This window comes from Ictidomys tridecemlineatus, chromosome 6 (assembly GCF_052094955.1).
Source record: "Ictidomys tridecemlineatus isolate mIctTri1 chromosome 6, mIctTri1.hap1, whole genome shotgun sequence".
NCBI classification, from domain to species: Eukaryota; Metazoa; Chordata; class Mammalia; order Rodentia; family Sciuridae; genus Ictidomys; species Ictidomys tridecemlineatus.
In genome coordinates this window covers 59,825,072-59,897,160 of record NC_135482.1, presented here as the reverse complement: position 1 = coordinate 59,897,160, position 72,089 = coordinate 59,825,072, and the positions used below count along the sequence as shown (strand labels likewise).

General features: G+C 33.2%; 4 protein-coding genes and 1 pseudogene across 4 annotated transcripts; 4 read left to right on the top strand and 1 right to left on the bottom strand.

Annotated features, from left to right (window-relative positions):
• Positions 1-27,596: 27,596 nt before the first annotated feature.
• Positions 27,597-28,734, top strand: LOC101964168 (olfactory receptor 9K2-like). Its single transcript, XM_078052395.1, is given in 2 exon segments — positions 27,597-27,633; positions 27,636-28,734. Coding segments are annotated over 2 exon segments (1,005 nt in total). The 3' UTR covers positions 28,604-28,734.
• A 4,736-nt stretch (positions 28,735-33,470) lies between these two features.
• LOC101963885 (COP9 signalosome complex subunit 8 pseudogene) lies at positions 33,471-37,287 on the top strand (annotated as a pseudogene).
• Positions 37,288-38,573: 1,286 nt separating this feature from the next.
• On the bottom strand, positions 38,574-38,913 carry LOC101960459 (SOSS complex subunit C). The gene has a single exon (XM_040281945.2). The coding sequence runs from the start codon at positions 38,886-38,888 to the stop codon at positions 38,574-38,576; it is 315 nt and encodes a 104-aa protein (XP_040137879.1). The 5' UTR covers positions 38,889-38,913.
• Positions 38,914-44,600: 5,687 nt separating this feature from the next.
• Positions 44,601-47,722, top strand: LOC101963590 (olfactory receptor OR9H1). The gene is made up of 2 exons (XM_005341709.1): positions 44,601-44,635; positions 46,756-47,722. Exons 1-2 carry the CDS (start codon positions 44,601-44,603, stop codon positions 47,720-47,722), a joined length of 1,002 nt encoding a protein of 333 aa, XP_005341766.1.
• A 12,062-nt stretch (positions 47,723-59,784) lies between these two features.
• LOC101963304 (olfactory receptor 9S13) lies at positions 59,785-61,044 on the top strand. The gene has a single exon (XM_005341708.3). It carries the CDS (start codon positions 60,096-60,098, stop codon positions 61,041-61,043), a length of 948 nt encoding a protein of 315 aa, XP_005341765.1. The 5' UTR covers positions 59,785-60,095; the 3' UTR covers position 61,044.
• The last annotated feature ends 11,045 nt before the right edge of the window (positions 61,045-72,089 follow it).

Sequence of the window (72,089 nt, the reverse complement as noted above, 5' to 3'; positions counted from 1 at the left end):
TAAAGCATGTATTTCCATTTTCTGGAACTATCTCTTTCCTGTCCCAGTTTGAGATACCATTCCCTTTGCCTGAGCAGACCTTGCAGTTCCTGGGCTCCTGCTGTTACTATGCTGTTACTAATGCATTCCTTTTATTGCCTAAGTACTTTTCCTGCTTTATTGTTACTTCTATAATAAAATTACTTATTAATGCCACAAAAATACCTCTACATCCTTCCTTTGATGTGTTCACTTAACTTAAAATATTGCAAATTGGGCTATTACCGTCTAAATTGTAACTTCTATGAAATCAGCTGAGAAGCTCCACTTGACACCCATTCATCTTGCTCAGGGTGGGCTCAGCCCATTGATTTAAATCACCCTTCCTGCTTTCTCCTTCAGTCCGCTTGTAAATCCTGTCGACATCTGAGATTCAGTTCAGATCTCTTCAGAATTACCACTGTCTTGCCATAGTATCCCTGTTGCCATCACCTCTTCTTACTCTTTTTAATGCAATTTTAGTCATGCCCATGATTAGTAATACTTATTTATACTTTGAATATTTTATACTTTTCCTTTTATATTACCAGCTGAATAAGAATTATAAGTTTAGACCTTGCTTGCAGATTTACCCATATTACCTACAGATAAAAATTGTAGATAAAATATAGGATTAGTATATAAGCTAGTGTATTGGATATTTTTGGTACAGAAGTGATATTATAGCTCATATCAAATTATATCATGGCATACCATGATGCAAGATTCACAAAAGGTGAACATCTCTATCACAGCATGTAACACATTGCATGTATATGGCTTACTAAAGGGAGGAAGCCTGCAATGGAACAAGAGGTTTAAGCTTCTCCTGCCTTACGTAGGAATTTATCCCTCTATAATTAGGGTGTAGGGAGAAGAACAGGAATTCTTGTTGGAAGGATACTATTAATAATATCCATCATTGCTGTTTTTTGCCAGATTAATTTGGGAAATGACTATTTCATGACTGGATGTTTTGTAGGTTCTTTAAAAGCCCTCCCCAATTCCTAAGCCTTTTCTACTCAATGGCTCCCTTGGTGAGAATAATTGTTTTATATTCCTAACACTTGCTTTGTTCTGTCTCAGCATTTAGAAATGTTGGTATAACCAGTTTTTATCCACTCTCTAGGATCTGCTATCAGGGTCTGCTGGAACTAGCTCTGGTGCATCATCTTTTCACGGTACTTCACTTGAAAGTCAGTGTCCAAATCCTGAAGCGTTAGTGGTATTTAGATCCTATGTGATCCGTGTTTAACACAAGAACCCGAGAGTAACTCAATTTAATCTGGATTTTTAAAATAAGAAAGCAAAGTTTAGATGCTTGGACACTGATGATTCTTTTTTGATAGTTAAGAAGAAGAGATCGTTTTATTCTATGAATCTGGGGTCTATTCATATTAATTACATCTTTTACAAGTATATCAGAAGAAGGAGCTAAGAAAAACAATTTTGTAATAGAGTCATTGTGTAGTTTTGGCATCAGTGGAGATTTCCCAGGAGAACTTCAGTTTTAGAAGTTAGATTTGACTTAGCACAGAAAAAGTTACTCAACATCTGCCTAGTAGTTGATGAACCATTTGGCACTTTTGAGTAGGGACGACACATGCAAGAAACACGCTTACCCATCAATGGTGCCCTTACAAGTTCTCTTCTACAAGTTTTAACATTCACAACTACAACACAAAAACTTCCTTCATTATCAGTCCCATCCAACTATCCCAGAATCTCCCCACTGGGATTTATTATTCTGTATTGGTTTCAGGCAGAAAATAGTTTGCATTAAGATTTAACTTTAATGAATTTGTAGGTAATTTTTTTGCTGCTCCATTTGGCACAGTGCCTTGCAGACCTAGTCAAGTTTTGGCTTTAGTTAGTGTCACTGCTACAATTATTTCCTAATTGTCATTATAAGAGTAGAAGACCATGATTAAGCAAAGTTTGTCTGAAAACACTTTCAATCTACAATAACTTTTTCATATCTTTTTTTCCCCTCAAAGCTATTGGGAACAAAATAGAATTAAAGAATCTTTAGATAAGTAGATGTCTTTTATAAATCTAGAGAGTTCCCTCTAATTTCTTTTTAATCCCTAGGCTAGATGTAGTTGGAAACATGCTTAAGAACAACTATGATGATTCAGAATTTACTGGAATTCAATATATATTTGTGTAAAATATTTATATAAAATATTTATAACCACAAACATACATACATAAATAGTAAAATTTGGAAACATATATAATGCACAGAAACATAATTTTTTTTCAGAATAAGGAAAGGGTCTTAATAAGAATGATATTGTCATTTGGCTTCCAAAAGGCTATAGTAAAAGAATTGAGCCAAGAACTTAGGACCAAAAATTGGATAAACTCGGACAAAAAGGTGCCATGAAAATGTTCTCTGATATACAAAGCTTAAACCCCCCCCCCAAAATAAATAAATAGATCTTTTCAGAATTCTTGGAAAAATCATGAAGAGGAAGAATAGCAGAATAAGTAAAGATAACTTTTAAATCCAGCTGGATCATGTAACAGTTGCAGAATGACCTATGATAAGATGCTTAGCCCCCTTAAACTTGGGTTCTCTCTATATAATCCCAGATGACTATGATGATTAAATGGGTCATTGTATCTCACACATTCTCAGGACTGCCATAAAGATGGTAAGGGCACTATCAGTGTTGTCCCCCAAACCTACAGTTAACACACTTTAATGGAGAAGACTAAAAAGATAAATGTGTACAGATTGGGCAAGGACATGTAAATGTCTGTATTCACACATGATATAGCTGTGTATACAAAAAGTCCTAAGGAATTCTCACCCTCCCCCAACTCCCCAAAAAGCTGCTAAAACTAAAAGATGAATTTAGCAAGGTCTTGGGATAAAAATTAATATATAAAGATCAATGTAACTTTATATATCAAAACAAATAATTGCAAAATAAAATTTAATAAAAACAAAATTATTTATAATATTAAAATAAAAACCTCTTAGGTATACATTTAATTGAAAACATTTAAGGTTTCTCACATTTAAAATTACAAAGTATTGCTAAAGAAACCTAAATAAATGAAAATACTATATATATAATTGTTGTGAACTTAAATGATCAATATTAAAATATCAAATTGCCCCAAATTGATCTATAATTTAACATAACCAGAATAAAAATTCCAAGAAGGTATATACTTAAATTACTTTTAATTAACTACCAAATATGAAAATATACTATAAAATTATAATAATCAGGCTACAATTAAAACAACATTGATAAAGCATTACTCTTTCATATGCTGAGTTTATGTCCTTTGGATATCAATTGAGGAGTGGGATAGTTGGGTCAAATGGTGGTTCCATTCTAAGTTTTCTAAGGAATCTCCATATTGATTTCCAGAGTGGTTTTACCGATTTTCCATCCCATCAGCAATGTATGAGTGTAACTTTTCCCCCACAACCTTGCCAACATTTATTGTTGCTTGTATTCTTGATAATTGCCTTTCTGACTAGAGTGAGTTGAAATCCTAGAGTAGTTTTGATTTGCATTTATCTAATTGCTAGAGATGTTGAAAAATTTTTAATATATTTCTTTATCAGTTGTGTATCTTATTCTGTGAAGGGTCTGTCCTGAGCCCATTTATTAATTGGGTTTTTGGGTTTTGGAGGTTTTGTTTGTTTGTTTTGTTTTGTTTTTTTGGTGTTCAGTTTTTTGAGTTCTTATATGTCCTGGATATTAGTGCTCTATCTGATGTGCATGTAGTAAAGATGTTCTTCCATTCTGTGGGCACTCTCTTCAAATCATTGATTGTTTCCTTTGCTGAGAAGAAGCTATTTAGTTTGAGTCCATCTCATTTACTAATTATTGATTTTATTTCTTGCACTTTAGGAGTCTGGTTAAGGAAGTCAGGTCTTAAGCTGACATGATGTAGATTTGGGCCTACATTTTCTGCTATTAGGCCCAGGGTCTCTGGTCTAATTCCTAGGTCCTTGATCCACTTTGAGTTTTGTGTAGGGCGAGAGACAGGAGTTTAATTTCATTTTGCTACATATGAATTTCCAGTTTTTCCAGGACCATTTGTTGAAAAGGCTATATTTTCTTTGATGTGAGTTTTTGGCACCTTTGTCTAATATGAGATAACTGTATTTATGTGAGTTTAATCTCTGTGTCTTCTATTCTGTACCATGGGTCTACATGTTTATTTTGGTGTCAATACCACATCAATGTTTATAGCAGCTCAATTCACAATAGCTAAACTATGGAACCAACCTAGATGCCCTTCAACAGATGAATGGATAAAGAAAATGTCGTATGTAAACACAATGGAATATTACTCAGCTTTAAAGAAGAATGAAATATGGCATTTGTAGGTAAATGAATGGAGCTGGAGAATATCATGCTAAGTGAAGTAAGCAAATCCCTCAAACCCAAAGGCTGGATGTTTTCTCTGATATGTGGATACTGATCCATAATGTGGAGAGGGCTAGAAAAGAATGGAAGAACTTAGTATTGGGCAGAGAGAAATGAAGGGAGGGAGGGGGTATGAGGGTGAGAAGGACCATGGAATGAGACAGACATTTTCACCCTATGTACATGTATGATTGCATGAATGGTGGAACTTCATTGCATGCAGCTAGAGAAATGAGAAATTGTGCTTCACTTGTGTAAAATGAGTTGGAATGCATTCCGCTGTCATATGTAACTGATTAGAACAAACAAACAAATTTTTAAAAAATAAATACATAAAACATTACTCTAAAACACCAACAAACTAGAAGAAAGTGACAGAAACAACTCCAAATATATATTCCATTGCTTTTAAACAAATGTGCCAAGACTATTCAATAGCAGATAGGACAATCTTTTAAACAAAGTGTGATGGGGCAACTGGATAGCATATAGAACAAAATTAACTTTGATTAAACCAAATTATTTCAAGGTAAGTAATAAACTTAAATCAAAAACTAATATTATTAGTCCTCTGGAAGGAAACATAGGACAATATCTTTGTTGCCTTGTATTTGTCATAAATATCTTAGACTTTGAAAAAAGAAAACACTAACTTTACAATTAGGAAAAAATTAACATTGCAATTAACCAAAATTGCTTTATGGAAGATATTATTAGTAAAATATAAAAACAATGTAACAATTATGAAAAATACATATTTCTGTCAAAAAATTTAATATCTAGACTACATAAAAAATTCCTTCTATTTGAAAATAATCCAGAAACATGTTGATTTGATTTCAGGGAAACAGTAATATTGAAAAATAAGGCCTACCATAACACACAGGTGTGTACCATGAAACCTTTGCTCAGCCTTTTTCCCAGAACACACATTACTATGCAGGGCAACTACATAGTAATAATGAAAGAAATAATCAAATATTCTTGGGCAACATCAAAAACTAGCCCCTAATATTAAAAATTCTTGAAAACACAAAATATGCCTGTGTTTCATTAGTCAGACTTATGGTAGTGAGGTGATGAATGGTATTCATGTTAATGTTATCTCCACTGGTTCCATAAAACTATCCAATAATTTTCTGGAGTTCTTAATTAATGGAAGAGACACCACACCAACGAAAAGAAAAAACAACACTGTCTCTTAACTCTTGAAAATCAAGGAGTTATTTTGGACAAAAGGTCAAGTAGCTGCCTAATTTGAAATGTTAAAAAGAAAGCAGGGGAGGGGAGATGGGGGTGGGGGGTGGGGGATGGATATAGAAAAACCCTGATTTCTCAAAGTTCTACAGGCAGCAACCAAACTGAAAAGCTACCCCAGTGTCCGGACTTCTAAAGATCAGCTAAGAAATCTCCTTTTATATTACATCCAGTGGTAAGTGCTGAGGAACTGTACACTGGATACATTAGACAGTGATGCCAAAAGAAGACATTACCAGGAGTGGCTGTGATCATTCCCAATGTTGTCACCCCACCAAGCAAAGTTGGACAAAGTCAAACTAAGACCTTGTCATCAATTATCAAAAATAGAGATAGCTATTAGTTTTCATATCTACATACATTGTATGTTAAATTTTCTTTTTCATTTTTTTTCTCTATTTAGAAATTATTAGAGGAGTTTTGTTGGTTTGTTTCATTTTGTCTTTATAGTTTGTTTTGAGCATTGCTAGAATAATTTCTTGGTATCAGCAAATACACACATTTGATAAATGGAGAAAGCTTTCTCCATGGTGTTCAGTTAATGGTAATTACAGAGAATGTCTTGGTTTCTTCTGTTCTAATGTTAAGGTGAGGAGAGAGAAGATGGTAGATTAGAGGAAGGATGCACTTCTCAGCAGGTCCTTAGCAACAAATTTATAAAGCAGGAAGACTGCTCCTCAGCAAGGTGGGTAACTAAGAGAACTCAGTGAAATTTACTTGACTATAAAATATTTGACTATGAAAGGAACTAAAGGTAGAGGAAGTCAGAAAATCAGAATATGATATGAGGAATAATATGTTACAGATGCACTAGCTTCTTGGTAGCTGAGGCCACTGAGGGGAGGAGGGAGTGCAGGCAGACAAAGAAGATTGCACTGTGGGCAGATCAAAATAAATAAATAAAATTGACTGGAGAGACCTGTGAATTAGAGAGATCAGGAACTTAGGTAGAACATTTTCACCAGTCACCTATTAGGATTCCCAGCGTGAACCTGAACCCGAATGACTTAAATAGGCACAAAGAAAATTGTTCCTGGACCACACAGGCTCCAGATATCCAAGGAGAAAGGTACATTTGCTGCTGGTGCCCCATAAAGCTATTGGAAGACACTGATAGCAGCCACACAGGAGCATCTGTACCTCCAGGGAGGATAACTAGTATTCATGGTGGTGAAGGTGAAACCTGTGGAGGGTTAGCCCCCTCTCCCTAAAAGTGGATTTTATTGGAGGCCCTTGAAATCCAGATTTCCTGCAGAGACTGGCAATGTCCCCAGCAATAGAGGGGGTGAATCAAATCTCAAATACCCACTGACAGAGTTCCAAAGTTCAGCCAAGACTAAACTCTATCTACTGGAACTTCCAGTTTAAAACTGTGTACCATCCTTGTTGCAGGAATACACAATTTGTGAGCTCTTTCCTTTATATCCCCCCTCTACTGGGAGAATAGAGGCTGAGATGAATTACTGCAATCAGCTTTACCTCGTAGCCATAATGGCTCACAAGCTAAGTGAAAAACACAAAGACACTGGATTTAACAACACCCAACCCTTGACCCAAGGATTACAAAGTAAAAAATAATGAAATTTTATTGGGACAGTTCAAGTTCATAGGGTAGAGATCCTGCTGAAGAGAAATGCCTGCATCTCAGCCAAGTAATAGTGATTCTCATCCCACACAAGATGGAGCCCCACCTGAACCTCATTACTTTATCACATAGGATAGGAGATATAAATACCCAAACTAACAACCGACTGCTAAGGATGAACAACCACAAGGGGTCCTCAGTTCACACCCATGGACATCTACTTATAGATCAAAAACAGAGAAAAGTTCCAAAACAACAGATAACTACAAGCAAAAATATACAATATAAAAGAGGAAGAGGAGTCCATTTCATTTGATTATAAAAATGTTCAGCGAACTAAAGGAAATTATAAGGAATGAATTAAGAGAGCACATACAGGAAATGAAATACCATTTAAATAAAGAAACAGATATATTGAGAAGAAATCAACCAGAACTTCTGGAAATGAAACACACAATGAACCCAATAAAAATTTACTTGAATGCATAACCAACAGATTAGATTGCATAGAAAACAGAAATTCAGGCTTTGAAGACAGGATATATGAACTTAAATACTGAGTATGAAATAAAGAAAAAAATAAAAAACATCATCAGAATATACAAGAACTCTGGGTCAGCATCAAGAGAATAAATCCAAGAGTCATTGGGATAGAAGAGAACATGCAAATATAGATAAAGGCATCAAGCATCTTTTCAATGATATAGTAACAAAGTTCCTCCATAACAGAAATGAGGTAGACATCAATATACAGGATGCATACAGGACCCAAAACTGACAAGATCAGAACAGAAATTCTTCAAGACACATCATAATCAAAATGACAACCACAGAAAATAAGGAGAGAATATTAAAAGCTGTGAGAGGCAAATGTCAGGTTATATTTAGAGGTAAACTTATAAAGTTCACTTATGACTTTACAACTTAGACCCTAAATCAAGAAGAGCCTGGATTTGAGATATCACATGTTCTAAAAGAAAATAAATGCCAGCCAAGATTGCTATTTTAGCAAAACTCTCATAAAAAATTGATAAAAAGTATAAACTTTTCTTGAAAAAGTTGAACTAGATCATCAAGCCAGTATTACAAAGAATACTCAAAGATATACTGTAAACAGAGGAACTCAAAAACAAATCCAAACCCTCAAATAGATGAAGATCATTAGAAGAGTAACCAACTAAATGAAAATCAAGACAATTAAATATAGCAAACAAATCAAAATGGCAGGAAAACACAAACACATATCAATACTATGAATGAGTGTAAAGTCTCAACTCCCCAATTGAATGATGAGCAAAATGGATCAAAAACCAAGACCCAACTATATGCTGTTTGCAAGAGACTCATCTCATAGTCACCTAGAGGTGGAAAGTTAAAGGATGGGAAATATTCTAAACAAACAAAGTCTGAAAACAAGCAGAAGCAGCTATTCTCATGTCTGAAAAAGCAGATTTAAATAAAAATTAGCCAGAAGAGAAAAAGGGGGCTACTACTTACTGGTAAAGAGAACAATCCAAGAAGATGATATTATGATAGTAAATATATACACCCTAAATGTCAGCATATGTAATTATAGAAAAAAGTACTTCTTGATAGGAGATCCCAGATATATCTCAATATAATAATATGGAGTGATTATAACATACCTATATCACCAATAGATAGGTCTTCTAAATGTAAAATCAATGAAGATATTGCTGACTTAAATAATATTATAAATCAAATGGGCCTAATAAACACCAACAGAACATTTCACTGCACTACAGCTGAATTTACCTTTTTTGTTTTTTAACAGCCCATGGAACCTTTTCCAAAATAGACCATTTTCTAAGTCACAGTGTATGTCTTAGAAAATACAAAAATGTCAGTATAATTCTGTGCACCCTATCAGATCATAATGGAATAACATTAGAAATCAACACCAAGAAAAATAATTGAAACCACATAAACACATGGAGATTGAATTCTACTCTTTTAAATGAAAAATGAATTAGAGAAGAAACCAAGAAATTCTGGGAAACTCATGAGGACAAACAAAATATATCAAAATCTTTGGAACAGTATGAAAGCATTACTAGAGGAAAATTTATAGCATCGAGTACCCATATTAAAAGAATAGAGGAATTCCAAATAAATAAGCTTGTGCTCCTCCTCAATGTCTTACAAAGGAAAGAACAAAATAATTTCAAAATCAGCAGAAGGTGGGATCTAATTAAGATCAGAGCCCAAATCCATGACATTGAGAGTAAAGAAAACCACACAGGACCATTGCAACAAAGGATTGATTCTTTGAAAGACAAATAAGATTGATACACCCTTAGACAAACTCACCAAAGTAAGAGAAAGAAGGCTCAAATAGACAAAATTAGAGATGAAAAAGGAGATGTCACCATAGACACTTTTGAAATCCAGAGGATCATTAGAAACTATTTGAAAATTTATACTCAAGCTGTAAAATCTAGAAGATAATGAAAAATTTTAGATTTTTATGACCTGCCCAAGTTTAACCAGGAAATACAGAAAACCTAAACAGACCAGTATTCTCTCTCATGTCCTGAGTAGGTGAGGGAAAGTATTTCCCTCCAGAGGGATGGGCTGGCTGAGAAATAAAAGTTAAGAAAATAGTACTATGAAGTAATCACAGGACACAGAAAAGTATGTTTCAGATTGGGGGCAGCAACAGGCCAAGCTGTCCAGACAGGTGCAGCTTCTAAAGAAAGGAGCCCACACTGGTTTATTTATATTAACACATCACAGGAAATTGATAGAAAGTTTTTTTTGCCCAAAACAGGATAGACATGGGGGCAGGTAGGCTGCCTGGTTCCTGACAGGTCACGCCCATCTCTGATGCTGCTTTGGATCTCTTTTGGACAGAACTGGAAGGAAGTTCATGTGCACTGGGCCATCTTGACAGTGGGATTGCTGCTCTAAGTTCCCAAATACCAGACCTTCCCACTCACTGTCTTCAAAGACGAAAAGGTCCATACACATGTCTTGGGTGGCTTCCTGTACAATATCAAGTATTAAAATTGAAATAGCAATTAAAAACCTTGTAACAAAGAAAATCCCAGGATGAGATGGATTCTCAGGTTAATTCTACCAGACCTTCAAAAAAGAACTAACACCAGTCTTTCTGAAATCATTCCATGAAATTGAAATGGAGGAAACACTTCCAAATTCATTCTATGAAACCAGTATAATCCTGATATCTAAACCAGGCAAAGATGCATCAAGAAAAGATACAGGCAAACATCCCTGATGATCATAGATGCAAAAATCTTTAATAAAATATTAGCAAACTGCATTAAAACACATCAAGATGTATTATACCATTATTAGGGAGGTTTTATCCCAGAGTTGCATATAAGACAAAAAATTTAATTTACCATTTAAATAGAATTAAGAATGAGAATCATATGGTTATCTCAATAAATGCAGAAAATGAAATACAACCTCCATTCATTTAAAAAATGCTAAGGAAGCTAGGGATAGAAGAACATTTCTCAACATTATAAAGGTGTAAATGACCAACTCAAAGCCAACATTACACTGAAAAGAGAAAAACTGAAAGCATTTCCTTTGAAATCAGGAACAAGAAAAAGATGTCTGCTTTCACCACTTCTATTCAATACAGTTCTCAAAACTCTAACCAGAGCAATTAGGTAAGAGAAGGAAATTAAAGAAATACAAATAGGAAAAGCAGAAATCAAATTATCTCTGTTTACTGATTATATGATCCCAAATCTTGAAGCTTTATATGTCTTCTCCCCCAAAACTCCAGGAGAAGACATATAAAGCTGATAAATGAATGCAGCAAAGTAGCAGGATACACAATCAATGCTCACAAATCAATAGCTATTCTGTACCTCAACAGTGAATCTGCTGAGAAAGAACTCAGGAAAACCATTCCTTTCACAATAACCTCAAACAAACAAAAAAGCCCCTACTTGAAAACCAATCTAATCATGGAGGAGAAAGAGCTCTACACTGAAAATTATAGCACACTGAAGAGAGAAATTGAAGATCTTACAAGAGGGAAAGAACTTCCATATGCTTAGATGGGCAGAATTTATATTGCAAAAATGTCCATGACCTAAATCAGTATATAGATTCAATGCAATTCCTATAAAATAAAATTCAGTTCTTCACAAAAATAGATACTATACCTGATATAAGCCAGAATGCCAAACAGGGATCTTCATGTAACTAGAAAAAATAGTCCTAAAAGTCATCTGGAAGAATAAGAGATCAGAATAACCAACAAGAAAAGCAATGCAGGAGGCATCACGACACCTGATCTCATTTATACTACAGAGCTATAGTAATAAAACAGCATGGTACTGGAATCTAAATAGACATGAAGACCAATGGAATAGAAGATACAGAATGTAATCCCCAAACCTACAGATATTGGATACTTGTCAAAAATATGTTGTAGAAAATATAGCCTTTTTAACACATGGTGCCTGGATAGCTAGATATTCATATGTATAATAATATGAAAAATCTCTCTCTTCTTATACGAACATCAAGTCAAAATGGATCAAATACTTAGCAATTAAATCAGAAACTTTGCAACTGATAAAAGAAAACATAGAGTCTACGCTTGATCATATAGGTGTTAGCACTGACTTCCTTAATAAGACCCTTAAAACTAAAACCAAACCAAACCAAATCAAAAACCGAAAACCAAAAAACCAAAACAAAACCAAGAATCAACAAGTGGGATGGTATTAAATTTAAATGCTTCTGCACATAAAAGTGAACAATTAAGAACACAGGAGAGGGTTTAAAGAACGGAAAAAATATCTTTGCCAGCTACTCCTTCAACAGGGGATTAATATCTAGGATATATAAAGAACTCATAAAACTTAACATGAATAAGTAAGTAACCCAATCAATAAATGGGCAAAAGAACCAAACAAACATTTTCAAAAGAAGAAACATGAATGGCCGACAAATACATGAAAAATATTCCACCATCTCTAGCAATGAGGGAAGTGCAAATTAAAACAACACTAAGATTTTTTTCTTATTCCAGTCAGAATGACAATTATCAAGAACACAAATAATAGTAATGCTGGCAGGATGTAGGGAGAAAGGAATATTCTTACATTATTGATATAAAATTAGTACAACCACTCTACAAAGCAGTATGGACATTCCTCAAAATACTAGGAATGGGGGAAGGGGTGGGCAGCATGTGCATGGGGTGCTACCATGGCAAAACTTGTAACTCTTGTTTTTCGATCCCAGTACCTTGCCCATATTTCTCCCCCTTACTATTCTGTGTGGTGTTTGCCTCTCCCTAACCCCAATTCCACCACCCCAGGAAGGTGGGCAGAAGGCCTCCACCTCTCTCAGAAAGTTTATTAGATAAATCTTGGGACAGTTTGGAAGAAGTGGCCAAGAGGTAAGATAGAGGGCTGGTCCTTGGTTTGCCCTCCCCCACAAGAAAGCTCTTGTACTCTTCATTTTGTGCCACTTGGCTACTGTTATGTAGTTTTGGGGAACTTAGTTTTAAAAGACTGATTAAAAAACAGCAAAAAAAAAAAAGCAATTTTGAAGCAGCTCTCCAGATAGAATTTGTTCTGTATTATTTGTATTAAATATGAGTTTGAGAACGAATCTTCTTACATTTGTTTTTTTTTTAAAACCAAAGGGTCACAATGAATGCAGTGCCATTGTGTGTTTGTGTTTGTCCTTTCCTGTGTGAAACAACTTTTATGGTGGTGTTACTTTTTATTGTTTAAATGAATATACATTGTTCAATGGTGTTGCTCTTCAGTGTTGTGGTATTCCTTTTTTTTGAAACTGTATAAAGTTTTTCCCCCTCAGCATCTGCATCTAATATATAATAACTTATTTGTATAAGGTTTTTAAATTTATATGTAAAAATGTATAAATTTTTTTGTTTCTCTTTTTGATTTATTTTGTCTGTATAAAACCCGAATGTCATCAAATGGACATTCATAGTTGCATTAAGGATCAGTAACATCAACAAAAGTAGCTTTAAAAGCCTTTATGTAAAACAAGAGTTGAACATTACTGAAGAAATCTTAGCAAAGCTGTCTGAGCAACAGTGGGAACTGCCTGTTTCCCTTTTGAATTCCTATTCAAAAGACCAGACCCCTAGGGGCATGGACTGACTGTGCAAAACTTGATGTGCCAAAATTCTCAGTGACTTTAGCGTTTTTTCTGTTTTTAATGATGCACTTTTTGTTCATCATGTTTTGCCGTGATGTTATGTAGGTAGGTTTGTATATAACTTTACTGTCACCCATAAAAAATGTGTTTGGTAGCAGATTTTCCAAAGCATTTTAAATGAAGAGTCATAAAGACTTAAGGGCCAAAATTCTGCATATTGGATTATTCTTAAATGAAAAACCAGCTGCCACTTTTATGTATGTACACAACATACAAGTAGGTAGTGATTAAAAACAAGCAAATAAACAAAAAACCCCAAACACTAGTTGTGATGAAGTTGTAAAATGCCGTATAAAGTTGAAAACTATTTAATCAGTGCCATTGTAGATGATATGAAGAATTATAAAACATTTCAATTCCTTGTTCATTAAAATGCTAACTATAGCATTTTTTTGTGTGAATCCTTTCAATGTTTCCTAAGAGTTGTGAAAATCACCGTTCCATTTTATTATTATTATTATTATTTTTAAATTTTTTTTTAAAAAAGAGTGAGAGAGGAGAGAAAGAGAGAATTTTTTTTTTTAATATTTGTTTTTTAGTTTTTGGCGAACACAACATCTTTGTTTGTATGTGGTGCTGAGGATCAAACCCGGGCCGCACGCATGCCAGGCAAGCGCGCTACCGCTTGAGCCACATCCCCAGCCCCCACCGTTCCATTTTATACTCTAATTCCAAGTTCATTTTTAAAGGCTTGGAAGCCATTTTTGTATTGAATAAATGTTCATGCACTACAGTATCTGTAGCATGCCATTCTGGATTAATAAAAGAAAAAGTATGTACAGATTAAAAAAAAACATAAAACAAACAAAAAACTAGGAATGGAACCACATATGACCTAGCTATTCTACCACTTGGAATTTATCCAAAAGGTATATTTATAGCAGCAGGATTCACAATAGCCAAATTATGGAATCACCCCAGATGCTTGCCAATAGATGAATGGACCAATAAAATGTGATATATATGCACAATGGAGTTTTATTCAGCCATAAAGAAGAATGAAATTTTGGCATTTGCTGGTAAGCCAGACTCAGAGAATCAAGGGTCAAATGTTTTCTCTCATATGTGGAAGCTAGAGCAAAATAAAGGAAAGAAGGTGGGTGAAGTGTGTGGAGGAATTAGATATTACAATGATATAGAGAACATCAGTGGAATAGAAGAAGGAGATCAAAAGAGAGGGATGAGGAATGGGAAAGGGGAGGAAATATGGAATGAATTTAACAAAATCACATTATGGGCATGTATGTATATACCTCATGGAATTTTACCTTTATGAATATGTAGAAGGTACCAGTAAAAATGAATAATAAACGAATGAAGGAAGATCAGTAGAGAAAGAAGAATGCAGGAGGGAATAGGGTGGGAATGTGGGGGAGAGGGGATTGAAATAAGATTTGACAAATGTATGATTTTGTCAAAATGAACCCAACTACTATGTATAATTATCTTATCTTTGAGTTTACTGATGTGATGAATTACATTTATTGATTTCCTTATGTTGAAGCAACCTTGCATCCCTGGGATGAACCCCACTTGATCATGGTGCACTATCTTTTTGATATATATATATATATTATTTGATTTGCCAGAATTTTATTGAGAATTTTTGCATCTATGTTCATTAGAGATATTGTTCTGAAGTTTTTTTTTCTTTGATATGTCTTTGCCTGGTTTTGGAATCATGGTGATATTGGCCTCATAGAATGAGTGGAAGTGCTGCCTCTTTTTCTATTTCCTGAAATAAATTGAAGAGTATTGGTATTAGTTCTTCTTTAAAGGTCTTGTAAAACTTGGCTGTGTATCCATCTGGTCCTGGGCTTTTCTTGGTTGGTAGCCTTCTGATGGCATCTTTGATTTTGTCACATGATACTGGTCTGTTTAAATTGTATATATCATACTGATGAGGAAAGCTTCCCCTTTTACAATAGCCTCAAAAAAAAAATACTTGGGAATCAACTTAATGAAAGAGGTGAAAGATCCATACAATGAAAACTATGGAACCCTAAAGAAGGAAATCAAAGTACAGGTATGAAGACACAAATTGGTTTTAATATACCATGTGTTCAACCAGAGATATGAAAAATTGTACTCTATATGTGTAATAAGAATTGTAATGGATTCTGCTGTCATGTATAAATTAAAAAAATTAAATTAAAAAAAATAGAAACTATGAGACTAAATTCAAAAGGAAGGTACACAAACATAACACACTCTTTGGCATTTTTTTTCCTGCAGGTTGTAAATTTACAATCTCAAAACTTCTGTGTGTGTATCTGGAATTGAAAAAATGAGTAAAAATGTGGTAGATGTTGGAGGTCACCAGGTTTCTTACTGTTGGAATGAGGAATTACAGATTAGTAAAGGAAAAGTCTAGAGTGAATCATGATATGGAATAGGAGCTGGAGACATCAGTGTGAATTTGTCATAAGGTCAATACCTTAGATAAAGATGGATGAATGGTGAAATAGTATTAGACACATATGTATGCATGGCTTAGCATGTATATTTTCTAGTTGTTTGTTGAGATATCCTAGAAGCAATGCCACCCCGTAGCAACAAGCACATCTAGCATTCCAACAGTGGTTTCTAATAACATTCCTAATTAAAGAGAAATAAAGAATACAAACAAACAAACAAACAAATATAAACAGGAAAAACTGCAAAACTGGCAGATTTTTATGACCAGGCAGGGAGCATTCAAGAAAAGTCTTAAGGGTCTTGCATGTTAAAGCATAATGGAGCTTTTAGTAAACTCAACAAATGAGACATTTTAAAGGGATACAGGAATTAACTTGATAGAGCTTCCAATGGTCAAAGCTGCAAAACATAAAGCAATAACTTAAAGAATACAATTTGGGATTATATTTCAAGTCAAAAAATAAGTACGTACAAGTCTATAATAAATAATGGTTGACTAAATAAATAAATGGGCAACAAGAGACACATTTTGTCAAGTTCTCCAAATCTAAGGAAAGACCTTCTAGTCTTAAAGAGGTAGAACATCTGCCTACTTGAGTATAGGATCCACAGTGAATTGCTTATAGTATAGCATTGCCTATACTATTGTTTATAATATAATATTCTAGTATGGAAGGTGTAGGGAATAACTTGATAATGGAAAAACCTTTAAAAACACTCTTTCAGCCAGGTGATCAAGCCAATATCATTCATTGATAAGCCTTGTTGGTAATATATACTTACTGGTATAGTATGATGAGAGAGTCAGTTAATCTCTCTGGCTTTCAAAACCCAAACCTACACTTTATCTATGAGAAAAACATCATACAACAACAAATGGAAGTTGGGCATGTTGGCATGCACAGGTAATCCCAGTATCTTGAGAGGCTGAGGCAGGATGACTGACAGTTTAAAGCCAGTCTCAGCAATTTACTGAGGCCCTAAGCAACTCAGTTGGGGCTTTAAAGGTACAGATAAAAGTGAAATTCATTATGGTATCTTCACTAAGTACATAGTATTATTTGATCAATAATATTCTACAGTTTTTCCCCTTATCCCATCCCTCCTCCCTCTCCCTCAATTTACTTCCTCTACTCCACTGATCTCTCTTCTGTTTTCCTGAGAAATCCCTCCCCTCCTTATGTTGCTCTAGTTTTCACATATGAGAGAAAATATTTGACCTTTGATTTACTGAGTCTGCCTTAGTTCTCTAGGCATCTTGTTTTCCAGTCCCATCCATTTACCAACCAGTGCCATAATTTCATTCTTCTTTATGACTGAGTGAAATGTTATTGTGTGTGTGTGTGTGTGTGTGTGTGTGTGTGTGTGTGTGTAAAAGATAGGGATCTAATTTTATTCTTCTGCTCTGTGATATCTATATCTATATCTGTATCTATATCACTTTTTTCCATTCATTTATCTGTTTGATGGGCACCTGGGCTTGTTCTACAACTTGGGTATTGTGAACTGATCTGCTATAAACATTAATGTGCCTGTTTCACTACAGTATGCTGATTTTATTCTTCTGGATAAATACCAAGGAGAGCGATAGCCAGGTTAGACGTGGTTCCATTTCTAATCATTTGAGGTATCTCTATACTACTTTCCAATGTGCTTATACTAATTTCCAGTTCCACCAACAATGTATGAGTGTACCTTTGCCCCCCACATTCTAGTCAGCATTTATTATGTATTGTCTTCATGATGATTGCCATTTTAACTGAAGTGAGATAAAGTCTTAATGTAGTTTTGCCTTGCATTTCTCTTATTGTTAGGAATATTGAACATTTTTTATCTATTGACATTTGTATTTTTTCTTTTTAGAAATGTCTGTTTAGTTCTCTAAAGCATTTTTTAAAGATAGAAGAGAGAGAAAGAGAAAGAGAGAGAATTTTTTAATATTTATTTTTCAGTTTTTGGTGGACACAACATCTTTATTTTATTTTTATGTGGTGCTGAGGATGGAACCCAGCGCCCTGCACATGCCAGGCAAGCGCGTTACTGTTACCGCTTGATCCACATCCCCAGCCCCAATCTTTAGAGCATTTTATTGATTTTTTTTTTGGTTTGAGTTTTTGTGTTCTTTAAATATTCTGGATACTACAAATCTACTAACCCCCTGTCAGAGGAGCACCTGGCAAAGATTTTCTATGATTCTGTAGGCTTTCTCTTTATGCTCTTGATCATTTCTTTGCTGTGCAGAAGACTTTTATTTGATGCCATCTCACTTATTGATTCCTGGTTTTATTTCTTGAGCTCTAGGGTTATTGGTAAGAAAGTTGGTGCCTGTGCCAAAATATTGGAATGTGGACCTGACTTTTCTTCTAGCAATTGCAGTATGTCTGGTTTAACTTCTAGATCTTTGATCTACTTAGAGCTGACTTCTGTGCAGGGTAAAAAATAGGGATCTAATTTTATTCTTCTGCCTCTGGATATCAATTTTTCCAGCACCATTTGTAAGAAAAATATCTTTCTCCAACCTATGTTTTTGCCACCTTTGTCAAAATAACTATTTCTATGTGGGGTTTTCTCTGTGTCTTCTATTCTAGTACACTGTTCTTTATGTATGTTTTGATGTCGATACCGTGCTTTAAAAAAAAAAAACAACTATGGCTCTGTAGTATGATTTGAGGTTGGGTAATGTGATACCTACCGCCTTGTTCTTACTGCTGAGAATTGCTTTGGCTATTCTGGGTCCTTTGTATTTCCATGTGAATTTTATAACTATTTTTTTTTCTGGGAAGAATGCCATTGGTATTTTGATAGGAATTGCAGCAAATCTGCAATTACTTTTGGTTATAGGGTTATTTTGATCATTTTAATTCTGCCTATCTAAGAACGTGAAAGGGCTTTCTATCTTCTAAGCTTTTCAAGTTTTTTCCTTTGGGTTCTACAGTTTTCATTGCAGAAGTCTTTAACCATCATGGTTTGGCTTATACCCTTGTATTATATTTGATAGATTTTTTAAGGTTATTGTGAACAGGACTGTTTTCCTGATTTATTTTTCATCAGATTAAATTTCAGAGTATAGGAAATCTGTTGATTTTTGTATAATAACCTTGTATCCTGCTACTTTGTTAAACTTGCTTATCATCTCTATGTCTTCTGGTAGAATTTTTGGATATTCTACCTATTGGATCATGTCATCAGTGAACATAGGTAATTTGACTACCTCTTTTTCTAGTTTTATCCCTTTAATTTTCTTCTTTAGTCTGATTGCTCTGGCTCGAGTTTTCAATTGCAATATTGAATAGTAATGGTGAGAGTAGACATCTTTGCCTTGTTCCTGTTTATTGAGGAAATGATTTCAGGAATTTTTCTGTTTAGTATGATGTTGGCTTTTTGGTTTTTCACATAGAGCCTTCCATAAAACTATATTGTATAGGAGTGGTGATTGAACATCATTGTCTTGTTCCTGATTTTAGTGGAAATGCTTTCCATTTTTTCCCTTCAGTAAAATGTTGGCTTTAAGTTTGTGGTAAGTAGGCTTTATACTGTTCTGGTAAAAGTCGAATATCCCAACTTCTTTCAATGTTTTTAATCACAAATAGATGCTGGATTCTGTCAAAAGATTGTTATGTACCTATTGACATCGTCATGTGATTCTTGTCCTTAAATGTATTTACATGGTAATTTACATTTATTGATTTGCACATGTTGAAACAAGTTTGCATCCCTGAAATGAAACCCACTTGGTCATGATATATAATCTTTTTAATGTGTTTTCTAATAAATTTAAAAATTTTTTCTAATTAGTTATATATGATAGTAGAATGCATTTTGACACATTATACATAAATGGAGTACACTTCTCATTTTCTAGTTGTATGTGATGTAGGATTACATCAGTCATGTAATCATCTATACACATAGGGTAATAATGTCCAATTCATTCTACTATCATTTCTACATCCACACCCAGTCCCCTTCATTCACTTCCCTTTGTCTGACCGAAAGTACCTCTATTCTTCCCTAGGCTTCCACTTATTGTGAACTAGCATCCGAATATCAGAGAAAACATTCAAACATTTTTTTTTATTTGACTTATTTCACTTAGCATAATATGCTCTAATTCCATCAATTTACTGGCAAATAGCATAATTTTATTCTTCTTTAAGGCTAAGAAATATTCCATTATACACACACACACACATATATATATGAATATATACAATATATAATACATATAGGTATATAATGTTTATATATATAAATTACAGTGTTTGGGAAAACCAGAAATTAATATGTAGCAAATGAAATTAAATCCCTATCTCTCACCCTGCACAAAAGTCAACCCAATGTGGATCACGGACTTAGGCACTAGAACAGAGATCCTGAACCTAATAAAGAAAAAGTAGGCCCAAATCTCCACCATATCAGTAAAGGAACCAAATTGCTTGACAAGACTTCTAATGTACAAGTAGTAAAATCAAGAATCAATAAATGGATTGAATTCAAACAAAAAAACTATATATATATATATATATATATATATATATATATTATGTTTTCATTATCCATTCATGTGTTGAAGGGAACCTAGTTGGGTTCCATAGTACTGATATAGCTGTGTCACTCTTTCATGCTGATTTTAAGTCCTTTGGATATAAATGAAGCAGTGGGTCAAATATCATTCCATTCCAAGTTTTCTAAGAAATCTTCATACTGCTTTCCAGAGTGGTTGCACCATTTTGCAGCCCCATCAACAAAGTATGTGTACTTTTTCTCCACATCCTCACCAATACTTATTTTTGCTTGTGTTCTTGATAATTGCCATTCTCCCTGGAGTGAGATGGAAATACAGCAGAGTTTTGATTTGCATTTCTCTAATTGCTAGAGATGTTGAACATCCTTTTTTTTCATATATTTGTTAAACAATTGTATCTCTTCTGTGAAGTATTTGTTTAGTTTCTTAGCCCATTTATTGACTGGGTTATTTTTTTTGGTATTAAGTTTTTGAGTTCTTCATATATCCTAGACATTAATGCTTCATGAGAGGTGCATGTGGCAAAGATTTTTTTTCCATTGGATAGCCTGTTTCTTCATGTTGTTGATTGTTTCCTTTGATGAAAGTGTTTTGTTTGAATCCAACTCATTTATTGACTCTTGACTGGATTTAGTAGTATTCCCTCCTTTATCTTATTGAATAATTTGAGGTCTTCTTTAAACGTGGATAGAACTCAGCTGAGAATTCATCTGCTATTTTCCTGGTTGGAAGGCTTCTTTTAAAAAATTATCTATTTAATCAATTTCAGCTCTGATCTTAATTATTTCTGATCTTCTACTGGTTTTGACATCAGTTCATTTTGCTTTTCTAATGCCTTGAGGTATAACATTAGAATACATTTTTGGGATCTTTCTTAGGATATTTATTTAGAATATTTATTAGGATCTTTCTTTTTATGTTAAATGCAGATACTTAATCTTAGTCCCATTTCTGATAGTATTTCTAAAAGGTACACTCAATGTGAATAATATATTCCAGGCTCAAAAAAAAAACCTCTTCTTCATTATTTAATAAATATCATTTTCTTAGGAAGTCTCTAAAATTCACTATCTTGTATTTTTAAAAAATTAAGATTCTTGATATTATATGTTGTGCAATGTACCTATTAGTTGTATAACTACAACTAATATTATATGTTGTGGAAAATTAACTTTAGGTAAAATAACATTCCAAAGGCAAATATAAACATGACATAAATAAACTCACACAGATGTCAGACCACTGTGGAGAATAGCTAACAATAGGATAGGATTTATAAATGCTGAGAGGCTGAACTAGTAGCTAGGAATTTACAGTAATTTTCTTAGAAATGAGTGGAAACCTTTAAGTTTATTCTCTGAAGCCAGTATCACCCAGATACCTAAACCAGACAAAGACACATCAAGGAAATAAAACTACAGACTATTATCCTTGATGAGCAAAAATGAAAAAAAAATCCTTAAGAAAATATTATCAAGCTACATTAAAAACTACATTAAAAAGATTGTATACCAAGATCAAGTAGCTTCATTCCAGGTATGCAAGGTTGGTTGAACATATGCAAATCTGAAAATGTAATTTATGATGTAATTACAGTTAGAAACAAGAATCAGATGATGATTTCCATAGGTACAGAAAAAATTTTGGAAAATCCAGCATTTCTTTGTGACAAAAAGACTGAAATGAATTGGGAAGGCAGGAATTTCCCTAATATTGTCCAGAAAACCTAAAACCAACATTATACTGAATGGGGATAAACTGAAAGTATTTACTCTAAAATCAGCAATCAGACAAGGTTGTTCACTCTCACCACTCCTATTCAATGTAATATTTGTAATTCTAGCCAGAAAAACTAGGCATGTGGAGGACATAAAAATGATACAAACAGAAATGAAAGAAGTCAAATTATTACTATTTACAGATGTTATGATTCTATAATAAGGAAATCCAAAAAGTTTCACCACAAGAATTCTAGCACACATAAAAAACTCAGCAATGTGGAAGGATACAAAATTAACATATATACATCAGTAGCCTTATTACACATGAATGATTTCTCTGTTTAATAAGAGATTAAGAAAATAATTTTATGTAAAATGGCCTCGGAATATAAAATAAAATAGAACAAAATACCTGTGAATAAATCTAAGAAATTAAAGATCTTTACAATGAAAATTCTAGTATACTAAAAAGAACAAAATTGAATAATTCTTTAGAAGATCAAAGCATCTCCCACATTCTTGAGTGGGAAGAATTTATATGGTTAAAATAACTATGTTCCAAAACTGATGTACAGATTCAATGCAATTCCTTCAAAATACCAATGGCATTATTCACAGAATAAGAAAAAAATTCCAAAATTCATTTGGAAGAATAAATGACTCAGAATAGCCAAAACAATTCTGAGCAAAAAAGAAATGCTGAAGGCATTGCAATATCCAACTTTGTATTATACTACAGAATTATGGTAACAAAAACAGTGTGGTACTGCTCTAAAAACAGACATAGAGATGAATGTAATAGAAGACATAAATAAACTCACACAGAAATAGTCATCTGATGCTTGACAGAGGCACAAACATACACTGGAGAAAAAACATCCCTTTTTATAATAAATGGTGCTGAGAAAACTGGATATATGTATGCAGAAAAATGAACCCCCCCCCATGAAAGTCAACTCAACTTGAATCAAAGAGATAGTAATTAGATCAGAAACTCTACAACTGCTAGAAGAAATCTAAATGTCAACAGTAGAACATATAAGCACAAGCAATGATTTTCTCAAAGGGATGCCTAAAACTTGGGAAATAATAGCAAAAATTGTAGGTATTCTGATCACGGAAATATAGAGGGAAGCGTACCTCTGGTGAGCAAACTCCCAGGGGGCTGAGGGGATGATAGGAACCCTCTTCCCACCCTTAGAATGCTCTACAATGTCTCCTAGGTACTAGTAAGATAACTAATACACAGAATGCCTAGCTACTGGAGCAATGTTCTTCATGAGGAAGCTCTCTGTTAGAGTCTTATCAGCCTTGACCTTGATCTCAGACACTCAGCTCCTGGGAATAAAGGAACTCCCTTGTTAGACAACCACAATGTATTACTGAGCCTAAACTTGTCCACATAAGGGTAACTTTATACAATGGACTTTCTTGAGAGTTCTAAAAATCTCCTAGTATTGCACATTGCAACTTAGTATGTAACTGAGGAATAAGCTACATAATGTTGCTAAATCTGTAACCTGCCTAGTGATACAATGAACAATATGTACTAATGATGTCAATGATCTAAAGTAACCTATGGCTATAAATAAAGCCAGCAGCTCACTCCTGCAGCTTTTGCTTTTGCCTCTGCACCTTCTGTCTCCTTTTATTTTCCTTACAAAACAAACAAACAAACAAACAAACAAACAAACAAAAACAAATGGGAGACATAAAATTAAGAAGCTTCTGAACTGAAAAGAAAACAATCAAGAGCATGAAGGGAGATCTTATGGAATCAGAGAAAATCCTTTCCAGCTACTCCCCAAGAGGAGATTAATATCTAGTATAAAGAACTCAAAGAATTTAACACCTAAAACACTGATAACCTAAACAGTAAGTATGCAAATGAGCTAAACAGATCTTTCTGAAAAGAAATAACAGTAGCCAACAAATATATGAAAAAAAGATGTTGCTTATTTTCAGATGTTAGGGAAACGAAATCAAAAGCACACTGGTGACTTACAAGTAAGACAAAAAATTTCCCTTAAAATATATTATGAAATATATTATTTCCTTGTATATCTATTTCAATTTGTTTACCAAAAATTATGTTATGATGTTAAATATGATGTGACTTTTCAATGTAGAAATTAAAATGGAAACATCCTTTTGGTTCCTACCTAAGCATTCACACAAGGAAAGAGGAAAACTTTTGTATTCTTTAAGTCCTATTATGCTCTCTCTTTTTAAAAATCTAGAGTCTCTATCGTCCTCATGGACTTGGTTCTGGTACCAAGACATGTAATAATTGACTTACATTTCCTTCTCTCCCAAAGGTGACTATCTCCCAGAAGGCAAGAGAAATCTCAATGCTGTAATTATTGGAAAAAGTTATACTGTTATAATAAATCCAAAACCCTTAAGAACAACTGTGGCTGATATTTTTGCAGATTATTAGATTCCAGATGGTTTAGGAATCTGAACCTCTACTTTACATATCCACGACAATCTATTCTCCTTCCTTAAAAATATATGAGCACCTAAGAATGCGGGAGAGAAGCTATTCTGATGTTTGATTCTTGAGGTTCACTTTATGTAACTATAGAATATAGATCCTGTTATTATTTCAGTTTTGGTAGAGCATTATTAGAAAATTCACCTTGATTTTCTCCTGTGAAAGACTACGTAAATAGTCAACTACTGAAGGAAAGCATAGTTGAAAAAATACAGATGAGAAAAATAGGTGACATTTCTGTATGATAGGAATTGAAATTTAAGATAACTAACATTCATTTGGGGGAAGAGTTTTATTTTATATAAAAATCATCATTTTCCAGTACTTATAGTTGTGACACAGCAATTAATTAACTTTATGTTTACCTTTCTAGAATTAAAAAAGAGGAAAACTTTGGACTCTACTGCTTCAACTACCAAATAACACAAGGTAAAAAATAACTTTTAAAACACTTGAGCTTTTGGCAAATAATTAGCCACAAACTCATTATTTGTTTGTTGGCTGCTTTGGGAAGAACTGTTTTCCAGGTAAAATGTCTTAAGCCATACATTTACGAATGTTTATGATGGTATAACATACATAGGTATTATTTATGATATGGATTTATTAAACATTACTTTGACTCTGCATGCTAATTAGATATACTTTATCTATACAATAAGTATGTATTGATTATTTGCAGTTTTCCAGACTCAGAATATTATGCTGATAATAACTATACATTGAAGAAGTTGATTTTGATATTAAGGAAATTGTTATCAGGTGAGGAATAATGAATATTTAATGGTAATATTAAAGCATGATATTTGAAAGAGTTTCATTAGAATAAACCTTGAAAATTAAAGGAATTTAGCAAAATTAAAAGAAGACAAATTAAATATACTGCTTTTCAATAAATGATACTTCATAACTACTCAGGCTCTCTTTCACTACTAAAGTAAGGCACACTGCTCCAGACCATAAAGTATGACCTAATTTAAAATCTTGCTTCTTTATGATAAAGTAATCTGCATAATTAACTTTTCTTAGGATTGGTGCATATTTTATTTTTAGTTTTTAAAACTGTAGTGAATCATGATAACACATCATGTCATTTTTCTCTTTGCCCTATTTTTTTTCCTCAGGGAAAATATTATATTGCTCATAAATTTCTTCATTTTCTATAAACCTTAAAAAAATTATCTGGTTCCTTTCCTCAACATAGAATGGTTTAGCCTCAAAAGCCCATTTGCATTTTATTACCGTAGAACTGCATCAGTATTCATTGTTTTTAAATTACAATAAAAGAAATCATGAAAGAAAGTATTCATTGAGTACTTTGCTATATATGGTGTCAAATGATTTGTCTACATACATGATTTTGTATCCACAAGAAAGGTTTGAGAATTTTATTGCTCTTATCTGCCTTTTCTGTTTGAAAACTCTACACAACAAGGAACACTACACAAATGTTCTCTGCACAATAAAGAACTCTCTCAAGGTCTCATTCAGGAAGTGAGAGAAGCAGAAGTGGAACCTAAATCTATCCTAAAACCCATGCTGACCACCACAGTATTTCATTTTCCTTGCTTTCTGCATGCTCAATTATTATACAGCTTTTAACTACACAGTAAACATTTATTGATATGTCATTGGCCAGGCACAGAATATATCATGATGACAATATATAGAGAACAAGTTATGTCTTATCTTAAGAAATATATTGTTATGTGAGGAATAATTAATATTTAATATGAAAATATGGTGATTATATCTATTATCCTTGGGAGGTATTTTGACCCAGGTTGGAGAATTAGGAAATTTATTTTAAAGATAGGAAAATTTAATATGAAAGCACCAGTAGAAGTCAGGTAAAGGAACAGAAACACTTCCTTTTAAAAGGCAATAGTTTTAATAAACCATTAAGAATGATAAGTAGAATAGATTCTGAAGACAAGTTTCTTAGCCTTGAACTACAGTGCTGACCCAGCAGGTGAATTTCAACAGACTTTATTTCTCTGTATCTTACCTGTAGACATGGCAATATAAAAGTATTCACCTTATATTATTATTGCATGGATTAAACAAGCTATTATGAAAACCTTGAGAAAAGTGTCTGACATATTTAAAATGCCTTATATATGTTTGCTGCTATTACTATTGCCCATACAGAAGGATGTATAGTCCTGAGGGGAAAGAAAAAAGTATACCATGTTCTTAATACAAGGAGTTCAAATCTACTTAAGCTGTCTAACCAATTAATGGTAGTTATGAGGATGAATCAGGATACATAAGAATGCAATTAACAATTCCCTCATATTCATATTTTGTTCAGTGTAAATTTCTAAAGTGAGACTTCTGAGGACCTCTTCTTAAAGAACTATGAACTGTGAGCTAAGGGAATGCAAGTTTTTCTTTTAATGAAACACTATTGATGTTGCATCTGGGAGATTGTCATATTTGTAATTGGTTGTGCACACCTTTTATTTTAGTAGGTATTCAAATTTAGTGGGTATAGAATTCAGTTTCCATGACCTAAAAAATGCAATTGAATATCTTAAATAATTAAAAAATACAGTCACTTTCTTTATATCTGTTAGTACTATGCATCAAACCCACAGGTTTTCCTAAATGTGATTACTCAAGACCCCAATATCTCCAAGTCCAGAGTACATAAAGTGCTTCCTGAATGAAATTCATCAAATTATTGTGCTCTCTTCCTGTTACTGCTCTATGATACTGAAATTATTATCTAAACCAAAGAGGGAAATATGTAGATAGTGGTATTTGCCTATGTGAAAAGTGGTTTGGTAGAATTCCCATTACAGGCACGAAAAAAAAAATTCTACCACTCTAATAAGGGGAAAAATAGATTCAAAACTCACTAGGTTGAATTCTATTTAAGTCACAGTTTGTCTATGAGGATAAAATTAATAATGATTTCAGAATAATCTTGTAAGTCTAAATACTGTACAGATGATTTATAATGCTAAGATCAAAGCTAAGAGTGTATTTATTTACTTTGCTTATGCCTCTCATCAGGTGTCTTCCATGGGTGACAGGGAAACAAGCAATCACTCAGAAACGACTGACTTCATTCTCATAGGCTTCAGGGTGCGCTATGAGCTCCATCTTCTCCTCTTCCTGATATTTCTGCTTGTCTATGTCATGATCCTTCTAGGGAATGTGGGGATGATGGCCATTATCATGACTGATCCCCGGCTGAACACACCAATGTATTTCTTCCTAGGCAACCTGTCTTTTGTTGATCTCTTCTATTCGTCTGTTATTGCACCCAAGGCCATGAGCAACTTCTGGTCTGAAAGCAAGTCCATCTCCTTTGCAGGCTGTGTGGCCCAGTTCTTTCTATTTGCACTCTTCCTTGCAACAGAGGGATTTCTCCTGGCAGCCATGGCTTATGATCGCTTCATTGCCATCTGCAACCCACTCCTCTATTCTGTTCAGATGTCAGCACGTCTCTGCACTCAGTTGGTGGCTGGGTCCTATTTCTGTGGATGCATAACTTCAGTTCTTCAAACCAGCATGACATTTACTTTATCCTTTTGTGCTTCTCGGGCCATTGACCACTTTTATTGTGATATTCGCCCACTTCAGAGATTATCTTGTTCTGACCTTTTTGTCCACAGAATGCTCTCTTTTATCTTGTCTATCATCATTATGTTGCCAACCATCATAGTCATTATTGTTTCTTACATGTATATTGTGTCCACAGTTCTAAAGATTCGCTCCACTGAGGGCCGCAAGAAAGCCTTCTCCACTTGCAGCTCCCACCTAGGAGTTGTGAGTGTGCTGTACGGGGCTGTCTTCTTCATGTACCTCACCCCTGACAGGATTCCTGAGCTGAGTAAAGTGGCCTCCTTATGTTACTCCCTAGTCACACCTATGTTGAACCCTTTGATTTACTCCCTGAGAAACAAAGATGTCAAAGAGGCTCTTAAAAAACTTCTAGAGAAGAAAAATGCTATTCTATGAATCTTATTTCTGTTCCAACAGTTGTATTGTGGCTATGACACCTCTTGTAACCAGTAATGTTATTCTCTCGATCGTGACAAAAATACTCTTAGTATCTTTTTCCAGGTGATGTACCCTTGCCAAATATTACTTTTTACCCCTCTGAGACATCATTAATCCTGAAAGTCCTGGATATGGAAGATGTTGTGGATGTTAAGGATGAATTTTTAACAAGGAACTCTTTTACTCATCTCCAATATAATTTTATTTCACCAAATCAATGTGAATGCCATAGTGTTGAACAATGTTTCCATACTTTATTATACCATCCAAACAAATCCTGGTTCTCAGAGCTCTATGACTCAGGACTCAAACAGTGAGGAAACTACTTCTCCAGGAGGTGAGAGAAAAGGAAAAACGCTCCACTGATAACCAGTATCCAACTGAACGCCTTGAACACTGGGAAGGTTGAAGCACATCAGATAAGGCCAAGGAATTCAATTGGAGCTGAGCTTCAGGAGGGTGGGTGTTGGGGCTGGGGGTAAAATACAAGGTCTGAAAAGACCTGTAAGTGTTGGAATTTCTTGGTGGGGGGAACCCCAGGATCGAAGGGGCAGCCTGTCTGGGACAGAGCCCAGAGGCTATTGGAGCAGTAAACTGGTACATAAAATTCATGGTCTGCCAGCCATGCACAAGGAGCTCAAAACATAAATATGTCTGTAAGAAAGTTGTGCAAACTTCGACCAGGAGCTTTATATTTGTGAATTCCAGGCAGAATCAAACACAGGAATCCTACAGATGCCAACTGTGAACTCTAAATTGAGTCTAGCAAATTCGGAAATTTTTTGGCATGGAGACCATTTTGCCCGGGAAAAATACAGATCAGAGAGGCCATAGAGAGCCCATGTACCCCTTTTCCACTCCATTGACTTGGCAGTGAGCAGGATCTGCATAGGGAGAAACCAAATAGGGCAGAGAGACAGAGATTAGTGCTCCAAAAGCATCTTTGCCTAGGGGTAATACAGATCAGAGTTAAGGCAGAAAGCCCTCAGCCTCTATCTACCCCTTCAATTGAACCAGGATCCAGCAGCACACAGAACCAGCAGAAAGCAGAAACTGAATGGGATAGAGTGACTGAGCTCAGTGCTTGAAAACACCCCTTGGGAAGCAAAAAGCAACAAAAAACCTTCCTCAGTATCCCTGAAAAACAGAACCCTTGAAGGACAGACTCCCTCAGCCCATGGATGGTGCCCTGTGGGATACAGCGCTAGATGCATATTGATTTATTAATGCCCCAAAACCTCCTCATAAAACACATCTGAGAAATACAGACCAAATCCCCGCCCCTGAGAGCTTCACTTGCAGTAATACATTGTGCAAATTCCAAACAAAACTCAGGAAATCAGACTGTCATCATATTCCAGAGCTCTTCACACCATCCCACTGAGAAGGGAAGCTGAGAACAGAAAGGCAGTTGGCACAGAAATTGGGCAAAAAAATAAATAAAACCTTTCATTGACTATTTTGCTATTTTATTTTTTTAAGTTTTGATTTGTTTTTGAATGCGTATTGATAACAAATGATGGACAGTTATGCATTTGTACACATATATATTTGTCTCTGTTGTTCTTTTTAGCTTTTAACATTTCCTTAAGGAAGCTTTTTTTCTTTTCTTTTTTTGTGCTCTGTATTTTTTCTGGAAGATTAGTTCTTTGTTTAGTACATTTTTGGGTTGACTTCCTATTGACCCTCTCATAAGTCAGTTTTCCTTTGTTTCTACTTCTCTCTTTTTCTTGCCAACAGCCAGACTCTATTGCTCACTCTCTCACTCTTCCTTTAACTCTTTTACTTCTATTGTTAAAATTCTTGTTTTTAAAATATTTTTTAAGGTTTTCTCCTCTTAAAACACATACTGTGTCACCCCTGAATATGTCCCACTCACCTCTTAAATCTACAAACCTTTTTTTCTGCAACCCCATCTCTTTTTCTTTTCCTGTTGAAAAACTCTATGTTTAACTGGATTCTTGTATGTATTCTTATATCCTCATTTTTTTCATTTCCACCATTTTATTTGAAGGCATTTATTTTTAATGGATAAATTTTTCAAATACTAAGATGTTTGATTAGTGTATATAGATTTTACTTTTTTAAACATTTATTTCTATTGTGTATATGTTTCTTTTATCTTTCTTTTAATTTTTTAAAAAATTTTCTGTTATTATTTCCTTTTTCTAACTTATTGTTTTCCTTCAACTCTCTTTTTCTTTTTCTCTGCAAAGAGCAAACCTCTATTGTTCTCTCTTCCATTTTTTTTAAATTAACCTATATTTTTGTTTCTCATAATTTTCACATCATATGTCACTTCTGTTCTATCTCTGGTCATCACATGAAATTGGAAAACCCTATGTAAATTAACTGTTTTTACCACAGACAATAACTGATTATCTTATTTCTGAGTATTGTAACAATCAAGATTGTAGATTTCAGTGCAAGAGCTATTTTGTATAATGCTGTAAATTGTTTGCATCTGTTTCCGTTACTATCTGACTTCTGCTAAACTGTGAGGTACAAGAAATCTTTAGGGACTTTATAATTTCACAAGGTAGAAACCCTACAGTCTCAAAATATCTATTAGATGGTAGACATACAAACATCATGAAAAAACAAGGGAAATCACCTCAAATAAACCAAAATAAGTCAAAAACAGAATCTATCAACAGTAGAGTGAAAGAAAATTTGGAGAAGGAATTTAGAATGTTCTTGGTTATACTGATTTGTGAGGTAAAGGACAATGTAATGGAGAAAATACAGGTAACAATGATCACTTCAATAAAGAGAGATTTTGAAAACAAACAAACAAACAAACAAATGAAGTCCTGAAAATGAAGAATCAATATATCAAATAAAACATTTATTGGAAAGTATCACCAGCAGACTAGACCACCTGGAAGAAAGCTCAGTCAAAGAAGACAAAATATATGATCTTGAAAATAAAGTTGAGCATGGATAAAATATGTTAAGAGACCTTGAACTGAACCTCCAAGAAGTATGGGATAATACAAAAAGACCAAACGTAAGATTTATCAGGATAGATGAAGGCTCAGAGATACAAACCAAAGGAATGCATAATCTTTTCCTTGAAATAATGTCTGAAAATTTCCCAAATATTAAGAATGAAACAGAATGTCAAATACAAGAAACTTACAACCCCAAATATACAAAATTACAACAAACCCACACCAAAGCACATTATTATGAAGATGACTAATATACGGAATAAGGATAGACTTCCAAAGGCTTCCCATGAAAAAAGTCAAGTAACAGAGAGAAATCAATTTGGATCTCACCTGAACTTTCAACCTAGACCCTTAAATTTAGGAGGTCTTAGAATAATATATTTCTGAAAGAAAATGGAAGCCAAACAAGAATACAATACCCTGCAAAACCAAGCTTCAGATTTGACAATGAAATAAAAAATCTTCCATGATAAACATGTTAAAAGAATTCACAAATTGAAAGCCTGCACTACAAAAATACTCATTAAAATATTTCATAAAGAGAAAATGAAAAATAAAAGTGAAAACCAGCTGTGGAAGGAACTACACTAAAATAATAGTCAATCAAAAAAAGCAATTTCAAATTAAAAACAAGAAAGAATTCCAAATGACAGGGAACAACAACCATTTATCAATAATTATATTGATTGCAAATGATCTAAACTCGTCAATCAAAAGATATAGACTTGCAGACTGGATTGAAAAACTAGAACCAACTCTATACCATCTCCAAGAGATTCACCTCATAGGCAAAGACATCTGCAGGCTGAAGGCAAAAGGGTATGAAAAAACTTACCATTCACATAGATTTCACAAACAAGCAGGGCTTTCTATCCTCATATCTGATAAAGTGGACTTCAAGTCAAAAGTAATCAGAAGAGACAAATAAGAACACCTCATACTTCTTAAAGGAACTTATACATCAACAAGACAAAACAATGTTAAATATTTATGCCCCAAACAATGAAGCATCTACATACATTACAAAAAACCCTTCATGATTTCAAGAATCAAATAGATCACAACACAACAATACTGGGTGACTTCAATATACCTCTCTCACCAGTTGATAGATCTTCAAATTAAAAAAAAAACTAAATAAAGAAGCCATATAAGAGAGAGAGAGAGAGAGAGAGAGAGAGAGAGAGAGAGAGAGAGAGAGAGAGAGAGAGAAAACCTTGCATTCTATCAGATCATAATGGGCTGAAATTAGGACTTAATAATAAAATTTAAAATAAACAGAAGTTATTTGAACACCTGGAGACTAAGTAATACACTATTGAATGACCAATGAAGAAATCAGAAATGAAATAAAAAAATACTTAGATGTACATGAGAATATGACACAACCCATCAAAACCTTTAGGACACATGAAGGCAGTTCTAAGAGGAAAGTTCAGTGCATTGAGCTCATTCATTAAAAGAACATAAAATCACCTAATAAATAACCTAACTTTACACCCAGAACCCTAGAAAAAGAAGAAAGAACAAGCACCAAAAGCAATAGAAGACAGGAAATAATATAAATCATAGATAAAATTGAAACAACAACAACAACAACAACAAAACAACTCAAGAAATCAGTGAAACAAAAAGTTGGTTAGCTAACAGAGAGAAAACGCAATTACTAAAATTCATGATGACAAATGAAGTATCACCGTGGACTCCACTGAAATACAGATGATAATCAGACACTACTTTGAAAATTTATACTCCAATAAAATGTAAAATCTTGAAGAAATTGACAAATTTCTAGAGATATGACCTACCCAAATTGAGTAAAGGGGACATAGAAAATTTAAGTATATCAATTTCAGGCAATGAAACTGAGGATGACATCAGAAATTTACCAACCAAGAAAACTCCCAGGGTGAGATGGATTCCCAGCTGAGTTCTATAAGATCTTCAAAGAAGAGCTTATACCAATACTCCTCAAATTATTCCATGAAATAGAAAAGGAGGGACCCCTTCCAAACTAATTTTATAAAGCTAGTATCACCTGATATCAAAACCAGAAAAAGATACATTAAAGAAAGAGAGCTTCAGACCAATATCTCTGATGAACATTGATGCAAAAATTCTCAATAAAATCTTGACAAAATGCATATAAAATATATCAAAGAGATAATGCTTCATTACAGGATGCAAGTTTGAGTCAACATACAGAAATCAGTAAAATGTAATAAACCACATCAAAAGACTTAAAGACAAGAATCACATGACTATCTCAATAGATGCAGAAAAATTATTTGATAAAATACAACATCCCTTCATACTGAAAACATTAGAAAAACTAGGGATAGTAGGAACATACCTCAACATTGTAAAAGCTGTATACACTAAACTCAAGGCAACATCATTCTAAATGGAAAAAGTTTGAAATAATTCCCTTTAAAAACGGAAACAGGCAAGGATGCCCCCTTTCATTGCTCCTATTCAACATAGTCCTCAAAACCCTAGCCAGAGCAATTAGACAAAAAGAAAAGAAATTAAAGGGATTCAAATAGGGGTAAAAAAGAGCTCAAACTATCCTTATTTGCTGATGACATGATTCTATATTTAGAAGACCCAAAATCTCTACTAGAAAGCTTCTAGAAGCCAAAAATAAATTCAGCAAAGTAGCAGAATATATAATCAACACTAATAAATCAATTTCATTTCTATACCCTGATGATGTACCAGTTGAAAGAGAAATCACAAAAACAATCCCCTTTGCAATAGCCTCAAAAAAAAAAAAAGACATTTGGGAATCAATCTAGCAACAGAGGTGAAAGACCTCTCTCTTGAAAATTACAGAACCCTAGGGAAGGAAATTGAATTAGACCTCAAAAAAATGGAAAACATCTCTCATGTTCCTGATAGGTAGAATTAATATTATCAAAATGCCATAATTCCAAAAGCACTATACAGATTTTATGCTATTCCTATTAAGATCCCAATGAATTTCTTCATAATGTTGAAAAAAATTATCATAAAGTTCATTTGGAAAAACAAGAGACCCAGTATAACATAATCAAAGCAATCCTTAGCAAGAAAAATGTTGTAGGAGGCATCACAATACCAGACCTTAACATATTCTACAGAGATATAGTAACAAAAATGGCTTGGAATTGGCACCAAAACAGACCAAAGGAATGGAACAGAAAATACAGAGACACACTCATATAATTACAGTTATTTCATCCTAGACAAAGACATTATAAACAAACTTTGGAGACAAGATAGCCTCTTCAACAAATGGTGCAGGGAAAACTAAAAATCCATATGAATTAGAATGAAATTGAATCCCTCTCTCTCACCCTGCACAAAACTCAACTCTTAGTGGATAAATGACCTGGGCATTCAAACAGAGACCCTGTGCCTTCTAGAAGAAAAAGTAGGACCAAATCTCCATCATGTTGGCTTCAAATTGACTTCCTCAATAAGACTCTAAAAGCACAAGTAACACCAAGAATCAGTAAACGGAATGATATCAAACTGAAAAGCTTCTTCACAGCAAAGGAAATAGAGATGTGAATAGAAATTCTACAGAATTGGATAAAATCTTTACCACTGTACCTCAGATAGAGCATTATTCTCCAGGTTATACAAAGAATTCAAAGCACTTAACACAAGAAAAATAAATAACCCAATAAATAAATGGGCAAAGAAATTGAATAAATACTTTACAGAAGTAGAAATATGAATGGTCAAAAATATATAAAAATGTTCAACTTCTCTAGCAATTAGAGAAATGCAAATTACAACTACACTGAGATTTCATCTCACTGCAGTCAGAACGAGAATTATAAAGAATAAAAGTAACAATAAGTATTGGCAAGGACGTGGGGAGAAAAGTACTCTGATACACTATTGGTGGGGCTGCAAATTGGTGCAGCCACTATGGAAAGCAGCATGGAGATTCCTTAGAAAACTTGGAATGGAACCACCATTTGACCCAATTATCGCAATCCTTGGTCTATACCCAAGAGAATTTAAAACAGCATACTACAGTGATGCAACCACATCAATGTTTACAGTCACACAACTCACAAGAGCCAAATTATAGAAACAACTTCAGTGTCCTTCAATGAATGAATGAATAAAAAAATGTGATATATACACAATGAAATATTACTCAGTCATAAAGAAGAATGAAATAATGGCATTTGCCAGCTGTCCACAAAACACTCACCTAAGCATGAGGACACACATAGGTTGAATAGAAAAGGTGTTAAAAAGATAATCCATGTAACTTCATGTAAATTATAGCCAAAGAAAACAGGAGTGCCATATTTAATATCAAACAAAATGGATTTTAACTAAAAAAGTGGTATATTCTGTGTGAGGATTAAAAAAGTTCGATTCATCAGGAAGATAAACCCATTATGAATATATGGGTACTCAACATCTCCGTACATAGATATGTGAAGCAAAAATTGCAAAAAGAAAGGAGGAAAAAAAAGAACATCACAAAAACAGACTTCAATACCTCACTTTTAATAATGAATAAAAATCTAGACACAAGATCACTACTGAGGGCTGGGCTTGTGGCTCAGTGGCAGAGTGCTTGCCTAGCACGTATGGGGCACTGGGTTTGACTTGCAGCACCACATAAAAAATAAATAAATAGAGTAAAAAACTAACTTCTTAAAAAAATCACTAAGGTTTAGAATAAACACTGTAGAGCAAATGGACCTACTACACATTTTCAAAACATTCCACCCAATAACAAAAATCTATACATCTTTCTAGAGCATGCAAAAAACATTTCCCAGGACAGATTACTCGTTAGGTCACAAATAAGACAATAAATTTCAGAAGACTGAACTAATGCCATGTATATTTTCTGAACAAAAGAAAGGAAAAATTCATAAAAGTTGAAAATGAAAATAATCAACACTTGAGCAACAAATGCATAAGATAACAATAAAAAGGGAAATTAGTATTTGGAGAAAAGCAAAAAAAATGCCAAAATTTATGGCATACTGAAAAAAGAAGCACTGAAAAGAAAGATTATAGGTAAAATTTATAAAAATGTTTATAGGTTAAAGTCTACACTGCAGTAAGGTGTCTGGCAGTCTGCAAGTTGGCTGCAAGATCACCTGGGAAAATGCCAGGGAAGGCACCTTCAGTTTCAAAAAGTTGCTGAATCAGTGCAAGAACCAGAGGCTGGAGTCTCCTGGAGGAATTGCTACACCCCCAGTGTATGGTCAGCTTTTAGATTTGTATTTGCTCCACAATGACAGGAATAATGCAAGATGTCTTTGGAAAAGGATACCACCTGCTATCAAATCTGCAAATTCTGAACTTTGGGGAATTTGGTCAGTAGGACAGAGGATCTGGGAGAGAGATTTCCCTGGGAAATATATGATTATCTATGTCCACCAGTGGCCTCAGTTAGTCCAGCCAATCATGGAAGCACTTAGAAATGCTACTAGGAGACATGCCTTCCTTGAGGATTTTTGAAGTTGTGAAAGTTATATTCAAAAAAGGATGGCAAGCCGACTCTGTCAGGAGAATGGTTCGCCCAGAAAGCCAGTTGCAGATTCCCTGGATGTTTCCTGTAACAGGTTTATTTGTTTACCACAGCCTGCCCCAGTTCCACCAATCCTCAATGAACAGCAGTTAGCCAGACAGACTGATTATGTGGCTTTCCTTGAAAATTGATGCACCATTCTGAGTTCAGCGTCCAATTCAAATCTTATACAATGACAAACATAGAAATGTAAAATGTTCATTTTACTGGATGGATTATAAGCACCTCAGAATTCTTACTATATAATTAAATACTATATATATTTATTTATGTGTATATATATATATATATATATATATATATATATAAATACATACATATACATACACACAATGCTATATAGTTGTTAAAAGAATTCTCATGTTGTAATATTTAACAATTTGGTTGGAGCCTATTAGTATTATGCAGTTAGTTTATATTTCTTGGAGATTCATAATAACTCAAGCTCTTCTGCTTTGTATAGAAGAGTATGGAGCTTTCCTGGCACACAGCCCCATCTGCAGGACTGTTTGGATAGCCACAGTGATGTGCTTGGACTGCAGCAGTATTGTGCCCAGGACCAGAACCTGAATTCCTGGGATTGTGATTCACCCTCTTTGGAGAAAATGTTTTCTTTTATCCCAACCTATGGAGAATCATTAACAGATACAGAAATATAGCATAGGAGCAAACAGATCTTTTTCTGAGTAAGCCAGTTTGTTAGTGTTGGTTTTCTTCCAACAGTGTGAGTACCTTAAGCTTTGGCAGTGGAGGGCTTAATGTGAGAATGCGATGTTCCTAAATATTAAGTTTGGACATCTCCTTTCAGAAGAAGGGGAAGATTAAGGGTACAGTGCCTTGTGTGGGGAAGGACACAATTGTTATAAGTGTTCCAATTTTCCTCCATCCAATTTTTTGCTTATATTTACACTGTGGTTCACGTTAGGCCTTTTGAAGACATGCTAAACAAGTCTTCATTCTTTATATGACAATCCCCAAATATTTGAAGTTGTTTATTGCATCCTTAGTTCATTTATTCTGCATTTGTTCAATAAATATTTAATTGAATTCTGCAACTGTTTCATCTGAGCTGGTTTCTAGAGTTTTCACTACTTTGGTCTTTCTGTGGATACTTTCTAGTTTGTCTCAAAATAAGAATTTCTTAGTTCAATGGAAATGACATCCATAGCAAATCTATGTAGCGAAAATTACGTAATTTATGTTTTAATCTATTTTATTGAGTATTTCAGTTTTTTCATCATCCTAGACCCCCACTCCACTTCTTTTTGCTTTTACTTACATATTCCTTCCTTTTTAAGAAGCAAAAAAAAAATATGTAAGTTCGCCAAAATTCTGAATGTCACAGTGTGTACAGCACTGAATGAGAGGAGCTTTGGCATTGGGTATCAGAAAATAATTTTCATTACAGATGTTTTATTCATTCTGGGCCAAGGTGAGGTAAAACAGGAAGAATAAAATTTTCAAAAGCAGAGTCTTGATTTATGAAGTATCCAGATGAATGTGCATGAGCATGCTCCAAATCTGCCTTCTGCTGGGCTGCGATATGCTGCTGTTCTGCATGATCCCGGAAGTCCTTATTAAGAGCAGGTCTGGAGAGTGCAATGCTAGCTCCAGAATGATTTGTTGAAGATTGGTTCTGCATAAGTAATTTTCGTTTCTCTTTGTCCAGTTCTGCCAAGATTGCAACTCTATTTTTGTTTTGAAAATCTTGTCCTGAAGGGTTTGCTGCCATTTTCCTGTTTTCTGTTTCAATTATATTCAGAGGCAATGGATTAGCACTTTACATTCACCCAGGACACCTTGGCACTGGGGAGGCCTCTCTGCAGGTTGCAGCTGTCAAGGTGAAGTGAACTTTGTTTTTAATGGCCAATTGGAACGGACCCGAAAGTTCATTAGTGGGAGTGGGGTTGGTTGATTAAAGAATGGTGTAAGAGTGGAGTGCAGCTCTAAAGGGCTGATGATGGGAACAGCAGAGGATACAATTGAGCAGGAGCCTCAATACCTGGTTATTTACCTAGCCTTGGGTACTTAAGAGAAAGAAGCTCATGAAATAACACTCTCCTTAAAAAAGAAGAGATAATCATCACAGTAAATGAGAACAGATACAGATAATAAGAAAAAGCAAAGGAACAAACCACCCCAAACAGCCCACAACACTTTAACAACTGATCCCATTGACACCACTTCAGAAGAAATGGCCGAGAAAGAAACAGAAAGTTCATAGTTAAAATGTCCAGTGAACTAAAAAAAGATGTAGAAAACAAACTAATAAGAAAATATAAGAAATTAATGAAAATTTCAAAAAGAGGTAGATATTTTGACAAAGAACCAAATAAAATCCTGGAAATTGGAAGACTCAATAAACCAATTTAAAAATTCGATTGAAAGAATCATTATAAATTATACCACATAGAAGAAAGATTTAAGGTCCTGACAAAGTATATAGTCTTAAAAATAAAGTTAACAATAAAGAAAAAATGTTAAGAGTCTATTACCAAAATATTCAAGAAAACTGGTATGATATTAATAGCCCAACTGTAATAATTATTGGCATAGACTAAGTCATTGAAATACAAACTAAAGGAATGTAAAACTTTCTTAATAAAATAATGTCAGAAAAATTTCTAAACCTCAGAAACAAGATGGAAATACAAATATCAGAGGTATACAGAAATCCAAATAGGCAAGATCAAGAAAGATCTATTCAAGGCATAGTATAATTAAAATGGCCAATGTACCTAAGAAGGATAGAATTCTAAAAGCTACAATAGAAAATTTCAGAGCACATTTAGAGGAAAGCCTTTAGAATTTTTACTGATTACTCAGTCAAGAGCCTAAAAGCCAGAAGGGCTTGGAATAATATATACCAAACCCAAAAAGGTAATGGGTACAAATAAAGTTGCCATATAACCAGAAAAGCTATACTTCACAACTGAAGAAGAAATTTAAAAAATCCCATAATAATCATAAACTAAAAGAATTTATAACCACTAAGCCAGCATTAAAAATTATTCAATAAAATGTTTCATGCAGAAGAATTAAAGAATTTAAAAATAAACATCATAACTAGTGTATGGATGGATATCACTAGAAGAATAGTCAATTAAAGGAGAATGAAGTCTCAACTAAGTATTAAAGATATAAAAATGATAGGAAATAAAAATCATCTCTAATAACACTAAATGTAATGGTCTAAACTCTCCAATAAACAACATAGATTGGCAGATTAGATTAAAAACTAAGGCCCGATGATATGTTGCATAAAAGAGACTCACCTTACAGGCAAAGACATCTGCAGGTTGAAGGTGAAAGTCTAGAAAAAGATATACCATGCAAAGAGAGACCAAAAACAAGTAGGAATTGTTACTCTCATATCTGATAAAGTAGGCACTAAGTCAAAATTCAGCACAAGAGACAAAGAAGGTCACTTTATTTGTTCAAGGGAATTATCTAGCAAACAAGTATAATAATTATAAATATTTATGCCCAAATATACGTGTACCTGTACACATAAAACAAACTACTCAATATAAAGAATCAAATGGATGCTGATACAATAACATGGGTGATTTCAACACACCTCTCTCATCAATACATAAGTCATCCAGACATATTAAATGAAGACTTTTCAGAACTAAAAAAGATGGTAATCAGGGCTGGGGTTGTAGCTCAGTGGTAGAGTGCTCATCTAGCATGTGTGAGGCCCTGGGTTTGATCCTCAGCACCATGTAAAAATAAATAAACAAAACAAAGGTATTGTGTACAACTAAAAAAATAAATATTTTTTAAAAAATGCTATTAATCAAATGGACCTAACAGATATCTACAGAATATTTCTTCCATCAATAACTAAAATTCACTTTCTTCTTAGATATACAGGGCACCTTTTAAAATAGACCATATTTTATGACAAAAAGCAAATCTTAAAAATAATAAAGAAAAGGCTGGGTGAAGTGGCCTTGGATGATGATTAGGGCATGAGGACTCTATCCTCATGAGTAGGATTAATGCATTATAAAAGAGTCAGTTTAGCCTCCTTTTCTATCTCTTGCCCTTCTATCTTCTGCCATGGGATGATGCAGTCAATGAGTTCTCACCAGATGATGGCACCTTAATCTTGGACTTAGCCTCCAGAATTGTTAATCAAATAATTTCTGTTTATTATAAATTATCTAGGCTGTAGTAGTATGTTATGGTAGCAAAAAATGAACTGAGAGACCTGGTTTCCCTAACTATTATGTTGGTATTTTTGTGCATACATAGTTGTTCAATATGTTACATCCTAAGAGGGATGAACACAGCAAAATCTTATTCTGACATTATTTTTTTTCTGATAGAATTTTCTCTAGAGCTTCTTTTGATTAAAATGCTTGGTTAATATGGGAAAATATTTGGCTAATATGGGAAAATAAAGCAGTTTAGGTATTTCAATCAGGGAAATATTTATTAAGGTGAATTGAGTCTTATTATATTAGAAAGGTGAAGGAACTTTTGCCTGATACTGCTGTAATGACTCCTTACATCGTTAATTAATAAGAAGAGGCTACCATTGAAAGTATGATGTAAGAACACAGCTTAATAGTTATGATCCTGGGGTTAAATAAACATAAGCAAAAAGATAGAATTATTTCCTTATCCACCAAAACAGCTTCTCTAGTGTTGGGGATTCAATACTGATTGATCCTGGACAAAAGGCAAAAATCACAGGAAATGTGTGACTCATTGAGACAATTCAAACTCCATTTTAATGGCTGGAGAACTGGAAAGGGGAACCTCCAGGGAATGAAAAGTACCGGGAAGATAGTGAAGAAGCATGTGAAAGAGTGAAGTTGTTTATGATTTTTCAGGCCTTCATTTTGAGCTGTGTGAGCATGGGTATGATAAGAAAAAAAGCATGAAAAATCTGAAGAGAAAGTCAACCACCCTGATCTCAGAAGATTCACTGGTTATGTGGGATACACCTAAGTAGTGTTATAACGCACAGAAAATGGAAATTACGTTGAGACCACTATCTTCAGAAGGCTTTTCATAACACATTGTCTAAACTCAGATTAAGTTTCTAGTAAAATAAAAATATCAATAGCTTCTATAGGATGAAAGCAACACTCATAGTCTAAAAATCCTGTAGACATGTTCAGGACATAATCCCAAATTACTTGACATATAGCAAAATTGGAAAATTAGAATTTTCATGGAAAAAGGCAAAGAACAGACAACTGAAAATGTCCATTACAAATTTGGTAAAAGACAAAAGCCAAAATATTCAATAAATTCAACCCAAACCAAACAGGATAATTCTCAGAAACTTATTCTTTGACACATTATAAACTGTGGAAACCAAATGATAAAGAAAAAATATCTTGAAAGCAGACAATGCAAAATGTTGGGGCTGGGGTTTTAGCTCAATGACTGAGTACTTTCCTAGCATGCATGAAGCACTGAGTTTGATCCTCAGAATCACATAAAAAATAAATAAAGATATTGTGTCCATCTACAACTAAAAAATATTTTTTAAAAATACAGATATCTGTTCATCTACAACTAAAAAAAATGTGTCTGTCACCATTAGACTAGCATGACTGAACCATTAAGGGAAGTTCCTCAGGATGAATGAAATGTATATAACCTAGAACTAGGATATACATAAAGGGATGAAAGGAACTGAAAATAGTTCATATGTGGTAAATATAAAACGAATTTTTATAATCTAAAAATTTTATTTGAATGTGTATACCCCAACTTTAAACATTATACTGTGTATTTCTAAATGTCTGAAGAAAAAAGTTATTGAAATATAGCAAAATCTGGAATGTACATTTTTATATCACATCATTTATCAAATAATTTGTTATTTGGTTACCATTTAACTGGAATTCTTAAGCAAAAAAATGGTATATTGCTTGAGTAGACTATGATAGCCAAACTGTCAAAGAAAAAAGAAAACTCTTGAATGATACCATGTTAAATATAGATATTAGAGAACAACAATTCTAATAACTGTGGACTTCTCATCAGAAAATATAGGGCTGGAGACCATGGAACAACCTTTTAAACATGGGTAGAAAGAAGATCAAACAAAAATGCTCTATGTGGGAAAAGTGCACTTTAGAATTGAAGGCAAAATAAAGAACTTTTATGTAAAGAAAAGCTAAGAAAATGCATTATGCCAAATCTATGCTGTAAGAAATGCTGATGGGTTTTCTTACTTTGGATAAAAGCAAATGTTATCAGAATAAAATAGGATTTCTAAGGATATTTTGAAAAGCACTGAAATTTTTAAAAAATCTGAATAAATTTTTAAAATTCTCTCATTTTTTTGAAATTCTTAAGATTGTTTAATGACCAAACTGTAAAACTGTGTTTTGGAGTTTATAACTTCTCTAGATATACATATTGCAATTGTAGCTTAAAGACAGTGGCAATATGAATAATGCACCTATTAGGTTATAAGGTTTCTAAAGTTAACATGAAATTATATGCTACTAACACAAATAGTGTGAGAGTATATATTTAGTCCTACAGTAACCATCAAAAAACCAATAGAAGCAATTATAGCGAAAATTTAGTTTTATTAAACAGAATTGTAAAAACTAAGAGTATTGAATGTTTCCAAATTGAGATGGTAACATTTTTTGGGGGGGTCATTGATTCATATAAGGAGATGCAGAATGGTTTTAGGATGCCATTACTATGTACTACTTATATTATTCATTTTTCTTTTGCAGCAGAATTTTTAAAAAATCACTCATCAAAGAACTGTATAGCATCATGTTATCATATGAATGAATAAATATGATTCGTAAAGAATTAAGAAACACTGGATCTGTAAATATTTGAGGAATCTTCCAATAATAAGAATAAGCTATTTATGTTTTATTCAATTATACTGCAACGACCTACCTTCTTGGTCTGTTTGTTCCACTAAAGCTCAGTATTTGTAATTAATTTTTTCATAATCTGCCATCTGCTCATTGTATATTGCTGTAGAACAATATTCTGTTATTACAAAATATTTTATAGTGTTTTAGCATGTCTACTACAACAGACAAATTAAACTTATTCTGTTATTAGTAGGGAGCCAATACAACAAGAATATCAAAATTCTATGAAATCACACAATTTGATAGTGTAAAGGCTTGAAAAAATTTATGTCAATTTATTTTTTTCTCAAAATGCTATTTGCATAATCTTTGTGTATTCTGCTGTAGCAGCAAACTATGTTCTTATTCATTTTTTTATCCCATATTCTTTATTGGTACATTGTAATTATACATAATGGTGGGATTTATTATTATATATTTATACATGCAAACAATATGACTTGATCAACATGGTTCCCTAGCATCTCCCCCTTTCCTCCTGTCATCCCTTCCCCTGGAACCTTTCTTCTACTCTGCTGATCTCCCTTCAATTTTCATGAGCACTTGCTCATTTCCTATTGGCTATGGTTGCTTTTGCACTACAAGTCCAGTTGAGGAGGTAGGAAGTTAGAGTATTTCTTTCTCTTTGACTCTGCGCTTTGGAGTGTTTTCTCTTTCTTTTTTTCATTTGGTGGGCAAACCCTACTGTGATTCTCACAATTATGAGGATTCTAGACTTTTTCAATAACACTTTTGTGTCTTGAATCACAGTTGGTGGTAAGACTGTCTGCTCTTGCTAGCTTCTATGTTACTTTCCCATTTTTTTATTTCACTGCTTCTGTTGACTGTTATTTATGATCTCTATTTGTTTTCCTGTAATACAGCATGATAGATTTGCAGTACATGTATGAAATGAGTCACTAAAAGTAAAGATTATAATCCATCAAGTTCCAATATACTTTGGTGTAAATTTTGAAAATAGAAGAATCAAATTTCTCATCCAATTGGGCTTGCTTTATTATTTTGTTCTAGTAAGGAGGTTAATTCTCATGTTCTCCAGAGAGCTCTTATAACTTTCCAAAGGTCTGATAAGTTTGCTAGTTAATAATTTTCTCTCTCTTTCTTTTCTTCTTTCTGCATTATGGAACAAAATATCTTACTGAGGAGAGAGAACTCTAATCCCCAGTGATTATTTTGTGGAGGGATTGCCCACTACTGTTTTTCCCTCCCCATGAGGGAATTTCTCTCAGGATCCTTTTCATGTTTATTTGTTAGTTTAGTCAATGACAAAGTACAGTAAACTTAAACACAATAATAAGAGATAAGCCACGATTTTTGCTAGTATTTTTTATATTAGCAAGTTTGAGTCATGCACTGAACAGTGAAGAAATGCAATCTGTTGCAGAAAAACTTCCTACTAAACAAAGGTTTGCTTCTTTCTTTTCATGTTTTTGTTTGTGAATATACTTGATTTCATATAAATGTAGTATTTCAAGGTAGAAGTAGTATTTCATTCTTGAAAATATGTCATATTTAATTTGCTTATTGTACCTACCCTTTCTTTAAATGAGGGATAGAGAAGGGAAGCTTTACGTTTCTTATTTTTTTTTCATTACTTCTGCCAAAACGAGGATCTTCTTAATGTGAACTATGAATTTAGGGAAAACATGCAGTTCTGTGGTTAATATGCTCTGCCAGAGGTAATTTTAACTTTTCTTTTCTCTTCTAAAATTCATTGATCAATATTGATAACATTTACTTGTTTTCAAGAAGGCAGACTATTGGATCTAGATCAAAAGTCCAATCCGCCTTAAAATCATGTCAGCTTTACTGAAATCACAGTAAATTTTTACTACATTATAATTGTAGTAAAAATTGTAAGATACATTTTATAAGTTTACTATTTAGCCTATTCATTACAATCATGATTTATATAAGCATACTTATAAGTTTATACAATTACAAAAGACATTTTCATGGTATGTAATTTATTGAATTTATTGTCAGTTTCCCTTTCCATTTCATGATAGATTATTGAATAGTAAACTACTATACTGCTTAATCTTAATATAACACTAAGTCACTTAAATCTGTTTTTCATATCTCAGTTTATGCATTCGTAAAATTAGAATTAAAATATTTTTCCTTCTCAATCCCTCCAGTATATTTTAAGGATATTTTATAGTAATAGTAGTAAACGTCCTAAATATAATGGAAGCTTATTTAAATATACATTTTTTCTTTTGTACTTTTCATTTGTGGAATCTTAGCTTGTCCTGTGTGTTCTGCATCCACGTGCAAAAGATTGCATGTAATTAACTTTGTTCTAAAAAGAAAGAAAGAGCTCTGCTCAAGTTTTAAACATTTTCCACTTGTATTCCTATATTCAAAAAGAGTAAAGAAGGAAGAAAGTTAAAGACAAGGAAGGAAAGAGAGAAGAGGGGAAGGGAAAGAGGAAAGAAAATGAAAGTAAGATTTTCTTGTGTTTAGGAAATACAAGTAAAACCCACAGTTTTTGGCAGTGTTGTACCACTAAGATTTATGTCACCATTATTTGCAGATCAATATATTTGGAAAGGTTTATCAAATTAAACTCTTCACTAAGACTTCTTTCAATAGTAATATAATTTTTATGTTCATTGGTGATTTATGAAATATTGGGAACAATATGATGAAGCAACTTTTCTTCCATGCGTTACCATTTGATCACTCGTTTCTTTCAATTTAACATCCCTCCAGTTCTGTTCATATCTCAGTTTTGAAGGATGAGCTGAGTAGGAACTCCTCCGAGGTGACTGAATTCATTCTGTTGGGATTCAAAACTCCTCCAGAGCTACAGATTCTCTTATTCCTCGTGTTCTTGGTGATCTATGTGGCCATCTTGGTGGGAAATCTCAGCATGATAGCGGTCATTAAGATGGACTCCAGACTTCAAACGCCCATGTATTTCTTTCTTAGAAACCTGTCCTATTTAGATGTCTGTTATTCCACAGTCATCGCTCCCAAAACTTTAGCGAACATCTTGACCAATGAGAAGAAAATTTCATACAATAGCTGCGCAGCCCAATTTTTCTTTTTTGCCTTGTTTGTCACAACTGAATGTTTCCTTCTGGCTGTGATGGCATTTGACCGCTTCTCAGCCATTTGCTCGCCTCTCCTTTACCCTGTGCACATGTCACAGAAAGTCTGTGTTCAGTTGGTAACGGGATCCTACATCTGCGGGTGCATCAACTCTATGATACAAACAGGTTTCACTTTCAGTTTGCGTTTCTGTCAAGAGAACAGACTGGACCACTTTTTCTGTGATGTCCCAGCCCTGATCAAGATCTCATGCGTTGACACCTTTGTGAACGAGATTGTGCTGTTCGTGCTCTCTGCTGTCATCATCATCACCACCACCACCATCATCCTGGTTTCCTATGGGTACATCCTCTCCACTGTCCTCAAGATCCCCTCGACCCAGGGCAGGAGTAAGACCTTCTCCACCTGTGGCTCCCATATTGCAGTGGTGAGTTTATTCTATGGAACTGTGTTCTTCATGTACGCCCAGCCTGGGGGCATCTCCTCACCACAGCAAAACAAGATTGTAGCTGTATTCTACACTCTTATAATACCAATGCTAAACCCTCTAATATACAGTCTGAGAAACAGAGATGTGAAAGATGCTATGAAAAGAATATTATGTGGGACATGGTCTTCTCTGTGATATTTAGGAAACCATTGTATATTGGACAAAAGTTGCTTTCCAGTGATTCTAGTTACTCTAGGTTTTGTAAAATGGCAATTTGTCAAAGGCATTTTTATACAGAAACAAATGCCATTTTCTAAGTTTGATAAAATAATATTTCTAATAATATAGGTGCATGACATTATTTTATTTACCTCAATTACATAAAAGCATTTACATTCTAATTTTTTGATGTGCTAATATATTTTCATTTTAATTTTACTTTAAGAAGTAAATATTAGAGTTGTCACTATATAAAAATTAACATAATAGTCAATCTCTGTGTGTTATTCTTTATCTTTTTTTACAAGATGAAGCACATTGTGTTGATGGCAAATGGAAAATTAAAGACATTATGTAGGATATTTTTGAGTTAAAGGGTTAATATTTCTCAAAAATTCAGAATTGGTTCAAAAATACATTCCAGGGACTCTCATCCAGAGAGTAACCATGTCTCTAAAAAAGCGACCCTTGAAGCTATGATTCAGGAAGCCTTTCTTCACATAGAAATTGTGACAATAACATTCTGCTAGGTTTTATTTTCCTCTAATATACATTATTGCATCATATAATCATGAAAGCTGATACATGAAGAAGACATATACCATAGATTTTTTATTTTATTTTTTAATTTTTGGGTACCAGGAATTGAATTCAGGGTCACTAGGCCACTGAGCCACATCCCCAGCCCTGTTTTGTATTTTATTTAGAGATAAGGTCTCACTGAGTTGCTTAGCACCTCGCTTTTGCTGAGGATGGCTTTGAACTTTTTATCCTCCTGCCTTAGACCCTGGGATTACAGGTGTGTGCCACGGTGCCTGGACCATAGATTGTATTTATTACCATTTTTGAATGAGGAAATTGAGGTCTCAGGAGCTTATGAAGCTTGGTGGGGTTAAACTCAACACCAGTAAGGTGCCAGAATTTTTATTATCCAAATTTATTATGCACATTACAATGCCTATTGAATAGTGTAAAATTGCAGTTGTATATTCTAGCAACAGTTGTTCTTGAATGGAGATGTAGGGTCAGTCTTGAAACATAACAAATTTGATCCTTTTTCTGTCATTTTTGGTATAAATATTCTGTTTATATTTTCTTTGTAACATTTTAAATAATTTTGGTATGGAGCATTATAACACTTGTATGTAATTTTACTTATTGGCCTGGCAATATTTATTACATATACCTATCCCATCAAAATCAGAACTTTTAACATTATTTAAGTTTTCATATATGATATGTTTTAATTAATAGAAAAAGTTTTTTTATTACATGATCTAGATACAGACACTAACTCAAGTTTTTTCCCCCATCATTAGCTAGTTTTTCTAAAACAAAGAGAAGAAAAGATTTTTGCCCTACTCTTTCTGCTTTTATTTATTATTTCTTTAAAGGTGTGTGAACACTAAATAATAATCAAGGCACTTACTTTAGTCAGGTGTATGGGTGGAGTAAGTCACTTGCTTGAAAAATATACTCTGGGTGGCACGTCACTGTTCTGACGGAAAATTTGTTTTTTAAATTTCTTTTCTTCTAAATGTAAATGTGGGTTATAACCAATCCCGTTGTGGCAGGATTCAAAAATTCTTCTTAATTGGTATGAATGATTGGATTTAGGCAAAAGAGGAAATCTTGGACTCCAAAGACTTCATGAGTTCCCTAAATACTCTAGTTCAACTTGACACTTAACTCCAGCTAATTAAAATGAAGTGATATGATATTTTCAATTTTTATTGTTATCTCACGGAAATACATTTCAAAAACAATTCATAATAGGATGGACTGTCAGGCTAAAGCAGCATCAAGAAATTATTGGTCTTCTTCGTAAATAGGGCCTAAGTTATAACAAAATTTCTAATATATCCTAATTGTACTTTTTTCAGTTTATAAAATTTATTGTTGTGATAATATAGTCTATTTTTGTACAAAATAGATCCCAGTTTGAGTTGCTTGTGTTATTGATTTGCTTGTATTATATATATATATATAAAATATGTGTATAATGTATAATATATGTATAATATATATAATATATGTATATATTTATATATAGTATGTATACATATATATTTATTTTAAATTGACACATAATAATAGTATATATTTATAGTGTACAGTGTGAGAATATGATAATATGTAAATGGTCAAGTCAGGATTAGTGTTTTTCTCTTTTTAGACAATGTCATTTCTTTGGGTTGGGAAGCTTTCAACACTTCCCTTCTGAATCATTATAAAATATATGCGACATCATTGTGCACTAGAGCCACCCTATTCTGCAGTAGACTAGAATATTTTATTTCTGCTATCTAACTGTATTTTGGTACTTATTAATGGATACCTCAGTTGATTTCATATCTTGGCTACTGTATAGAGTGCTGTAGTAAACATGGGAGTGCAGATATTTCTTTGATGTGCTGATTTCATTTCTTTTGGATATATATATATATATATATATATATATATATATATACACCCAGAAGAGCATCTGAATTATATATATTATATGTATTTTTAGTTTTATGTGGAAATTCTCAGCATTTCCCTTGATAACTATATTAATTTGCATTCTCATTCAAAATGCAGAAGAGTTTCCTCTTTCTTTGCCTCTTTACCTGCACTTGTTATTTTTTATGTTTGGGATTATGGCTATTTCAACTGGATGGTCATCTTTATGTTGCTATCACGTATTTGTTGAAATGGGATTTAGTGACTGAAAGAGCTACATCTTTTTAAAAAATTTCTTAGTTAATATTACTAGGTTTTATTGATGTCATATTTAAGAGCCGAAATTTTTAGCAAACATCTTCCTACAGATTTTAAATATTTGTTGCTATTAAATGTATTATTAGCTCATATTTTCTTAAAAAAATTAATAGTACATTGCTAGTTTCTATTTTCTAATGAATAATCATAGGACACAAAAAACATTAAAAATTATTATATATTTATCTTGCATGTTTAATAAACTTTAATTCCATTTTGAGGGTTTTAAAATTAAATATCAGATTTAAAGCCTATTAGGTAAATGATCAGTTTTTGAAGACTTTTTTTAAAATCAACACTTTCTGAAAGGATTGATACAAATGAAAAATACTTTATATATATATGCCAGGTACTGTATGAAGTGCATATATATTTCTTTAATCCTCAAATCATACTTATGGTAAAGGCAACATTATATATATATATATATATATATATATATATATATATATATATATATATATATATATATATATATATAATGAAGTGTGTGATTTAAATATTTCACTAGTTTATTAATTATTTCTTAGAAAAACTTAATCATGTGCTGAATTTCACATTGCCAGTAACAAAAAGGGCTAGGACTGACAAGAATACAGAACTTTCCTACTTTAAAAGTCACACAGATAAAAATTATGTGGCAGTAGCTCATGAAACTTTATCCTCTCTGTGGATTGTAAAAGGATTTATTATCTCAAATGTATTTAGAATTTTTTTTAAATCTCACTAACTTTATTAATGTTTTGCTTTCTTGATGTGTCACAAGCTGAATGTGCTAAAGTATTATTTGTGGATTTTGGTCATCTCTGCTATAATAATTCTTTGCTTCACTGTGTGTGGGCTAGGGTATTAAGAAGTGCAGAAAAGAGCTGATTTCAAGTAAGTAAGTAAATCCTGGGAAACTTTATGACCAATCATCCTTTTCCAATGCAATCCCATGTACTTGGAGGGAGGATTATTGAAGTCATATACATACACACATATAAAAATTGAATATACTGAATCATAGGGTGTTTCTCAAGTTTAGAAGATGATGATTGGGGAAGATGACATCATTCTCATTTGAAGCATATAATATTCCAACTTGATTTATACCCTTGCCAAGAGCAAGTATCAATCATACTTTAAAAATTTTGTGCACAGTCATGATTATGATATTGAGTCATTTCAAAGTAGACTTTGCATTTTTCTGATTTTATAGAGTGTTTTTTTTCCTGTATCTACTGAGATGATCTGATAGAATTTTATCCTTTCTTGATATTAGTGCAGTGAACTGTATTAGTAGATTTTTCAAGACATAATCCTGAGATTGTAATCAATTTTGTCATAAAGTACTATGCTTTTTAGATACTCATAAATGCAAATTCCCAATGTTTTAAAATGCTGCTTTAACATGACATGATAGAAATGATCCAAGTTACTACTTTCCTAAAATAGTCTTATTGTTATGAAGTGAATGGTGGGGTTTCAGATATACAGAACCGCTTGGGATTTCTGGGTCCCCAGAAGCAAACCAGCAGTTTTCTGCCATCTGGTGGCTGTTATCCACTGAAAAATCTAAGATGAAGATTGGATGCTGTGACAGAACACAAAACAAAGTGTGAATTCAGACGATTTTCAAGTTACTTGGCTTTCATTCCCATCCCATTGTCCTTAGCAAGGCAGTTTGGTTCAAAATTACAGGAATTGTGGGGGCCCTTCTCTACCCCCTTGTTTCCCAAAAAAGTTATGCAGCATCCTCAGCCTTGTTTTTCTTTTCCTTGTTTTGCGTTTTTTTTCTCACTAAAAATAAATCCTGTAAGATTTTACCCCCAGTAAAAGAATGAAGAAAAGATGGAAAATATTTGCCAATTATATTCTATGTGGATTATCCAGAGTTGGCACTTTCTCAGAGTTTTACTGAATTGCATTTGGCATTGTGCCCACATTCATCATCAACACAGAACGTAATTTGATTTCCTCATTCTAACAATGACACATTTTGGATTCAAGCTAAAACATTAAAACATAAAGACTTTCTACTTCTTTTTATTCTGAAGAGGAGATTGTAGAATGTGGAAATTATCCCCTCTTTGAGGGTTTGCTAGAACTGAGAAGAGATGTTGAGGGAAGAGTGTTGACCATTGATTCAATTGTGATTGGTTGACTGAAGTGGTGACCATCAAAATAATTAACAGATCAGGAACTGATATTTACAAACATGTCAATAAACAAATCAGTATTATAAGATAGTGCTTTTTATGTTAATAAACTGCTTAATGAGTGATAAACATTTTAGCACAAATCATTTAATCAAATCATTTTAAGAGTTTCCCTGTAATCTACTAATTTTTACAAATTGTTGGGGATATCTTTGGATTGACTTGCTATCATCAAGTGCTGTCTGAGCCACAATTTGATGCAAAAGGACTAGGCTAGGCCAAACTGTTACAAAAGATGTCCCATTAAGTTGAAAATCATCACATGATGTGGTGTTTGAAAATCACCCCCCCACCACCAAAACTATTCATAGTGCTGAATTTTCTCCAGGCTTCTGCTATACTAATCTCAGTATTTAACTTTATCTGGCTTCTTTAATGCTCTCTGATATGTTTTCATAACATCAATAATTATGTTATTCAATAAGTCACAAAATCATTTTTGCAATGGCAATTAGATATTTTAAATTTATTAATCTTTGTTTACCTTCAATTAGAAAAAGTACACAAATATTTCTTTGGCTAAATTTCTGTCTCCAGTAAAAAAGTTCACTATATTTTAAAAATTCTTATCTAATTTTTCTCTATATACTTTGCTTTTCTTCAAAATCTGCTTAATTTTTATCAGATCATCAAATTATCTAATATAATTTTTGTTTATATTAGTAATTTTAATTTATTATTTATAAAATTACTATGTATTTCCTCCTTTTGCAATGAAAGTCTACCATCAGAGTACTTCAGAGAAATGGAATAATTAGGATATAGAAATAGGAAGAGATTTATTATGTAGAATTGGCTTATTTAAATCAGTGAGGTTGTCTGAAAATATTTATTATTAAAACTAGTTTTTTAGGGCTGGTGCTGTAGCTCAGTGGCAGAGCACTTGCCTAGTATGTATGAGGCAATGTGTTCAATCCTCAGCACCACCTAAAAATAAACAAATAAAATGAAGGCATTCTGTCCGTACACAACAACAAAAATTAAAAAGAAAACAAACTAGGATTTTAGTATGAACTATAAATACTTTAGTTATTTTTTTTTCTAAATTAGTGAAATTCACAGAAACTAGTTACTTAAATTTTTAATATAAAAAGCTTAGGCTTCTTTAATAATAATTGAAGTCATTCTATGATTTTCATATTTAAAAAATAGTTTCTCTTTTTAGTAGATAAACATTTTAATTAATTTGGAATATAGCTGGGTTACAATATTTCACAACACCATTATTTTCATCACTTTAATTTCTATTTTAGTATTTAATGTCTAAACATATAATTAAGATGATAGATTTCCTATTTTAATCTACATTAAAGCATTTTAATAAAATATTTTTTATTTTTTAAATTAGCATTTTTTTGACAAATGTAGAGATGATTTATTGGAAAAAGAACTACCTGTTCAACAAATAGTACTGGAAGATTTGAACATCTCTATGCAAAAAAAAAAAAAAATCCAGACACAGGCTTTATGTCTTTCACAAAATATAATTCAAAATAAATTTAAGAGCTAAATATAAAACAAAGTATAAGTCTTCTAGAAGAAAACAGGAGAAAAATCTGTATGACCATGGGTGTGTTGATGAGTTTTTATATTCAAAATCAAAAGCATGATCTGTGAATGAAAAAGTGATAATTTAAATTTTATTGAAGTTACAAATGACTCCTCAAAGATACTGTAAAAATAATAAGATACTCCATAGACAAGGAGGAAATATTTGCAAATTCTGATAAAGGGCTTGTTACTCAGATATGTATGTCTATATCTATATAAAAATAAATGAACTGATAGTATATAATTATAAAAAATATAATAATATGTTCCATAACTTTAAAAAATTTGAATAATGTAAACATCATCACTTTTTATTATTCTCTAATTCTCATATTTTCCATCTTAATCCACACAAAATTTTTATTTTTATTCAGCTACTTTAACCTAGCCAATCTAGACTTATACTTCTGGCTATTGTTGTTCTTCATACAGTTAAAATCCTACTGTGAATCCCATATTGAGTGACTAAACTACTGTACTTGCTGACACATTCTTTGAAATATTGTTTAATATCAATTGACTCAAATTTTATAATCTGGAACACATTACTATCATAATATATCTTAGAAATATTAACTTAGTACTCAAATATGCCATATGTTGGAAGAATATTTATTCTACCTAAGAAAAAAAATAAGTGTGGGAGCCTATAGAAAAGAGTCTTAAAAGAGATCTTAATTTACAAAATAAAATATTTAATGGGACAAGTGTTTGTTATCTTAAGTTATGTTACAATCAAGCTAGCTAGTAAGTAAGGATACATTGGTAGATGATGAATTAGCATTGAAAAAAAGAGTTTGCACTTATGTTTCATGAAATAATTTTACGTTTGCTTATTACTTTAGAAAAGAATAATTAAATTAGCATTTTTGATCACTATATTGAGTAAAACTTACTTATGAGACTTATTTTCCTGTTTTTACCCCTTGATGAAGGTAGAATTACTTTATCTCAAACATGGTATGTGTGCATATTTATAAGTATACCTATATCTGCAGATATATATAGTTTATCATATGTCTATGTATGACATTTATATATGTACCATTATCTATAATACTGAATAGCTAAGTGTGTATTTCCAAATAATAAAGGCACTTTCTCATATGACTACAGTGAAAATAAAAAATAGTGAAATTAACATTGTTATATGCTACTATATAGTACATAGATATCATTGAAATTTTACGATTGATTTGATAAATTTATTAGTAGAAAAAATACTTTTTTCCTTGTATCCTTTTCTTTGTTGTTCAGCATCTGATTCAGTATCATACATTGCATTTACCTGTCATATCTCTTTAATCTCCTTCAATATGGAACTGTTTTTTAGTCTTTCTTTTTCTTTCACATCTTTGACATTTTGATGTTAGTCTATTGAAGTCTAATATTTCTTGTTGGGAAAGACTCAGGTTCTGTATTTGGATCAGGAATACCATAGAAGTGATACTTCTTTTTCATAGTATATAATATCAGAAGGCGTACCATCATTTTCCCCCTTATGATAATGTTAAATATGTTATGATCTTTTTATCTTTTTTCTTTTGTATTGGGGAATGAACTTAGGAGTACTTCATCACTGAGCCACATCTCCAGTATGTTTTATTTTTTAAATTTTGAGGCAGGTTATTGCTAAGTTGCTGAGGTTGGACTGAAACTTGGGATCCTCTGCCTCAGCCTCCTGAGTCATTGGGATTATGGGTATGTACCACCATTCCCACCAGTGTTGTTAATTTTGGTCATTTTGTGAAAACGATGTCTACCATCTTCTCCAACTGTATAGTTGATTAGTAAGTATGTTATTTAATACTTAACTAATATATATTTTATCGGTAGGTATTTTTAAACCATGTGGTATTGTGTCTTTTAACACTTGTACCTGTTATTTTTAGACAATTGATGACTCTCAGATGAATCATTTATTACTTTGAGGGTTGTCAAATGATGGTTTTGTTATTGCACCATTTTTCCATGTAAATGATTTTTGACATTTTTATAGCAAAGTTATCATTTTATTCCTTAATTCATTATTAATTTATTCACAAATAATTAAAGCATAGCATACCACAGAAAATGTTGAGTATAAGTGGCAAAGACAGACCTCTTGCTTTTTTTCCTAATCTTAGTGGGAGATCTTTTGTTTTTCACCATTAAGGTAATACTACTGGTCTGGATATATGGCTCAGTGGTACAACATTTCCCTGGTATGTAAGAGACTCTGGATTCAGTTCCCAGCACCAGGTGCAGGGAAGGTTAATAAGTTTTTTCATAGATGCCCTCTATCAGGCTGAGGATAACTGCTGAGTTGTTATTAGGAATGAATGTATGTTTTTGTCAAATGCTTTTTTCTAGACTTACTGTTTTTCAACTTATGTAGTTGGTTAATAAAATAAATCCCATTGCATTATTTTTGTATGTGAATCCCGATTTGCATCCTGGTGTAAATTCTACTTGGCCATAATATGTCATCTTTTTGATCCTTTGTTGGATTGAATTTATTGAAATTTTGTTAAAACATCTTTCTCTATGTTCACAACAGATATTGTCCTGTAATCTTCTTACCTTATTATTTTCCTGACTGGTTTATCAACATTAAACTGGTTTTATAAAATGAGGAAGTATTCTTCATTTGTAATTTTATGGTAAATTTATATGGTATTGTTATGCTTTTACTCCAATGTTAAGAAAGATCTTTATAATTCATAAGGACGTTAAGTAACTTTGAGTGAGAAAATTGTTGCTCTTCCTATAGCAATAAGGCCTATTTCACTTGTCCCCAAACTTCTACATAGGGACTGACTTTATTAGAGTCATTTGGGAATCTTCAAAAATAAACAAATCTTTCCCTACACTCTTCTCACTTATAGGCATTTTTCAATATCCAGATTAATTAAGAATAAAGTGACCCAAGAATCTGTATAAAAAGCAAATGCAACCTCCCACTCTCAAAGTGATTTGGAAGTATAGGGAAGTTTTGCTAACACTAACTTGACTGAACTCCAGAGCCTTCTTTATTTTTCAGAAAGACTGCACATTTATTTGTGTATCTTGTCTGACTTACCCTCTTGGTTTTAATAATAATTGAATGGCTAGATGAGAGGACATAGAGAAATTTTGGCAGATAACATTTTGGAAGGAGTTTCAGTTCTGTCTTTGAGAAATACAAGAGTAAACTTCTCCTGACATTCAAACTGAAGACTCAGTGTAGGATTCTCTTGCTTCTAATTAGTGGAAAGCACATGAGAGTTGGAAATAAATAGGTCTACTTTTTGAATGCACTTAGATGCTTGAACAAATCTGTACATACTGTAGACCAATTTTGTCATGAATTACACTTTCCTCAAAGCCTACTTTAAAAGAACAATAAACTTTTAAAATACTTCAATAAGTCTTTATTTGGAATAAGCTGGATCTCAAGTAAGGTAACTGGGTTTTAAAAATCATATTCTTTTCATTTTAGTATTTGGTAGTTAATATTGGTTTTCTAGCATTATCTTTTACTTTGTTTTTAGAATTTGGAATGAAATTTACATAGCAGATGATGAGCCATTTAAAATGTACAATTTAGTGGCATTTCTTCCACTAAACATTTTCTGTTGTATGCTATATAGATTGGCATTTCTTCCATAGATTCCACAACTTACAGTTGTGCTCTTGTGAAACCATCATTTGTGTGTGTGTGTGTGTATGTGTGTGTGTGTGTGTGTGTGTGGTTGGGGTTTTTTTTTAGAATTTTTAAATTTTATTTGTTCTTTTTAGATATACATGACAGTAGAATGTATTTTGGCATATTATACATACATGGAGTATAACTTATTCTAATTAGGATCCTATTCCTGTGGTTGTACATGATATACAGCAACCCTGCTTGTGTATTCAAACACAAGGCTAGGCAAATTATGCCCAGTTAAGTCTACTGTCCTTCCTATCTGCCCCCTCCTTCATTCCCCCTCGTCTAATCCAATGGACTTCTATTCTTCCTTTCCCCATCCTCCCTTGTTGTGGGTTAGAATCCACATATCAGAGACAATATTCAGTCTTTTTTTAAAAAACATATGTTTTAGCTACACACGGACACGTTATTTTTTATTTTGTTTATTCATTTTTATGTTGCGTTGAGGATCGAACCCAGTGACTCACATGTGTGAGGCAAGTGCTCTACCACTGAGCCACAACTCTGACCCCTCAGAGTTGTTTTTTTCGGAAGATATTTTCTTAGGAAAAATGTCTTCTTTGTTCTGTACACTCTCTCATATATCAATTATTTATTCAGAATTTTCTATTTCCCACATGCTGTATATTTCATTTAGCTTGTATGATCATTTAATTTAATCCTTGTGGAAATTCTATTGAGCCAAAATTTTAAGTCATATTTTGTTAATGAGAAAACATGCTCATGGAATTTAATCAATTGTTTAAGATGATTCAGTTATTAAGAGATGGAGCATGAAATAAAATTCAGATTGATGTGAATTAAAACTCCATACTTTTAACCCAGAAAACATTTTGATTTCATAAGAAATTAATAATAGAAGCTAAATAAATTTCGTTTCTTCTGACTTCATAGGACTTCCTATTTTATGAAAATATTTAGTTAAAAATATGTATCTTCAAAGATGTAATGAGTTCCTTAAAGGAAGGAAAACTTTTTGTTAGTTCAAAAATTAAAAACAGTAATTAAATCACAGAATTATAACATCAAATTTATTTTTCATCTTGGATTTAACATTTTAGATATTAAAATATTAACATTATTATTATATAGTCTGTGTGCCTTTTAGCATTTGATGTTAAGTATTAATACTTATAGAAAAGCAAACCAGAGCCTATGCAATACTGAGTTTTGGCCCTACTTATTTATAGTAATGTCTTGTATTTTATTAACAATATATACAGGGAAAAATCATATCTAGTTGGGGAAGTTAATTTTATACTTTAACTGAAGTGCTTCTATATAAACAAAATAATTCACAACTTTAAGACTGTCAAAAGTTGTCTTAGAGTTTGTCAAAAAAGAAACTCTCAGAATCCAGAGATTAGCTGTTTGTAGTAGGAGAGAGAAGTTGAGTTGTGTGTGGCTAGTAAAGTCAATCAAATTTAATATATCATTTGGATGACATTCAAGCTTGGTGCTGCATTCTACTGTATAAAATCATGATACCATATTTCCTAAGTTTTTAAATATAGCAGAATATTTTAAGAGATCCAAATTAAATACATTCTGTGGTGGGAAAGGGAGTTCACTCAATTTCTCATTTCTAAATTAAAATAACTTTATGTGTTTGCATATTTGTTTACTTGACTAATATTAATGTTTTTAGGAAGTTTGAGTCATTGTAAATATTGTTTTTCATATTCCCTTTCATTTAATCCTCAAAATAATCCTTTATAGTAGCTATTATTAGTCTTTCCACATAACAGGAGGACTTTTGACTCATCCGAAGTGTTAAGTAGTTATTGAATAGTTATCCTAGATTCTTTTAGACTCAAAAAGATAAAATAGGACTCAGTCCATCACAGTCAATGGCATAAAATAACTGGGTCACATCACTACCCAAAACATCCTTTGCCCATCCACATTTCTCATTTCTCACTGACACTGAATTTAGTAGAACCAACCTAAACAACCTCACTTTGGTTGCGCATTGGGCACTTCCAAATGTGAAACTATTTTGTCAGATGCTCTGCCAATAAATCTCTATTAGCATATTTAAACAGCACATTTAAAAATATTAGCATAAGTTTTTCAAAGGGAACTTCAGGAACCAAGAGTTGATCAACACTTTCCACAGGTTTGTCATAATGGTTTCGTTTTTCTCAGATAGGTCTCAGCAATGAAGAGTGAGCCAAGTAGGAATTACTCAGAATTGACAGAGTTTATTCTCCTCGGATTTAGGACATCTCCGAAAGTACAGGTTTTCTTATTCTTACTGTTCTTGCTTATCTATCTGGTAATTGTATTGGGAAATATCAGCATGTTAATCGTTATTAAAATCGACTACAGGCTTCATACACCTATGTATTTCTTTCTTAGAAACCTGTCCTACTTAGATCTCTGCTACTCCACAGTCATTGCACCCCAAACTCTGGCTACTTTCTTGTCCAAGGAAAAGAAAATTTCCTACAATGGGTGTGCGACACAGTTCTTTTTCTTTGCCCTTTTTGTTGGGACTGAAGGTTTTCTTCTGGCTGTGATGGCATATGATCGCTTCTCAGCCATTTGCTCGCCTTTCCTGTATACTGTGCGTATGTCTCAGCAGGCTTGTGTTCGCTTGGTGCTTGGATCCTACATCTGCGGATGCATCAACTCTATGATACAAACAGGTTTCACCTTCAGTTTGCGTTTCTGTCAAGAGAACAGACTGGACCACTTTTTCTGTGATGTCCCAGCCCTGATCAAGATCTCATGCGTTGACACCTTTGTGAACGAGATTGTGCTGTTCGTGCTCTCTGCTGTCATCATCATCACCACCACCACCATCATCCTGGTTTCCTATGGGTACATCCTCTCCACTGTCCTCAAGATCCCCTCGACCCAGGGCAGGAGTAAGACCTTCTCCACGTGCAGCTCTCACATCACGGTGGTGAGTTTATTCTATGGAACTGTGTTCTTCATGTACGCCCAGCCTGGGGCCATCTCCTCACCAGAGAAAAGCAAGATTATAGCTGTATTCTACACTCTTATCATCCCTATGCTGAATCCTCTGATTTATAGTCTAAGGAATAGGGAAGTGAAAAATGCTTTGAAAAGGATATTACTGAGAAAAATGCCTTTTCTTTAACTTTCAGCCATCTTTAGAACTGTAGAGTCTATTAAAAAGCAATATTAGCAATAATTTATTATTAAGCAGTTTCAATGAGTGGCATCTAAAAGTTTAGGGGGTAAACATTTATTTTCATTTTTCAATTGTCAATAGGGCTTTTAAAATTGAATTTAAAAATCAATAGATATTTAATATTTCTACATAATTATTTTATAGTGTGATATCTAGGTATTATATAGATTCAAAACTAAAATAAAGTAATACCAAATTAATACACATATTAAATTGATTAATTAAATATACATATGTGTATGTTATGAACATCTACATTTTCATCTATCAAGAGGAAGAGAGACACTATAGAATGTTCTATGTTCTTTGATCATTATTGTTTGGCAGAGTCCAATCTTTGCAAATCAGAATTAGAAGAGCTATGTAATGTAATTTATTGTCTTTCCCAAATAATCACACAAAAGAGTGGTGCCAATTTTACATTAGTAATATTGTTAAGTTATTCAAATATTAATGATCCTATTAAGAGGAAAAAAATAAGTTAATGTGGGGGCTCTTGTAAACCTATATTGTTATCAAGGTCTTAATAAATCTTAGTTAAATGGTCAGTATTACTTACACTTATTTTAGTTTCTGTTTATGTTCCTGTATCATTTTCACAATTTGTATATTAACTTAAAATCCTTAATTTTTTTTCCTAGATTTGAAAACTTATTGCCACAGAGTTACAATAACTGAATCCTTTTCATTTCTGTGGTTTTACATACATTCTGTTTTTAATTCTGACAGTTTCATTCTGGTTTTGCCCCTTAGTTAGACTTGCCTCAGGTTTGACTTTCTGTCATTAGATATTTGAGTTTCATGTCTTATAATTATGATGCACTAATTAAAAACAATAATAATAGAAGTGCTGTCAGTAAAAGAGGACAAAGGGATTGGGAGAGGGAGGAAAAGAGGGAAGGGAAGGCATCAGGGAATGTGATCCATCATATGTGCATGTACAAATATGGAATATCAAATCCCACTATTATGTTTAATTATTATGCATGAATAAAAGTAAAATTTTAAGAAGTATTTTATGGTGTGATATCTTGTTATTACAGATACTTTACACTTTATTTTGTTTAAGAATATTCAAAATTGCAACATAACACATTTTAAATTAATATATAAATATTAAATTTATTAGTGTAATATTGCATGTACATCTACATTCCCTTGTAGTTTATTTTTATAAGTTCTTCTGATTATTTTCTGAATTTATTGCTGAATGCTTAGTGACATTATTTTCAGATTACAGGTATATGGGAAGAGAGGGAACCACAGTGTTAGATATCAGTTATTGTTCATATGCCATCCCAAGATAATGGTATAGCATCAAATAAGATTATTATTAATTAATTTCTGTATACTTGAAATCCAAATGTATTAGATTTATAACATAGTATTATCTGTGTGTGCTTAATGATTTTTCTTTATAATTCTATATATATTGTTAATTTTTTAGCTTCTGCTCTTTTGTTTTTATCTTATTTCTAACTTTTGTAACAATATAGTTTTAATGTTTATTCAGTTCTTTAATTATCTTTCTTTCCACTTAACTTATTTATAAAATTTTTATTAGTGCATTATTATTATACACAAGATTTAGGTTCATTTTGGCATAGTTATACAAACATGGGGATTTGATTTGCTCCAGCTCAATCCCAAGTACTTCCCCATTCCCTCCCTTTCTCCTTTCTCCTGTTCTCTTGCCTTTTTTCTGATAATTTTTCTTCTACTTATCTTTAGTTTTTAAAATTAGGGCATGATTGGGACTAGGGTTGTGGCTCAGTGGTAGAGTGCTCGCCTATCACATGTGAGGCACTAGGTTCGATCCTCAGCACCACATAAAAATGAAATAAAGATATTTAAAAAAATAAAATTGGGGCATTATAAATATACATAAAGTCAATATTCACTGTGGTTGGTCTATCTATCTATCTATCTATCTATCTATCAACATACACGTAAGATAGTTTGATCAGTTTCATTTCACCTTTCCTCCCTTTTCCTGTCCTTCCTCTATCCTCCTCAATCCTCTTTCTCTACTCCATTGATTTATATTTTCATGGGATTCTCTCCTCCTTTTTTCCCATTAGGTTTATCTTCCACTTATGAGAAACAATATCTGACCCTTAACTTTCTAGGTCTTGCTCCTTTCACTTAGCATAATGTTCTCCAGCTTATTTTTGGTATTTGTTTATATTGGTTAGTTTTTTTTTCTGGAGAACTAATTTTTCTCAGTTTGTACAATCTTTTTGGTAGATTTTTTTTTCCAGTTAGTACATTTGGGAATGAAAAATAAATTCTGATGTAATTTATGTCTCCTTAATAACTCTTGATGTACAACATATATTTATAGGAAGTTTTTATATTTATTTTGATGGCATATATATTCAAATTGCCTTTGTCAAATTTCACTGCATTGATCATTTTTATTTACTGAGATTTTTAAATTTGGGTTTTCTTTCTTTTCTTTTTTTTGTTTTGGTACTGTGGATTGAACACAGTGGTGTTTAACCACTGAGACACATCTATACCCCTGTTTTAATTTTTTTTTTTTAATCTGGGTTTCACTAAGTTACTCAGGGCCTTGCTAAGTTACTGAGGCTGACTGTGAACTTGTGATACTCCTGCCTCAGCCTCCCAAGCTGCTGAGATTACAGGTGTGTGCCACTGTGCCCAACCTGGATGATGCTTTTAATAAGGACATGTGGTTTGCAAATGTTTTATCTGACTATGTTAGCTTTGATTATTTTATTTATTTATTTTTTGGTGATGCTGGTGTTTGAACTCAGGGTCTCACGCATTCCAAGAAAATATTCTACCTTTCCTCCAAGGAAAAGGTCACATACCCAGCCTTCTTTTGATTACTTTAATATCTTTCAAAAACAAGTTCATAATTTTAATAAATTCTAATTTATAATTTTTTAATTGATTGCTCTGTGACTTTCATCTAAGAAATTATTGGCTAATTTTATTTCATATTTTCTCCAATAATTGCAAAAAATTTCATAGCTTTTGCATTTACATCTTTGCTACATTTTGAGTTCACTTTTAAATGTGGTTTGAGGTATGAATAAATTTTTACAGGAAGACCTAGAAAATTGCTTCACCATGCTTAGCTACACATGCACTTAGAAGTTGTAAGGAAAATAATAATAAACACATAGAGACAAGGTGCAGCCGCAGGGAAGTGGCTCCTTGTCCAAGTGGTCACATTTATTTATACCAATAGGTTACATTAGGTCATTAGTACCATAACTACACTATTGTTTAGAGTATCAGTAAGGTTGCTTATTTTGCAGTTACATCTAACAGTTGTAATATCCAATGTCAGGAGCTTTGTGCAGCTGTTAAGAAAATCCATTGTATAAAGTTACTGGTATAGCAGACAGATTTAGGTTCAATGAAACATTGTGGATTTCTAACAAGAGTCCCTATATTTCCAGGAGCTGTGTGCCTGATATGAAGGTCAAAGCTAGTAAGACTCTAACACAGAGTTTCCTTGTGAAGGACATTGCTATAGCAGTCAGGTATCCTGTGTCTTTGCACAGGATTTTCTCAGCAGCCAGGCATTCCTTGTTTTTGCACAGAAACTTCCTAGCCACCAATCATGCCACAATTATGAAGTTTATAAGAGACCCCCAATCCCAACATAGAACCCCTATAAGAAGTCACTGCTGGTTGGTTCCAGGGGGCTCAACTGCTGTATGAGCTGGGAGCAGACCTTGGAATCATCCATGCTGTGCTGGTTCTGCAGCACTACAGGATATAATGTTAAGAGATCATGGAGGGAAGACATGGGAGGAGAGGAAAAGTGTAGCAGGGTTGGAGTGCTGACAGGTTGTCCCTGAGAGAAGGATGTGTGAAGCTGTGAGAATGAAGCCAAAGCCAGAAATTGAGATGCCACAAACATGAACTGTCTGCCAAAAAAGATTTTGATTGTGGACAGAGCCAGGCTAAAAGAGAGCCCGTATACACTGCAAGTAGAAAAACCAAAGAGGCGGGAATGCCTTAAGCCTGTTGGAAATAGCCTCTCATAGCCATGTGTCCTGGATGCTATATGTAGCATTACAGGACTTGTTTGCCCAGCTGGGTTTGGGTCTTTTTTGACCTCATTCCTCCTTTCTGTGTCCCTATTCCTTTCTTTAGGAATTGGAATGTTTACTGTGTCCCTGTATATTGTGTATATGTAACTTGTTTTTTATTTTTCTGGGAGCTCACAGCAACAATTTGCCTTGAAACTCAGAGGAGACTTTGGACTTGGACTCTGGGACAATGCTAAAAGATGATGGGACTCTTGGGGATGAATTAAATGCACTTTGCATTGTGAAGTGAACATTAGCTTTTGGGAGCCAGGAGTTAAATGTTATGGTTTGATTGTGAGGTGTTTCCTAAAATCTCCTATTAATGCAGAAATAATTAGAGGTAAGATGATTGATTTGAATGGACTGACTGAATGATAACTGTAGATAGGCGGAACATGGTTGAAGGAGGTGGATCATGGTGGGGAGGGTATGCCCTGGAATGCTACGTCTTTCCTGTGGCCCTTTTCCTATCCCCCATCCCCCTTGCTTCCTGATTCCACCCTGAGTTGAGCAGCTTTCCTCTGCTGAACTCTTCCTTCATGATTTGGTGCCTTAGCTTAGGCCCAGAACAATGGAATCAACTGTGAACTAGTATCTCTGAAACTATGAACCCCAAATAAACTTGTCCTCCTCTAAGTTGTTCTTGTTGGGTATTTTGGTTATAGTGATGAAAAGCTAACTAAATTTTCATAACAGTTATTTATCAAATATAACTTTTGCAAATAGTTTCTCCTAGCCTGTGGTTTGTCATTTTATTCTCCTGACCTTTTTCCCCTGGTTTTCAGGACTTAACATGTTTAGATTTATTACTAAATATTTGATATTTCAGTGCTATTAAAATCTTGAAAAATGGAACACAGTTTTATCAAATCTCCAGAAAACTGAAGTAGAAGTAATATATATCCAATTATTCTGAGGTCTGCAATACTTTAATAGTTTATCCATCTTTCATGAACATAGACGTAGACATTCTTAACAGAATTTTGGAAATCAAATCCACAATATATAAAAGGAAACATCTGTGCCACTACATTGTATGAATCAATTTAAATCATGAGGTTACACTAGAGTCAGAATATGGAGAAGTAAACTTTACCTCTTTGTAAGGAGAAGCTGGAAAATGTCAAGGTGATATTTGCAATTAATCACAAGGTAGTATCTCCCTCTTGTAGGGTGTTAAATGACAAGTTTGAAGAGAAAGCATCACTGAGGAATGCAAACTGTACAACCCTTGCATCTTTTACCTCAAGACTTTAGTTTTTTGAAGAGAAGTATACAACTTACTTAGGCCACATTTATTTAGTAATTTATAAACTCATATTTTTTAAGAACTGTGTTTTCAAATATGCAATTCCTATCTGGATCTTTCTCCTACATCTTGGTGCTGGATGGTTATTTCTCACACAAGAAGATATGAGGCTTATTTACCAGGAAGTATAAAACAGAGAATTTCTAGACTTGGAACATAATATAGAGAAGATGAACGGGTTTCATAGCAAAAATAAAATGAATATGAAAAGAATATGAATATGGTATTTTATTTAATTCATTTCATGTGTAAGATGTCCCAGGGCTCCACTCACACTTGTTGACCAGAATAATGGTTGTTGAATTCCCACCCATTACTCAGGAACTCATGGTCTGAAAGGGAAGCAGACCAGGTACCCAAGCCACAAGTAAGCTTCTCTTCTCATCAGAAAGATTTTTACAAAAAATATCAGCAGAGTTTCTGCAGAGAGCATTGTGATTTGAAGCTTCATTTTTCTTTTAAATGCTAGTTTTCATACAAAAGCCATGATAGAGTCTACAATCAAGCTTGTTGTGCAAAAAATATATCATCTCTGTTTTCTTGGTAAAACATTTTTCTGTCTGGCCTAAGAATATGGGATAAAGTGTATGTTTCCTCCTAACTGATTATAAATCTAAAAGAATTTTCAAACATGAGGTCCAAAGGTTTTTACACATGATTCCCTCTGAAACAGTGAAGCTAAAATAAACCCACTTTCCCTAAATTCTTCCACAAAATAGATAAGATGTCCAGCCTTATCTATCCTACATCAAAAGGGAAGATTTAAATATGCAGAAATTGAGAATTTAATAATAAGTGATGTAGCCATATAACAGTAAATTCACAAAGTACTGAAAAATACATGCTATATCAAGAGAGGAAATGTGCACTTTAGTCTTTGAAGAATTTTCAATAAGCAATTTGTTGAATATTTGAGGAATGCATTAAGATGAAGAAAGAGACACCAACAAATGAAAGGAAGCAAATATAAATTCATGGAGAAATTATGCAATATAGTAGGGACTCTTGCAAGTGTTGAATTTTGCCACTATAGCAAAAAGCAACAGAAAAAAGGTGACTTAAACAAATGAATAAGCATGATGGGATGTAAACAAAACTTTAAGGATACTGAAATTTTAAATGCATATAATATGCTTCTTTTGATTTTTCCCAACCATTTAAATGTAAATTTAAAGGTAAAAAACACATTTTTTGTTTGTTTGTTTTACACCTTGTAGGACATGAATAAACTTGTGATTAGTCAGATTTGGCCCATGAGCTAGATTTCTGATTCCTGATTTAAGCAGTCAGTTGTCTTTAAGCAATTTAAAATTAGGAAAATAAGATTTTATTTTACTGTTATTTATTTAATTTTTGAAACTTTCATTTTTTTCTGTAGTTTTAGACTTATAGTGTATTGCTTCTGTCTAAAATATTTTCTTAAATATATTTATTATAGTGGGCAATTAATCCTTTGGTTTTTGTCTGAAAATCTTTCTCTTTTATGTTTGAAAAATATTTTCAATGGGCATAGAATTATGAGTTGGCAGATTTTTTTTTTCTTGTAGGAGTTTAGCGTTGTTATTCCAGTGCTGCCTTGCTTGCATGGCTTCTGATGGGAAACCTTCTGTAATTCTTATTTTATCCTTATAAATAGGCAATGCCCTTCTCCACTTCTCTGAAGTCTTCATGGCTTTCTCTTCATCTTTGTTTAACATTTGAGTGTCTTATATAAGTGAAATCATATAGTTTTTAATATGTATGTTGAATATTATTATTCTCTTATCAGAATTATGATTTGCAAATATTTCCTCAATGCTTTGTTTTATATTTATACTCTAATGCTAGTGTCTTTTGACTCATGAAAATTTAAAATTTTATGAAATCTAATTTGTTAATTTTATCTTTTGTTACATGTGGGTTTGGTGCCATATCCAAGGAATTGTCACATTCAAATGCTGTGATAGTTTTGACATACATTTCCTCTTAGAGTTTTACAGTTTTAATCTTACATTTAGTCTATGGAACCATTTTGAGTTAATTTTTGCATATGTGTTAGTTAAGGGTGTGACTTTATTCTTTTGCATGTGGATGTATTTTCCTAGCATCATTAATTGAAAATAATATCTTGACTCCCAATGAATGGTCTTGGTACCATTGAAAAAAAATCACTTGACTGTTTACATGAGGGTTCTAGATTATTATTATGTTCCATTGGTCTATGTCTGTCTTTATTCCAATCTGTCAGTCTTTTAATTTTACCCCAAATCAATATGTATCATTATTGATTTTATTTAGTTTCTTGATATTCATTTATTTTAAGCAGGTTTTTTGTTGCTATAGTTTTTGTTTAAAATTGTTTTTATTATTGCATTTTAATTTTTCAGAATAATAAATTTCATTGTGGCATATTCTTACATGCAAATAACAAATTTTGATCATACCTACACTTTCCATTACCCTCTTTTACCCTCTCATTTTCTCCCCCATTATTCTTCCTCTTTTCAAATAGTCTCCCTGCTAATTTCATGTCATCTCATTTTATAACACTAGATTCTACATATGGAGGAAATCATGTTTGTCTTTCTATATCAGTCTTAGGTTACCATTTTAATATCCATTTCCCATGAATTTTACTGCAAGTGACATGATCTTATTCTTTTTTATGGCTAAATAATATACTTGTGTGTGGGAAATATATATATATATATAAATTTCATTAATCTGTTGTATTCAATTTCCCCAAAGACATCCAGGTGCTGAAAAGAATGTGTGAAATATCCTGTAGTTGTTCCTTAAATTCATTTGATCTATATTGGGGTTTAACTCTGATATTTGTTGATATTTGGTGCATGAGTGTATATTTAGAATTATTATATTATCTTGGTGGATTGTTTCCTTTACCAATGCACAGGAAACTTTTTCTTTTCCCACTAATTTTGGTTTTAAATCAGCTTTTTCACAAATGAGTATAACTATTTTTTTTGTTGTTTTTGGATTCCATTTACATGGAATATAATTTTCTACCTTTCCTGTTCAGTCTAGATTTGTCTTTGCCATTAAGATGTATTTATTTCGGGGAAGTTAAGTCTGGTTTTGAATCCAATCCAGAAATCTGTATCTTTTAATTTGAGAATTGGGACTATTTACATTCAAGATTATTATTAAAAGGTATATTCTGCCATTTTGTTATTTTTCTAACGTTTGGCTAGTTTCTATTTCTCATTTTCATATTTACTCTTTTGGTGACATTTATTCTTTCCTGATGTCTTGAGGGAATTTTGTTTTGTTTTCCTTTTCTTTCTTTTTTTTCTTTTTTTATTGTTGGTCATTCAAAACATTACATAGTTCTTGATATATCATATTTCACAGTTTGATTCAAGTGGGTTGTGAACTCCCATTTTTACCCCGCATACAGATTGCAGTATCACATCAGTTACATTTCCATTGATTTACATATTGCCATTCTAGTGTTTGATGTAGTCTGCTGTCTATCCTATCCTCTACTATCCCCCCCTCTCCTCCCCTCCCCTCCCCTCTTCTCTCTCTACCCCCTCTACTGTAAATCATTTCTTCCACTTGTATTATTCTACCCTTACACCTCACTTCCTCTTGTATGTAATTTTGTATAACCCTGAGGATCACCTTCCATTTCCATGCAATTTCCCTTCTCTCTCTCTTTCCCTCCCACCTCTCATCCCTGTTTAATGTTAATCTTCTTCTCATGCTCTTCGTCCCTACTCTGTCCTTTGTTACTCCCCTTATATCAAAGAAGTCATTTGGCATTTGTTTTTTAAGGATTGGCTAGCTTCACTTAGCATAATCTGCTCTAATGCCATCCATTTCCCTCCAAATTCTATGATTTTGTCATTTTTTAATGCAGAGTAATACTCCATTGTGTATAAATGCCACATTTTTTTATCCATTCATCTATTGAAGGGCATCTAGATTGGTTCCACAATCTTGCTATTGTGAATTGTGCTGCTATGAACATCGATGTAGCAGTGTCCCTGTAGCATGCTCTTATTAGGTCTTTAGGGAATAGACCGAGAAGGGGAATAGCTGGATCAAATGGTGGTTCCATTCCCAGCTTTCCAAGAAATCTCCATACTGCTTTCCAAATTGGCTTCACCAATTTGCAGTCCCACCAACAATGAACCAGTGTACCCTTTTCCCCACATCCTCGCCAGCACTTGTTGTTGTTTGACTTCATAATGGCTGCAATCTTACTGGAGTGAGATGGTATCTTAGGGTGGTTTTGATTTCCATTTCTCTGACTGCTAGTGATGGTAAGCATTTTTTCATGTACTTATTGGTTGATTGTATGTCCTCCTCTGAGAAGTGTCTGTTCAGGTCCTTGGCCCATTTGTTGATTGGGTTATTTGTTATCTTATTGTCTAATTTTTTGAGTTCTTTGTATACTGTGGATATTAGGGCTCTGTCTGAAGTGTGAGGAGTAAAGATTTGTTCCCAGGATGTAGGCTCCCTATTTATCTCTCTTATTGTTTCTTTTGCTGAGAAAAAACTTTTTAGTTTGAGTAAGTCCATTTGTTGATTCTAGTTGTTAACTCTTGCGCTATGGGTGTCCTATTGAGGAATTTGGAGCCCAACCCCACAGTATGTAGATCATAGCCAACTTTTTCTTCTATAAGATGCCATGTCTCTGATTTGATATCAAGCTTCTTGATCCATTTTGAGTTAACTTTTGTACATGACAAGAAAAAGGGATTCAGTTTCATTTTGATGCAAATGGATTTCCAGTTTTCCTAGCACCATTTGTTGAAGATGCTATCCTTCCTCCATTGCATGCTTTTAGCCCCTTTATCAATTATAAGATAGTTGTAGTTTTGTGGATTGGTTACTGTGTCCTCTATTCTGTACCATTGGTCCACCCACCTGTTTTGGTACCAGTACCATGCTGTTTTTGTTACTATTGCTCTGTAGTATAGTTTGAAGTCTGGAATCGCTATACCACCTGATTCACAATTCCTGCTTAGCATTGTTTTTGCTATTCTGGGTCTTTTATTTTTCCATATGAATTTCATGATTGCTTTCTCTATTTCTACAAGAAATGCTGTTGGAATTTTGATTGGCATTGCATTGAACTTATAGAGAACTTTTGGTAATATCGCCATTTTGATGATGTTAGTTCTGCCTATCCATGAACAGGGTATATTTTTCCATCTTCTAAGATCTTCTTCTATATCTCTCTTTAGGGTTCTGTAGTTTTCATTGCATAAGTCTTTAACCTCTTTTGTTAGGTTGATTCCCAAGTATTTTATTTTTTTTGAGAATATTGTGAATGGAGTAGTTGTCCTCATTTCCATTTCAGAGGATTTGTCGCTGATATACAGGAATGCCTTTGATTTATGGGTGTTGATTTTATATCCTGCCACTTTCCTGAATTCATTTATTAGCTCTAATAATTTCTTTGTAGACCCTTTTGCGTCTGCTAGGTGTAGAATCATGTTATCTGCAAATAGTGATAATTTAAGTTCTTCTTTTCCTATTTTTATGCCTTTAATTTCTTTTGTCTGTCTAATTGCTCTGGCCAGTGTTTCGAGGACTATGTTGAACAGAAGTGGTGAGAGAGGGCATCCCTGTCTTGTTCCAGATTTTGGAGGGAATGCC

Coding starts and splice junctions, on each gene's coding strand:
- LOC101960459 (XM_040281945.2), bottom strand. CDS start 38,888: ATGGCAGCAAACCCTTCAGGACAAGATTTTCAAAACAAAAATAGAGTT.
- LOC101963590 (XM_005341709.1), top strand. CDS start 44,601: ATGGTTGCTTTTGCACTACAAGTCCAGTTGAGGAG. Junction 44,636..46,755: donor CTACAAGTCCAGTTGAGGAG/GTAGGAAGTTAG, acceptor ACATCCCTCCAG/TTCTGTTCATATCTCAGTTT.
- LOC101963304 (XM_005341708.3), top strand. CDS start 60,096: ATGAAGAGTGAGCCAAGTAGGAATTACTCAGAATTGACAGAGTTTATT.